Source organism: Gymnodraco acuticeps, unplaced genomic scaffold (genome assembly GCF_902827175.1).
Source record: "Gymnodraco acuticeps unplaced genomic scaffold, fGymAcu1.1, whole genome shotgun sequence".
In the NCBI taxonomy this organism is placed as follows: Eukaryota; Metazoa; Chordata; class Actinopteri; order Perciformes; family Bathydraconidae; genus Gymnodraco; species Gymnodraco acuticeps.
This window is the reverse complement of record NW_022990501.1, coordinates 388,800-460,888: the sequence shown is the minus strand read 5'-3', so window position 1 is coordinate 460,888 and position 72,089 is coordinate 388,800. Positions and strand designations below refer to the sequence as shown.

At 41.5% G+C, this 72,089-nt stretch overlaps 3 protein-coding genes across 3 annotated transcripts; all 3 read left to right on the top strand.

The window, feature by feature from the left end:
• The first annotated feature begins 25,898 nt into the window (after positions 1-25,898).
• Positions 25,899-40,213, top strand: mpp1 (membrane protein, palmitoylated 1). Its single transcript, XM_034226689.1, has 12 exons — positions 25,899-26,233; positions 31,174-31,302; positions 31,395-31,473; positions 32,191-32,276; positions 32,387-32,455; positions 34,858-35,054; positions 36,103-36,206; positions 36,298-36,378; positions 36,555-36,635; positions 37,818-38,020; positions 39,270-39,344; positions 39,426-40,213. Exons 1-12 carry the CDS (start codon positions 26,111-26,113, stop codon positions 39,600-39,602), a joined length of 1,404 nt encoding a protein of 467 aa, XP_034082580.1. The 5' UTR covers positions 25,899-26,110; the 3' UTR covers positions 39,603-40,213.
• A 3,073-nt stretch (positions 40,214-43,286) lies between these two features.
• Positions 43,287-54,704, top strand: vamp2 (vesicle-associated membrane protein 2). Its single transcript, XM_034226558.1, has 5 exons — positions 43,287-43,665; positions 48,371-48,470; positions 48,654-48,812; positions 49,030-49,081; positions 50,028-54,704. Coding segments are annotated over exons 1-5 (330 nt in total). The 5' UTR covers positions 43,287-43,663; the 3' UTR covers positions 50,045-54,704.
• A 1,605-nt stretch (positions 54,705-56,309) lies between these two features.
• Positions 56,310-71,871, top strand: adssl (adenylosuccinate synthase, like). The gene is made up of 13 exons (XM_034226557.1): positions 56,310-56,626; positions 57,964-58,066; positions 59,449-59,517; positions 61,197-61,247; positions 61,324-61,390; positions 61,474-61,581; positions 62,258-62,339; positions 65,271-65,397; positions 65,478-65,632; positions 67,170-67,294; positions 67,415-67,512; positions 70,744-70,893; positions 71,001-71,871. The coding sequence occupies exons 1-13, from the start codon at positions 56,387-56,389 to the stop codon at positions 71,051-71,053; spliced, it is 1,428 nt and encodes a 475-aa protein (XP_034082448.1). The 5' UTR covers positions 56,310-56,386; the 3' UTR covers positions 71,054-71,871.
• The last annotated feature ends 218 nt before the right edge of the window (positions 71,872-72,089 follow it).

The window sequence follows — 72,089 nt, the reverse complement described above, 5'->3', positions numbered from 1 at the left end:
TGTTAGTTTGTCTATCTTCCCCGTCTGGAGGTTGAAGTCTCCGAGAAGTACAGCGGGAGGGCCAGTTTCAGGGATGTGTGAGAGGAGATGATCTAATTCCTCCAAGAAGTCCCCCAAGGCGCCTGGTGGACGGTAGAGAACAACAATGGTTAACTGTATAGGATGGGTTACTGTGACGGCATGGAATTCAAAGGTGGAAGGAGTGAAGTTAGGTAGCTTGAAGAGGGAAAAGCTCCATTTGGGAGAGAGCAGGAGACCAGTGCCACCTCCTCTGCCAGTTGGTCTGGGTGTATGGGAGAAGGAATATGCAGTGGAGAGAGCTGCTGGGGTGGATGTGTTGGATGGAGTAATCCAGGTCTCAGTGAGAGCAAGGAAATCCAGAGACTGCAGGGAGGCGTAGCCAGAGATGAAGTCAGCCTTAGGAACAGCTGACTGGCAATTCCACAGGCCACCTGAAACTAGATGTTGGATCTCAGTGGAGCATGTGGGATAGACGAGAGCAGGCCGGTTATATCGATTACGAGATACACGGGGCCAGTGATAATTGCGAGAAGACACATGAACAGGAATGGAGAAAATACACATGATTATAGCATGAGGGGCTAGAAAACTAAAGAAAAGATAAATAAGACACCAGCTCAATCAGAGTAGGATTTGCCTCCTCTTTGCCTCCCTCGTGACTCCCGCAGGACTCCAATGTCTTTGTCAGTCTTACTCCCGCAGGACTCCAATGTCTTTGTCAGTCTTCGGCTGTCTGACGCTGAAGCTGACGCTCCAGGAAAGAGCTACCCAAAAATGGACGCCTGATTGCTCAGTTCACACAGCTGTAGGGCCACGGCCCTCTAATTAGTTAACTATCTACAGCTGATGGGCGACAATAGACTGGCCGTGCCTATATTAATGCAGGCTTGAGTGCTGAGACCTGTAAAGCAGGTTTCGCCTGAGCAGATCTGAGATTTAAAATCTCTCAAACGCGATTTAGCCGTTTAAGCTACAATAACAATTTATACAGAGTCGAATAAATGAAACAGAGAAGTCTAATTAAACAAGAATATAACTTACAGTGGTTGCTGCGTCAATAGGTAATGTCGTCACCGGGTCCAGATGCACACAGTAATGCGGGCATTAAAAGAGAGGGTAATGATTTGTTTGCCATACAGACCTTGTTACATAATTTAATCCCAAAGACAGCTCAAGCCTACATGATGGCGACTCCTGAATGGCAAGTTAAAACCTGGAAAATGACGATCGCCACAATGCGGGCCTTGCATAGGAGCCAAATATTTCTTACCCCCAGAATTTCACAACTGCTTCAACAATTTCCTCAAAACACCCAGGCTTATCAAACTCAGGGACAAAACCACACACAGCAGTATCAAAATCAGGGAAGATCACAGGATTATCAAAATAAGAGCAGACAGCAGCAGAATAAAAATTCAAAAAAGTTGACACCATGTCATGTTTGCGGAGTAATGGATCACTGGGCAGGACAGTGTGATAAACGGTGGGGGGTCCAGCAGCACACACAGCCCCCCCTTACCCAGCCCCCCTTTTCCCAGCCCGCCCTTCCCACCCCCCTTCCCCAGCAGTCCAGACATCCGGCATTAATGCAGCCTCCACGGTATGACAGACAGATACAACAGGAGCAAAACGGTCAACAAAGTGGATTTAATAGAAGATAGGGGTGCCAGGAAGAAATAGGATCAGATTCACAGTATTTCCCCATTCAAGCAGCAACAATTCGCCTTTCCAATAACCCGCGTGAAGATCCGATTATGCCCGTTGATTTTAGTGGTACGGCTGTAGATATTTTGATTGACAACGGTGCCACATTGTCTGCCGTGCGTACTAAGGAGAAAGTGTGTGAAGCAACCAATAAGTTTGTTACAACAATGGGTGTGGCTGGAATTTCTATGTCCGAACCCATTTCAGAGAGCACTAATGTTTCAATTAATGGATCAAATGTGCAACACTCTTTCATTATTTCAGATGGAAGCCCGATCAATCTAATGGGCAGGTACTTACTATGTAAGTTACAGGCAACAATACATTGCACTTCAGACGGATTGTTTTTGACAATTCCTGACAGTAAAGTCTATCAGGCAGTCCAATTCATTCAATCATCGCGAGACAACCTTTATTGTTGGTCATTTCCAGATTTCAACATGACTTCTGTTTTCTCTACAACAGGGATTCAGAAAATTGCTAGCATTTCTCCGGTGTGTGCGTCTTTAATGTCTCTTATGCGACCTGTGTTGAATTGTCACTGCACAGCTGCCTTTAATCCGTCAGATGACTACGCGCGATCAGTAAGAGGTTTTTGCAACAGCTCAGATCGGTTGACAAGTGAGCCATTTTTGTTCATTGGCCAACAGGGGTGTGCATTACCCCTCAGGCTAACACCCTCACAGCAGGGCTTTCATGTTGAAGAAACCCTCCCCTACGTCACAGTGGCTGTTACGCCAGGCAGTAACCCAAAGGAGGTGGGGGCCATGGCAGCCCGCTGCCAGGCCCAGCTGGAAGCCACACTTTCCCCTCTCTCTCACACACACACACACACACACACACACACACACACACACACACACGCAGCTAACGTAATTAACTTTGGAGGGGAGCATTTCCTGCTGCGTCTCGCGGAGCCAATTGCTCTTCCCCAAAGCACCTTCCTTCATTTACAACCAAACCCCCCCACAGAGTATGGCACCCCCTCAGATTTTTCAGAAGTCCCGGAGACATTATGGGCCAAACACAAGAACCATGTTGGTTTTGTTACCTCAGCGCTTCCACATCGAGTAACACTTAAAGCCAACGCCAGATTGCCTGCCATCAGCCAGTAATACTCCAATTCTACCCATACCTAAACACAATCGCCCTGATGAGTGGCGCTTTGTCCAAGATTTGCAAGCTATTAACGCTATTGTCATTCCGACAGCTCCTATAGTGCCTGACACTAATTCGATCTTAGCTTCTCTGCCCCCGGACTCTAAGTACTACACAGTGATTGATTTATGTTCAGCGTTTTTCTCTGTTCCTCTGCATCCAGACAGCCAGTATCTGTTTGCATTTACTTTTAAAGGTAAACAAATCACATACACGCGCCTGCCACAGGGGTTTGTTGAATCTCCTACGGTGTATGCAGCAGCTGTGAAGAGAGATCTGGACACTTTGGTCCTGACAGGAGGTAGTACCTTGCTTCAGTACGCAGATGACCTGTTGTTCGCTTCTCCCAATAAAGACGCCTGTCGCATCGACTCCATTCTGCTCATGAAAAGACTTTCTGAATGCGGACACAGAGCATCCCTGGCCAAGTTGCAATACTGCCAGACTGAGGTCACGTATTTGGGTCACATTCTGAGGGATGGACACCGTCTCCTCTCGCCAGCAAGGATTTGCCTGTTGAACAAAGTACCACCACCTCGCACAAAGAAGGACATGCTTTCCTTCTTGGGCATGGCAAATTATTGCAGACACTGGATTTTTGAGAATGCTGCGATGGATTCTGTCCTGCGTGCTGCCACTCTGCAGGCTGCCCCTAACATTGTTCAATGGTCTGAGGACATGCACACTGCCTTTCAGGACTTAAAGCGAGCCCTCACATCGGCTCCTGCCCTAGGTCTACCTGACTACCATCAGCCGTTTCACCTGCACGTCCATGAGAAGGGGGGCTTTGCAACAGGCATCTTGGTGCAGAAGCATGGCTCTAATTTCCGGCCTGTTGCGTACTACTCATCTCGACTCTCCCCTGTGGTGCTTGGTATGCCTTCATGCCTGCGTGCAGTAGCCGCAGTTGCGATAGTTGTAAAACAATCCTCTCCCATTGTACTGGCCAGTGACTGTGTAGTACATGTCCCACATGCAGTTTTGCATATTCTGAACACCTCTGCTACTCAGCATATGACGGCAGCAAGGCGATCTGGTTATGAAGCGGTAATTATTTCAAGTCCACACATCACTCTTAAACGTTCCCCCCCCCCCCTAAACCCAGCTACGCTGGTGCCAATTCCATATTTTGAAATAACACATGACTGCGTCACAACGATTGACATGTCTTCCTCCCCCAGAGCTGATATGTTGCAAACCCCTATCCCTAATTCAGATATGATTCTATACACAGACGGGTCTGCGAGCAGGCCGTCTGACACAGTACACTTGGCAGGCTACGCTGTTGTGAATGACTGGGAAGTTTTAGAAAGCCGGGCCTTGCCAAATGGCACGTCAGCTCAGGCTGCAGAGTTGTATGCTCTGCTTAGGGCGTGTATTTTGGCTCAAGGTAGAGTTGCAACCATTTTCACAGACTCCAGGTATGCATTTGGTGTGTGCCATGATTTTGGTGTCTTGTGGAAAATGTGCGGTTTCTTAACATCGGCTGGTAAACCTATTCAACATCATGCGTTAGTAGCTGAGCTATTAGACGCTATCCTGCTCCCTGCACAGCTAGCAGTACTTAAATGTGCAGCTCACACAAATTCTGATGATCCTATTTCACATGGAAACGCGTTAGCCGACACCGCGGCTAAACAAGCAGCAGTTTCCCGCTCTTCTATGGTGCTCCAATGCCCCTCGACACAACCCGCAGAAACCATTTGTTTGCCTTCCTTTAATGATGTCGCGGACATGCAAGCCCGCGCTGATGTTAGGGAGAAAGATTTATGGCTAAGACGAGGTTGTACACTTGACGCTGAGTCCAGCTTGTGGCTCCACCCAGACGGCCGGATGGTCTGTCCCCGTTCGTTCCTCCATGTTTTGGCACATGTTGCACATGGCAAATCACATGTAGGAAAAGGAGGGATGAATGGGATTATAAAGTCACAATGGTTTGCTCCAGACATTACACTAGCTACACAGACCCTTGTAGATAGATGCATGATATGCCAGCAGACAAGAAGAAGAAATGGTCCAGTTCAGCATGAACACTTACCGCCCCCCTCGGGGCCCTTTGTAAATATGCAAATTGACTTTTCGCACATGCCACCATGCCAAGGATTCAAATATATATTGGTAATAGTGTGCCAGTTCTCCAAATGGGTAGAGGCCTACCCTACCAGAAAAGAAGACGCCAGAACAGTTGTAAAGTCTCTTCTCAAAGATGTTATCCCTAGATTTGGTGTTCCAGCAGGGATTAACAGTGACAGAGGTCCAGCATTCATTTCTAAGATAACCCAGAGTCTAGCTACAGTGTTAGGGTTCAAATGGCAATTGCACGTTCCCTATCATCCACAGAGCTCAGGTCAGGTTGAGAGAATGAACTTGACTATAAAGGAGAAACTCACTAAAACAATGTTGACCACAGGACTAAAATGGGTAGACGCGCTGCCGCTAGTTCTGTGCTCTATCAGAAGTGCACCAAATGCAATGACAGGGCTTAGCCCACACGAAATATTGATGGGAAGGGCAATGTTCACAGGGTCTAGCCCCCCAGTAATCCCCCACAGACTCACTCTTTTGTGGACAGATGATTACATGACTAACTATGTCAAATATCTAACTGACATGTTGAGAAAGTTTCACAGGCAGGTGGCTGACAGGCTCCCTCAGCCTGGAGAGGAGCCCACCCACCCTTTTCAGATTGGTGATAATGTACTAATCAAATCGCTTGAAAAAGATTATTTGTCTCCCAGGTGAAAAGGTCCATTCCAGGTGTTAATAGTGACCAGAACAACCCTGAGAGTACAAGGTAGAGCGGAGTGGATTCACGCTTCAAGATGTCGTCTCTCTCCTCTACCGGATGCTGGCGTGTGAAGGCAGTCATCATCATAGTCGTTCTAGGTTTACTATACCTGGCCAAGGACGCCCTGCTAGATGAAGCTGTGAAAATCCCAACGACAGGTGGCGGGGGACCTCGCCCCTCTGAGGGAGAAAATAAGGTGCTCTTATCTAAGAGCGCAGACGACTTGACCACTCAGGGCCCAGACCCTGAGGGCAAAACAACACCAACGGGCAAAGCAGTGCCTAGCGACAAGGACAGGTTGTATCCAAACACCACACAGACACTCAGTATGGTGCAAGAGACACAAAGAGAGAGAAAAGGAGGGAGAATAAGGAGGATTGTCTCCCTCCCTGGTCATAAGTCAGAGACTATTTCCTTTAACTGCCCAATTTCAATATGTGACTCATCTAACTGTATTATTGTGTTTCCTGTGTCCTTAGTTTACCCAACATGGGAGATGTATCCAAAGAACCAGTACCATTGGTTCGGGGTCTCATCAGAGGTGGTAAGAATGGCTCTCAACACCATTGAAGAAATGCCCCCAGAACTGTGGTGTAGCACTGTAGAACAGTTCAAGACACTGATAAGGTAAAATGTACAATGAGGAAGCCAGATTACCAGGTTCCCAATCCAGGTGATACTGCATGCACATTTACTGGATCAAATAGCAAAACAAATGTTCCATCTACTCCACTTAAACAATCAGGAGGTGATGTTACTCCACTTAAACAATCAGAAGGTGAGGTAGATTCTTCAAAAAAGGCCTTAATTACTCCTTTTAAACGAACTAAAACTAATTCTGCAGTAAGTTTAATGTTAGACTACGCACATGAACGTAATGTTAGCAACTGTTGGTTGTGCAAAAATATGCCAGAATCCATGCATTCTCCTATGTTTAGCCCAATTCCTTTCACAAAAGCTGATTACGGTTTAGTAAACTGGAATGACATAGCATCCAGAATTAGCGACGAGGCGGAGGATTGTTATACTCCTTCCTACCCCATAGACTCTGAGCAACATTTACAGTACAAGGGCTTAGTCTCTCTCATTGTTGATACAGTAAATAAAAATTACCTGATTCCAGTTAGCTCTAGCTCAGACTAATTGTTCGGCTAACGTCACAAGTCCATGCATAATGCAACCACACACCCCGCTTTGTTAGTTGAAGCTTTGGTAACAGTTGTGCCCTGGTTTGGCTCTAGAACAGTGGACTCCGTTGAGGTTAAAATACATGACTGTACGCAGCCAATACCCTTAGGCAAGCCCCCTACACGTGACTGCTCAGTATATGTTCCCCCAATTGTGGTGCATGAATGGAAGAATGTGTCCATCTGCTTCCAGAATGAAGTAGGATCTCACACCTCTCCTGATGTGGGACACAGAGACTGTAATACCATAGTGAGGGTAAATTTAGCCAGAATTCCCCTCCCACAGAGAGTTTACTTAGTTTGTGGGGACCGGGCCTATGGCTGTGTGCCATATGACGTTTTTTATGGCACCTGTTATCTAGCCTACCTAATCCCTTTAATCCGTAAAGTAGAGGCTAAGGAGATTGCAGCGATTCTTCCCTCTTTACACAGGAACAGCAGGTCAATTACACAAGGACAACAGATAGCTAGCCTATTTTTGCCTTGGTACGGTATTTATGTTACTCAGCAGGAAATTGTGGCACTGTCCAAAGTTGTAGAACACCATCAAAATGTATCCAACACAGCGATTTTAGCTGAACACAAAGAATTGCAGGAAGTTAGGACAGTAGCACTACAGAATCGCATGGCGCTTGATCTCCTCTTAGCTGCCCAGGGGGGCACATGCAAGGTTATAGGATCTGAGTGCTGTTCTTTTATTTCTGATGCCACACCTGAAGTTATGGACATGGCTCATGATACTGCCAGGGGGATAAAAGAATTGCATGAAACTCATGGGTTTACATTTGGGGAATTAAGTGGAACCTTTGGATCCTGGGGAGCAGGGTTGGTTACATTTGTTGTTACTGTTTCAGTGTTTATCTTGGTTGTGCTAATCCTAGTGATCTGTTTGATCACTGTAGTTAAATTAGCCATACGAAGGGTTGCCAAGACTGCCCTCCAGGCCCCACAAAGGCTAGTGGGGCATTCGACTGTAAAGGACGCAATATTAATGTACAACGCTGAGCTTCCAGATCCCTGGGTCTCCATCGTGGTTTCTGACCCATGGGTACCCCCGTTCAACGATTGAGATGTTGGTTAAAGTTGATATTCTGAATAAAGAACAGATGTTTTGATAATTGATTACAGTTGATACTCTGGATTAAAGAACAAATGTCTGATTTTTCCTTTTCAGGTTGTTATACAAATAAAATGTCTGATTCATCCTTTTCAGATTTTGAACAAATGTATTTGAATGAAATATATCTATCACTAAGTGCCTTACTCTTGAATAAAGCGTAATGAAGTAAACGTAAAGTAATGTTAAAGATTGAGGACACTGTAACTTTACAGATTACAGATTGATCGATTCATCACTGTGAATTTATACCTCAACTAGGAACCTTAGCTGGATCTCTCATGATTCTGATTTTATACCTCAATTGGATTTCTTATAATCCTAAATTCTAATTGTGTTTTTAATAAGTAATTGCCTTGAAGTAAATCTTTGAGATGTAAGCTGATTTAGAATTTGTGTTTGATGAATGAGATTAACTGAGTGATAAATGATAAAAGATCTTATTTTTGAAACATATATTTTGCTATTATATTTTGTATTTCATGTCTGTTTATTATTGTGCTTTTTGACAAAAGATGCCAAGCACTGAAGAGAGATGATTTTTATTATGATTGACTGTGTTCAATCATGGTGATTGAAGTGTTTTCAATCTTGTTCTACTTTTTGATGTAATTAATGTATCTGAGCGCACCCAACTCTGAAGACGCTTATTGATTTAAGTATTGACTGAAATATTCTTGGACTAATGTTAATTGGTTATCAATAGATTGATAAAAAGAGTGAATCTGTAAGAGAATATTTTAATCTGATCTTGATTATAGAGTTTCTTATTGTTTCTTAGAATCTGTGATATTGCAAACATGCTTTGCATTAAAAGTCAAAACTCCTCTGAAAGTTGAGGTCACAGGTCAAAAGCTTCTCCCCCTTTCCTGTGGGGGGAAGGGTCCAGGCCTGCCTGCATTTCGCGAGACAAACAGATTATTGTCTCACATCTGCTATTGATTAGGTAAAACGCGGGCTTCTGATAGCCCGCCTCTTCTCATGTTGCTGCGTGCTGTGTCTTCTTTGTGGTCAGAAATGGCTTGGTGGCTGCACAGGACGTGTGAAACTAAGTGACCTCCCCGGCTGTATTAATGTACTTGTTTAATAAACTCTCAGTGCTTTGGCTAACAACGATCCAGACTCCTTCATTCCACCTCAACATTGCAACATCAGAAGTTTTACTTCACAGTACCTACACAGGGCAAGCCCCCAGGAAGTGCGCCAGAGTCTGACGAGAATATTCGTGCTGGTCAAACGGCGGTACTACACTTCCTTTAGGTTGCTGGGCCCGGAAACACTTTTTCCCATTGACTTACATTGGGAAAGAGTGGTCTGTAACTCGTTGAATATTTTTTTTAAACTAAATAAACAACCCAGTATGAACACTTGTATAGCCCTTATTAAAAACATTCGTTCCTCAAGTTGTACAAATGTGCTAATAACGTTATTCTGAGAGTTATTTCCCTCGGCATTATGAACGCGCATCTAACCCACGGGACCGCGCTGCCCGGCACGTTCATGTTACGTGTTCAGCACTACATGCGTTTATCTTTACCCATGGATGCACAATAAGAACGGACCCATATCGCCTTACTGCCATCCCACAGAGCTGTAATAATGGATATATTGCACATGTTTGCTATAATTCATCATTTGTAAAATATTATACTACATGGTGTAGTGCCGTGAAAAGAGAGTCGGAGGCGGTGTATTAAGAATGGAGTTCCAATCTTTATTATCCATTACTTTCAGAGAGGTTAACACATGCACTGCTCTGCCTGATGAGCTAGCAGGAATGGCAGCTAAAGCTACAGGTGTTCCCCACTAAAGGGTCCGTGTGGCAACACAATAAGCAAGGTGAATTATGTCCAATAACGTGTCACCACACAAGCCCCCCCAGAATTCACACATAAAAAAAATCAGCATGGCGGGGAGGAACGACACGCCGACCCCCCCGACTCCTGAGCACGGGAGTCGGAAAAGTGACTCCCGCCTGTGCGGCCCCCGGAAGGGGAGGGACCGGAACAACAGGTCTTAGATCCGTGACAGGGGACGAGGCCGGGGGGCGGCCCCGTCGCGGAGGTCGAGCCAGCACCACAGGCTGGTCCAAGTCCAGGTGAGCAGCCTTCACCCGGTCCACCGAGACGTGCTCGGCCTTGCCACCCAGGTCGACCACCAGGTGCTTGTCCCCGTGCTCTAAGACCCGGAAAGGCCCATCATAAGGGGGCTGCAGGGGGCCTCTGTGCGCATCGTGCCAGATGAACACGTGCTCCGCCGAGCGGAACTCTGCGGGAACCTGGGACACCTGAGTACCGTGCTGAGTAGTAGGGATCGGAGCAAAGGCCTCAGCGGCGTCACGCAGGAAAGCCCACTGGGCCGACGCCGACCAGGGAGCCGATGCATTTGGGAGGAAATCCCCCGGAACTCTCAGCGGCTGACCGTAGACCATCTCCGCTGTAGAACACTGCAGATCTTCCTTAAGTGCGGTCCTCAGGCCCAGCATCACCCAGGGCAGCTTGTCGACCCAGTTACCGTCCGTAAGGCTGGCCTTGAGGGCCGCCTTCATGGAGCGATGAAAGCACTCGCAGAGGCCGTTAGCCTGAGGGTGGTAAGCGGTAGTCCTATGCAGCTTAACCCCCAAACCGCCTGCCACAGCGTTCCAGAGCTCGGACGTGAACTGAGAGCCCCTGTCTGAGGAAATGTCTGACGGGGTGCCAAAACGACACACCCACGTTGCAATGAAGGCCCGGGCAACGTCTGCGGCTGATGTCGAAACGAGCGGAACCGCCTCCGGCCAACGGGTCGTTCTGTCCACCATGGTGAGGAGGTAGGAAAACCCCTGAGAGGAAGGCAACGGACCAACCAGGTCAATGTTGACGTGATCAAACCTCCTCTCAGGCACCAGGAAACGCTCCAACGGGGCCTTCGTGTGGTGGTGCACCTTAGCACGTTGACAAGTCACGCACTCCCTGGCCCAAGTCCTCACATCCCTTTTCAGTCCTGGCCAAACGAACTTCGCCGCTACCAAACGCACCGAAGGTTTAACGCCGGGGTGTGACAGGCCGTGCACAGCCTCGAACACAGGACGCCTCCAGCTGGCAGGGACGACAGGCCGCGCCAGGCCCGTAGAGACGTCACACAGGAGAGTAATGCCCGCGTCGCCGAACACCACGTCCTCCAAGCGCAGCCCCGCGCTCTCCACCTTCAGGGCCTGGACGCCGGAATCTGTGACCTGGTCTGCCGCCATGCGAGTATAGTCCAGGCCCAACTGGACGGCACCGATGACGACCCTGGAGAGGCAATCAGCAACCAGGTTCGACTTGCCAGCCACGTGCTTAATGTCCGTAGTGAACTCCGATATGTAGGACAGCTGCCGCTGCTGACGTGCCGACCAAGGCTCCGCCACTTTTGACATGGCGAAGGTGAGCGGCTTGTGGTCGACAAACGCCGTAAATTCACGGCCTTCCAGCATGAAACGGAAGTGCGGCGCGGCCAAATAAAGTCCGTGGAGCTCCCGGTCAAAGGCGCTGTATTTGCGTTCTCTAGGCGTCAGCTGGCGGCTGAAAAAGGCGAGCGGCTGCCAAGCGCCCTCCACCCACTGCTCGTGCACTGCGCCGACCGCGTAGTCTGACGCGTCCGTGGTGATGGAGATGGGAGCCGTAGATGATGGGTGTGCCAGCAAAGCCGTCTGAGCCAACGCGGTCTTGACCTCAGCAAAAGCGCCGTCCGCCTCTGCTGTCCAGTCGATCTCCTGGACGGGGGTCTTGCCTTTCAACGCTTCATACAGCGGCCGCATGATGTGTGCGGCCCGGGCGATGAAACGGTGGTAGAAAGTCACCATCCCTAGAAACTCACGGAGCGACCGGGCTGTGAGCGGGCGAGGAAACGCCGCAACAGCCTCCACCTTCGCTGGCAGAGATGTCGCACCACCCTTGGTGACGCGGTGCCCCAGGAAATCGATGTCCGACACCCCGAACTGGCACTTTGCAGGATTGATGATTAATCCGTGTTCGTTGAGCCGTGTGAAAAGGGCTCGGAGGTGGGACAGGTGCTCCTGCACTGAAGCGCTGGCGACGAGTATGTCGTCGAGGTAAACAAACACAAACGGCAGGTCCCGCAGCACCGAATCCATCAGGCGCTGGAACGTCTGAGCGGCATTCTTGAGTCCAAAAGGCATCCGCAGGAACTCAAAAAGTCCAAAAGGCGTTATCACTGCTGTCTTGGGAATGTCCAGGGGGTGCATGGGCACCTGGTGGTATCCACGCACCAGGTCCACCTTGGAAAACACCCCCGTACCGGCCAGATGCGCCGAAAAGTCCTGAATGTGCGGCACCGGGCGTAGTGGCGTCGTTGAGTCGGCGGTAATCCCCGCACGGGCGGAACCCGCCGTTCGATTTGGGAACAACGTGCAGGGGGGAAGCCCAAGGACTGTCGGAGCGGCGGACAATGCCCAGGCGCTCCATGGTTGCGAACTCCGCCCTCGCTACAGCCAGCTTAGAAGGGTTCAACCGCCGGGCCCTGGCGTAGACAGGAGGCCCCCCGGTAGTGACGTGGTGTTCCACGCCATGCTTAGTGGTAAGCGCAGAGAAGGTGGGTAGCGACAGGTCTGGAAACTCGGCCAACAGTCTGAGAAACGTGTCTGCACCTGACAGCGAGCCTGACAGCGGCTGCGCTGCCAAGTGTGCACACGAGGGAAGAAAACGTTAAGGCATCAACCAAACTTCTATTCTTAACGTCCACTAAGAGTCCATGAGCACACAAAAAATCCGCTCCGAGGAGGGGAAAAGAAATGTCCGCTGTCACAAAATCCCAGCTGAAACGCTGTCCTCCGATACACAAACACATAGGCCTCACGCCATACGTGCGAATGGGACTGCCGTTAGCCGTCGTCAATCGCGGTCCGTGCCCCCCACGGGCGACGTCTTCACTCGACGCTGGAAATACGCTCCGTTGAGCGCCCGTGTCACACAGAAACAAGCTCCCCGAAACACTGTCGCTGACGAAGAGGAGCCTGCACGTGCCGCCGATGCTCAGAGCCACTACTGAGCGCCGGCCCCTCCGTTTCCCGGGGGTTTGTAGCTGCACGGAGCGATGCATCTCTTCGCCCTTGTCCCGAAACGTGCGTGGTAAACGCACGCTCCGGCGTCTCCACGCCGGCTTGCCACAGACGTGTCCGGCCTCCGCCACGCTTTCTTGACTGCCGGTTGGCCGCTGAGCGTCGCGGCTGACGTCTCTGCCCCGGGCTGTTGCGTAGCCAGGAAAAAACGATCCGCTTCCTCAGCCAAAGCACGGGGCTCCGTGACAGGCGTGTTGGCCAGCGCCGTCTGTACCCGGGGAGGCAAGTGACGCAGGAAAATCTCCGTGAATAAAATCCGGGGATCTTCCCCCCCTAGCAGATTTAGCATTTTCTCCATCAGCTGGGATGGCTTGCTGTCTCCTAGGCCTTGAATGTCAAGTATCTGCGGGCCCTCTCCTTAGCAGATAAGCTAAATGTCTTAAGGAGAAGGGCCTTAATCGCCTCATATTTGCCATGATGTGGGGGGGCTGCGATGAATCCCACCAACCTGGACGACGTGGAGCTCCCCAGCGCTGCTACCACATGGTAGTATTTTAGGTCCCCGTCACGGACCTGTCGGCAGGCGAAATGTGCCTCCACGTGTGCGAACCATGCCTCCGCGGCGTGCTCCCAGAATTCCGGCAGCTTTATGAAAACATCGCGCTCAGCCATGTTCGTTAATTTTCCGGAAACTTTCTCGGAAAAGTCAGGGTCACCAGTGTAGTGCCGTGAAAAGAGAGTCGGAGGCGGTGTATTAAGAATGGAGTTCCAATCTTTATTATCCATTACTTTCAGAGAGGTTAACACATGCACTGCTCTGCCTGATGAGCTAGCAGGAATGGCAGCTAAAGCTACAGGTGTTCCCCACTAAAGGGTCCGTGTGGCACAATAAGCAAGGTGAATTATGTCCAATAACGTGTCACCACAATGGGCTGTATGATGTAAATCTTGTACCGTAAATGTTGTATTAAATCAAGTTAATATTACCGACGTAGATTAACGTTCCTGTAGCTTCTTATTGCACTTGCAATTGTTTTAGTTACTTGTGGGCTACTTAACATGAATAATCATAGTTACTATCCTTTTACTCCATCACATTTCAAAAAGAAATAGGCTATTGTTATTTTAACTCCACCACAGTAATCCATCATCAGCTTTACTTTTTAGATAAAGTTTTAACTCACAATTGATCATAACAGGCTTCAACATATACATTTTTATATATTACCAAGTGGTTTCATGTACAACCCACACAAGTATCATGCTAAATGAAGCTCTGTTGCTTGGATATCACTAGATCCTGATGTCAGCGTAATATAAAAGTACATAACGATTGATGTGTAATTTAGCATAATTTACTAGCTAGCCGCTAGCTGCGAACTGCCGCCTTGTTAATATAAATCCAGTACCATGCTGTCATGAACGCGCGGTGCTGTTACGTGTACGCAAATTCACGTGCTTAATGTGAACGAGCCTTTTGGGCGGCGTGGTTAAAGTTGCGCATGCTCTATGAGTGCACATACGGGTACTTCTCAGGCATGCCGGGTAATCTGTGACATTTCGCTCTCTCAAAAGTTGGGCCATTTTGTCATCATGCGCCATTGAGCAACTCTCATAGGAATGAATGAGGCCCCGCCTCCCACGCTGTATCCAGTTATTTTTATACATCCATGGTCTGCCCATTCACTTTGAATGGGGTGACGTCACGTTGCCTCGCTTTTTGCCGAACTGAATTGTGGGTAGCATAGCGGTCCGTCTCCGGCGTCAGAAGTTGAACAAGACGCCGGAGACGCCGGAGACGCCGGAGTAGCCAGCGCCAGCCAATCAAATCCCGTTTCTGAAAATCTGACAGCTCAAGCCCTAGCCAATCAAACCGCGTCTAAACCGTTCATTTCTATATTTCAAAAAAAGATGGAGGAGAAACTAATTATCGCCGTAGCAAATCACCCAGTTTTGTATGACCAGACCAGACCAGACCCTCTTCACCTACCGGGATACAAACCGGAAGAACCAGTCATGGAGGGAGGTGGCAGAGACAGTGGGTGAAACTGGTAGGTTTTCGCCTGTTTGGGGAGTTTATATATATATTGCCCGCATAAAATCCCCGGGGTTTTTTGCTTTGTATGTCGGGGGCGGGAGATTCATGTGATTGGTTGTTGGTCGCGTTGCTCGAATAAAATCCCCAAGCTTCAGACACGCCCAGCTCCAAGCTTTTTTTGAAGCTGTAGTGTGGACGGGCCGTAAGAACGGACCCATATCGCCTTACTGCCCACGGAGCTGTAATAATGGATATATTCCACATGTTTGCTGTAATTCATAATTTGTAAAATATTATACTACATGGGCTGTATGATTAAATATTGTACCGTAAATGTTGTATTAAATAAAGTTAATATTACCGACGTTAGATTAACGTCCCTGTAGCTTATTATTGCACTAAGAAGCATATTGCACTGTGTGTATATATATATTAGTGCTGTCAAAATTATCGCGTTAACGGCGGTAATTAATTTTTTGAATTAATTGCGTTAAAATATTTAACGCATTTAACGCATGTGCAGAATGGCCCGCCCCATACATCCCACCAGTGGCAGCGCCAGGGTATGGCTGGGGTAGGCTACACCCATACCAAGAAATGGGTTAGCCCCATCATGAAAAATGATGTTAAAGTAAGCAAAATAAAGTCTGCCAACTCGCGCGGAGTAAATTGCACAGACAGCAGTTAGTAAGATTGATTTCAGTAGCCACGGTTTTGAAAACTTTTGTCACGTAGTGATCGTCTTCTCAATAGAACATCTTTGATAACGGCGTGGTGTTGTTGCAGGAAGTCCCGACGGAGAATACTTTTGCTGTAGTACAGGGGTGCACATAACTGGTACGCAGGTTATGTGCGTAATCTGAAATGCTTACCGTCACTTGTGTCACAAAGCGCATTTGCGTACCGACGTACTTGTGAAGCTTTTCCAGAAGGCGGTCGACTTTCCTGAAGTACTCCCCCGTTGATAGCAATCAACACGTAATGAATTAAGACCCCACGGTTTGATGATTGATAGGTGTGTGGTGTGGGTTGTCTTTCATTTTGACACGCAGAAAAATGTTATAATAAACATAGATACTGTATGTTAAATGGATATATCCGCCTTCTTTCATGTATCTTTCCATTCCCACAACAATATACATAAATAAATGGCATATTTTGGACATAGTTCGAATGGTGATTAATCATGATTAATTAATTTTTAAACTGTGATTAATCTGATTAAAAATGTTAATCGTTTGACAGCCCTAATATATATATATATATATATATATATATATATATATATATATATATATATATATATATATATATATATACGGTGCAATAATTATTTCATGCAGTGCTGGAATTGGGCCGGTACTCACCGGTACGCAGTACCGGCACTTCTGGTTCTGACCCATGGAGTACCGGCACTTCTTGCTCAGTACCGGCATGCTGGCGGTACTCCGGTACTCATGCACCGTGCCAGTACTCAACACTCTCCCGCCGTTCTTATTATACATCCATATATATATATACAGCCGCCCGGTACTCAGTAGATGCGTCATGAGGTGCCGAACGGACATTCTCATCGCTCTAACCGCTGGAGTTTCACAGCGGCTGTCAGCTGTTTACTCCTGTCATTCAAACAGAACGTGCTGGAGAGGGGGCGGGGCTTATCTTCTCCATGTAAATACTGTGGTGGAAACGACTATGTCAAAATTAACCTATTTGACCGTGATTTAATAGTAATACACGTTTCAAAATAATAATAATAATAATAATAATAATAATAATGCCGAAGTAACAACATACTGAAAACTGTTAGTAAAACCATGTTTTAATGCTTTACAATTTACATACCTAGATGCACGTGTGTTGTGTTTATGCAGTGCAACTCCCACCCAGTGGGTGGCTATGTAGAGTGATAGAACAGAGCAGGCACGCCCCCGAGAGAAGGAAAGCAAGTCACGTCACAAATTAGCATTTCTAAAATGTTAGCGTGGATTAATAAAAGTGCAAAAAGACAGCGGTTGTCGCCGGAAGAAACTTCAAATACAGAGAATGCTGTACCTGTGTTGGAAATTGTGTCTGATGCGGAGCTTTCTTTGGTTGATCCTCCTGCTCCAAGTTCTAGTGCATTAGCATTAGCACTAGCTCCGCCGCCTCCTCCAGAGCCTCTAACGTTAGCTGCTGCTGGCGCAACTGCCACCACCAACACCGGGCAAAGCGATGCACCTGACTGCTGGACAACGGACCAGGTGCAATATTTTTGCAAGACCAATGCATGGCTCCTTCTTAAAGATAAGAAGCTAGGATGTCGGATATGCAGAGATGTCAAATCTTTGGGAATACACACTGGACAAGGACTGAAACTGTCAACTGAATGGGGTGAGTGTGCAGTGTCTCATTTCGGTGTTGACAAGGGCAAACAACAAGCTAGCCTGAGAAAAAAAATCAAAGAACATAAAGAATCACAAGCCCATGTAAAAGCTGCTGACATCCTTACATCTGCTTCATGTGAAACTATTCAACATCAAGTGCAGTCTATGCATAAATCTGAATTAGACACCACTATCAGAGTTTTTCGAACGGCATATAAAATTGGCAAACATAGCCGGCCATTCACAGACATGCCAATTGATTTGAATGTACAGAAACTGAATGGGCTGAACGTGGGCAGGGTTTTGCACTCCAATAAAACCTGTGGCGAAATCATCGACCACATAGCTCATGAGCTGAAGAAAAAAATGGCAAAAGACATTACAGAAAACCAAAGAAAACTCTGTGTTTTGGTCGATGAATCTACCACTATTAGTGGTAAAACGGTGCTTGTTGTGTGTCTACGCTCAGCATTAGCTGATGCTGAGCCCGAAACGTTTTTTTTGGGAGCTGATCGAGTTGGATGGAACAACGGCTGATGACATCACAAAGGCGTTAATGGAGTGTCTTGGAAGAGATTTTAACGAGGACTTTTTAGGTCAGTGTTTCGTTTCTTTTGCATGTGATGGGGCTTCAGTCATGCTAGGGAAGAGAACAGGCGTTGCTACCCAGTTGTGTAGTAAATTCCCAAGCCTGTTTGTGTGGCACTGCTCCAATCATCGTCTAGAGCTGGCAGTTGGGGATGTGGTCAAGGAGGTCTCAGGGCTCAATCATTTCCAGATCTTTTTTGACAAACTCTATTCCTTGTTCCATGCCTCCCCCAAAAATCAGAGGCAGTTAGCGCAGTGTGCGCAAGCAGTCGGACAGCGTCTCCTGGTGATAGGGCGTGTTTTGTCCATCCGCTGGGTGGCTTCAAGTGAAAGGAGCGTCAGAGCAGTCTGGGAAAACTACCGAGTGCTTCATGATCACTTCACAAATGCTGCAAACGACACGAGCAGGGATTCCAGAGACAGAGCAAAGTACAAGGGCCTGGATGATGTGCTCACATCTGCAACGTTTGTCAGCAATCTGGGACTGATGTACGATGCGCTCACAGAGCTCAGCGACCTCTCTCGGCAACTCCAAAAAAGAGAGATGACACTGCCTACAGCAGATAGGCTCTTAACTCGAGAAATACGAGTTTTTGAATCCATGGACACCATGCCTGGCCCACACATGACTACAGTTCATACAGCTCTAGCTGAGAAGTCCTTCAAGGGTGTTGCCCTGCGTGAGAATGGCAGGCTTGTACAGATCCATGCAGGTCAGTTTTTCCGCAGTATGGTAGAGAATCTGAGACACAGAATGACTTCCACAACCTCCTCTCATGTCAGCACAAGAGAAATCCCATTACATGGCCGGGAGGCCCGGGACAATCAGCTAATCCAGGACATGAAAGTGGAAGTTGGCCTGAAGAGGAGATAGACGTACAGTATGGGGACGTAGAGGTGCTACGTTTGTGCGAAGTGCTGAAAGTGGACAGAAGAGAGACTGTTCAGGGCTTTCGCGAATACAAGGAAACCAGGGCATCCCGTACACCTGCTGCCATGGAGCCTCTACTGAAAGCAGTCCGAACCATCGCTGTCTCCACTAGTGAGTGTGAGCGGGCATTCAGCTGCATGAACGATATCCTTACTGCAAAAAGGAATGCTCTCTCTGTCAGCCGACTGTCCAGCCTGGTTTTCATTAAATGTAATGGACCATCACTAGGACAGTTCAATCCGGAACAGTATGTGAGGTCCTGGCTGGCAAAGGGAAGGAGAAGTGCTGATGAAAGAGCCTGTCCAGCTCCAGCCCCTGATACTGATGTCCCCAAGGCCTTCTGGAGCCTTTTCTAACAATGTGAAGTATATTGCAAAGCAGCTCACCCAGTGAGAAGACTTTTGGCATAATGTGCCGATTTGTACAGATCCTGGAGATAGAAGGACTTCAGACCAACCAGGGAGTTATCTGATCAGCTTGGTGTTCAATGTAACTCTTTACCATGGCTCAGACTTTGTTACTTGCAGTTACAGTTTCTCATTTTAGATTGTGCACATTTTGCATTTGTTTTTACATGTTCTTTGTTCATGCTCTTTATCATTTTTCTGAGTTGGAAAGTTAGATTGCATCATAGTTTACTTTATACATATTTGTATTCTTCAGTGGTGAAGTATATTGCAAAGCAGCTCAGCCATGTGAGAAGACTTTTGGCACTTTTTCGTTTTTCGTTTTCTGAGTTGGAAAGTTAGATTTCATTCAAAATGTACAGAAATACTTAATTTTGTTAAAGCTTTTTATAAAAAATGCTTCTGACCAGAGCTTTGTTTCCTTGTCATTAATGTTGAACACCACCAGAGGGGCTCTCACCTGAAAGGTCTCTGCTTCATGTGTCTTCAGCAGAAGATCTAGACTTTGATTGCTATATTTTCAGTTAATATTGACCTTACTGAGCTTTAGCCATATCCGCTGCCTATCATAAAAAATGTTAAGTACAGTGAACCTTTCTAAAATATACAGTAGTAAAGAGACAAACCCACCAGCATTATAGTAGCCAAATTCTTGTTTGTGGGCTGTATATATAAAATTGACTTGAAAAAGTTGCTGATTTTAGAGTACTGGCACCTTTTTCATTCCAATTCAAGCACTGATTTCATGCTAAATGAGGCTCTGTTGCTTGGATATCACTAGATCCTGTTACAGCGTAATATACTTACATAACGATTGATGTGCACATTAGCATAATTACTAGCTAGCCGCTAGCTGCTAATTGCCGCCTCGTTAATATCAAATCCATCATAATAACATCCATTACCATGCTGTCATGAACGCACGGTGCTGTTACGTGTACGCAAATTGACGTGCTTGATGTGAACGAGCATTTTGGTTAAAGTTGCGCATGCGCTATGAGCGCACATACGGGTACTTCTCAGGCATGCCGGGTAATCTGTGACGTTTCACTCTCTCAAAAGTTGGGCCATTTTATCATCATGCGCTAATGAGCAACTCTCATAGGAATGAATGAGGCCCCGCCTCCCACGCTGTATCCAGGGGCCCATTCCAATAGTCCATTTAGCTTAGGAACCTTCCTAACCAAGTGAAATGACCCGGAAGTACGTCACTGGCAGCCATGATAAGTGCCGTTCCAATTCTCCAAATGAAAGGAAAGGAGGTTTCAAACTTCCTTAATAACCTCCTTTAGCTTAGGAACCACTGGACCTCCCTAACCGAAAGGAGAGGAGAAAATGCTGCCCCACAATGCATTGCAGCCGCAGCATTTGCCGTCACTCAACAGTCGGCCGTTCACGGAAACAACCGATTATGACCGAGAAATGATATCATGAAAGTTACGGTGCTTATTAAGCATTTTAAAACGTCTGTGGTAAGTTGCCAAAGTGCTTTTTTCTGAACGTTCATCAGTATTATAATCAAAAGGAGAAATATGAACGTTAGTTTTGACTGAAATGATCAAATAAAGTCAACATCTCACAGTCTTTACTGAGCTGTGTGGGGTTTGTTCAACTTTTAAAAGATGTTTGAATGGTGATATACACAGTGATAGATGTTAAGGACTAACGTTTATAATAATTACATTTGTATTGATTTTAAGATATGTTCATAGTTCATACAATCATACGTATTGGGATCATTTGTATTAATGTGGACCGGAGGGAGAGGGTGACGAGCATAAGTTTCACTTTCCTTTTTTATTTCAATTCCAACTTTGGTCATGAAGAATATGTTTCTCTGTTGTCCACGTTCATAAAGCATAAAGCAACAGCATCAGAGCACGGTGCAGAGTCTCTAGATGAGTTTACAGTAGTCCCTCGTTCTTATTGAACATCCATGTTGTAGTCCGCTGTATAGAAAACTGTAGTTTCCATAGTTTCCCCACAGCAGCAGACGCACATTCATGACGTCCGCTGGCGCATCATAAACACGTCAGATAGTGAAAGTGCATTCGGATTCTCTAAAGTACCGCGGTCTCTTCTCCTAAGTCCTTTTGAATTCTCCTATCCACTATCTCTTAACCCCGTGACGTTTCACTCAGAGGTCAAGGAATAGGAGATAGGGTTAGAATTTAGGAGCTGATTTTTGGATTATCGGAACGCAACCCAGTTCTTATTATACATCCATGGGGGAGACCGGAAGCCATTTCTTTTGAAAAAAAACTCCCTCTTCCCTGCGCGCATTGCACCCTGGGATATGCTAGGCCGCGGAGTGTACATCAGATGTATCCTTCAAATTGGGGAAAAGTAGGCTACATTCGTGGGCCGCATTCGGAGGAGTCTCGTCTTTTTTTTAAATTGGGACAGCCTTCTTTCGGCGGAAGTGACGTGTGCGGTCTACGCATATTTCTGCCAACTTTCATCATTGAAACAGAGGAAATCAATCATGTTATTTAACATCACCGGCAGTAACACAAATATCAGCAAAAGTGTGTTTATGGAGTTGTTTATTTGTATTATATGTGCCGCTATTTTCCGATAATCCAAAAATCAGAAAGAACTTTCTTTTTTTTAAAACTTTTTTTCAGAAAGTCACCTGGAGTTAAAGAGAGCGGGGCTGCGTTGCGTGCATGGCTTCCTTCTGCAGGTAACGGGGAGACGCGCCCTGTCGGCGGTCTCGTTCAGGATCCGAAAATACAATTTAAATATTTTGCACACTTATTTCACTAATTCCTAGTGTGCCACTGGTTACGGTGCCGCGTGCCAATGCTGGCACGCGTGCCAGGGGTTGCCGACCCCTGATCTATAACAATAGTCTTCATTTACAATATACACAATAGGCATCATTTTTAACATACATCTATTGCAGTGATGATGTCATAATAACATACAATTGTATAAAACACAATTTGCTTACATCTTTGTTCTCTTTTGAGAATCAAACAAAACAGATTTCAATTTAAAAAATAATGCAAACAAACAAGTGAAATGAACAAAATTTCTGAATTGCTTTTAATTCACTGTCAAGAGTGACAAGTGAGGAGGAGCAAAAAGTGAACAACGAGGGAGAGATTGAACAAAGAGAAAGAGTAGAGGACAGAGAGAGTAATTAAGATGGAAGAGAGGCTGCAGGTTATGGAAAGGAGAGAGACAAGGAAAGTGAATGTTGACAATGTTTTGTGATCATTTTAGCCTTTTCTGCATGTCCAGATCATTAATAGTAACAATCAACTGATTCTTATGATTACACTTTCAAAAATAATGTATGCTGCAATCAATATATTATCCAATTTGTGACCCCCCACAGGACTTAAAAAGCACCTAACTAGATCATGAAAATCCCCAAAATATCGGGGGGTATACCCAGTACTCAAGTTGTAAAAAAAAATCAGGGGGGATGGTGGATTTGATCATATACATAATTTGTGCTGATAACCCGCAGAGGGTGGGAGACCAACCAGCATAAAGATAATTATTATACTCCTAAAACAACATGCATGTTATGGATGTTCAGATACTCCTTTCATTGCTCTTGACCAAGGCACCTCAGAATTAGAGTCGGTCCCCGGGCTGCCATGGCACCACTAACATTTAGGGTCAAATGCAGAGGACAATTAGTGCAAAATCTTTTTTTCACTTTAATTTAAAGGGGGGGAGGGGATACAAAAATGTGGTTATAATGGAAGTCTATGGTACAAATCTTGTAGGTTAACAGTCCCTCATTTATTATTCAGATGGATCAACTGATTATACTAATAATAAAGTCAAAATAGTTTTTAGAATATTGAATTATAGTGTATTTTTTCAAAAAAAGCAGTTACTGGTATACGATCAAAACTGGTATCTAAAGGGTTACATTTGTATCGTAATTAATTAAATCATTATGTAAATTCTTCATGAAAAATTTGAGGAAAACAATTTGAAAAATATTGATCCGTCATCATTTTATTGCAGTTCAAATACAAATATTTTATGTTAACATTCCACTTGTTCAGTGGAGGGCCAACACACTTGATGAAAAGCAAGGCTGACATTTTATTCATTTTATTGCAGTTCAAATACAAATATTTTATGTTAACATTCCCAATGTTACTTTTTTTAACAGGGCATTAAGTGCAAATTGAAATTGTTTACAAAATGTGAAAATATATTAAAAGATTATACAGATAATACAAAATAGGACCAATGTTGTCAATGGCTGCCTACTCCACTCTCCCCCATCTCATAGAAGTTTCCAAAGATTTTCATAATCATGCTTTTTGGTCTCAATTTTTCTGGCTCTTGCTTTCGGATTGTTAGCTAAGCAATGGCTTTGAAGCCAAGTCTTGACATATACATCTGGTCTGAAGTTCGGAACTTGTTCAGTGGAGGGCCAACACACTTGATGAAAAGCAAGGCTGACATGCTTTTTACCTCCAGGGAGCTTCTAGTTGTGGTTAAAATGTTCATCTGACTAAAACCACGTTCACACTCAGCTGTGGAGATGACCAGAGTGTTCACTGCTTGAAGGAGGGGTTTCAGCTCTTCTGGTGCTGGTGGTATCATTTCATCAACAGTTTTGAGTCTTACCAGCTAGCTAACACGAGAGAAACACGTAGCTAAACTCCAAACTAAGTTGTTATTGCTGCTTATGTCCATAGATTCCACCTTTGGTGACTAAAGTAATGAGTAATGACTAAGATTACTGACTCTTGACTTACCTGAAATGTTATTTTTAGTATTTTTAAATATGAAGTCCCTCAGATCGCGTTGTCCTCCTGGTTGCTTGGCCATTGTGATGACCGTTACCTGCGCTTCTGGCATCGATCAAACAGGCGCATCACGGCGCTCTGGCGCCCTCTAGGGCACTCGCATAGTATAGCGTCAGTGACTTGGTAAAAATGTCATTGCGTGTGTGCGTGCTCCCTCGCCCACAGTATTTTACTCAAAATGCGCTAAATTAATGTTGAAATAGCAGTAATACCAGTGCCACGTTCATTGATAAAATTACATAAGGGATGGAAAGGGGGAATGGCAGTTTTAGAAGGGGGGTGATTTTGACCGTTTTTATTTCAGGGGGGATGCCATCCCCCCTCATCCCCCCTCAACTCGAGTACTGGGTATACCCCCGAACCTGAATTCAATCAATCAATCAATCAATCCCCCCCTAACATATTTGGACCTCGGTATTTAGGAAATCCTGGATACGGCCCTGTCTCTGCAGACGGTTTACATGCATAAAAAGCTATATAACACACAAGGGGACGGGTAAGAAAATCATGACATGGGACCTTTAAGAGCATTCCATGGAATATAACAAAACGTGTTTCTGAAGTGAATTACCCCACCTTTAATGATGGGGTATTTTTGGTGTCTGCCGGTGTATTAATAAATCACGAGATCTGGGTACTCTCCCATTGATGATCGGTAATTAGCACCCAGTATAACATACTGCAGCCTGACACGTTGTTTTATAATGGAGATCTCATCCAGTACACTGGGATCACAGTCAGTAGCACTCCGTTTATGTGCTTCCTGTAGCCTGGCAATGCAGCCCTGCTGAGGACGCTGCGGTAATGACGCATTCAGGTACTCTCGGAAATTTGAAAGTTTACATTAGGTGTCGAAGACCTGCTTGAAAAGAGAAAAATGAATGTAAATCATAATGTAATATGAGGGTGCCTTCAACACTATGGAGACAAATCTTTGATAACTGTACGTCTCGATTAATCTTTGTCGGCTTTCATACAACTATGATGATAAGATGAGCAAAAAATTACACACACCAAAAAACCAAACCATGTATTAGTGTGCTTCAGATGTTTCCAGACTGTTGCCAACTGTCTTAATTACTGAATGGATAGAAATAAAAGTATCAAATACATTTTGATCTCAACTATATATCTGTACATTTTCATGACTGCATTTTGCATGGTTGGGACTCTAGCGGTGACAAAATCAGTTCAGTCTACATTACGAGGAGTTAACATTCATATAAAAAGTAAAAGGTTAGGCCTATCCTAAAAATAGTTTATTGGCCAACTTACACTTGTTTTATTTATTGATTAGTTGATTTAATCAACAGGTGTGTTTTATACAAAGAACCAAGTAAAATCACCACTTTAAATTGTTGACAATAGATGTCAATTAAGACGTTACTGAGAAAAACCGTCTAATAACTGACTAAGAGGGGGTAGCCTATCTATACAAATGTATATCTACACAGCCTATACATGGAATGACCCTATAGTATATGTATATATGTATAGTAGCCTATATGATAGTTGGATATGCTATGACAATAAATACAGCGTAGAACAGAACATATGCTAAGCTCTTATATAAACATATCAGTGTAGTAGCTACCCCTTTATGTGGCCTTTAATAGAAGCAACAGACAACGCTTTATTTCTGAGAACCAGTCATTGATCAATGCATGACAACAACAAAAAACATCTCGAGTAGTGGGATTTCGGAGCTGACAGAGCGCACTTGAAGGCATCATAAGCCTGCCCCTATGATGCATGTTTACTTGCTTTGTCAGCGGTGTCCCCGCAGCAGCACATCTCAGGACCTTACGTGCTGCTCCTCCAAACCTTGGACTTTTATCTCAGAGTGACTTATCACACCGGCAGGGTCCTTTATCAGCATATTCCTCTATCGCAGCGCTACTCAGCCGGCCCCTTTGCGGACCTTTGAGCGGGGGCACGTCGGGTTCACAGGGTGTTTTTTTTCTAGCTAACGGAAAGATGACGTTAAATTCCAATAAAAACGAACCCGCTGTCGTCCTGGAGTCGGTGAGCAGCGTCCGGACAGCCCTCTCCGACCTGTACCTGGAGCAGCTGCTGCAGAACAAACCAAAGACTGACAAGGTAGGGGTCATTTCTTTTTTGTTGCTCCCCCATATCTTGGTGTTTGCTTCCGGGAAGTAGATATGGGGCACATGGACGTTGTTTGTCCCACTAAAAATAGACCCAGTCGTGTATTAATCATATTACAAAAACTGAATAATATCTGAAACAATTAGATATGTAGATGTTTCTCAAATCAGCTGGTCATTAACCTCTGCATTGCTCAGTATTGCTCAGTCAGCCATAGTTGGACCCCAGTAGACATTGCATTGGCATTTTCACTTCTGCATTCCCCCCAAAACTACATTGGAATCTTATGAAGAATTAGGGAAACGAGGCTTTGTCACGTGTAATATGTCTTTGACTATGTCAGTCAGTGCTATATAGCCATATACAAATGCCGTGTATGAATCCCATAATAGTCACGTTTAACTGTGACAGTCAAGTCAGCATAAAGTAACACCATTAAGCTTATTATCTGGAACAATGTTTGGCAATATCAAAGAAGGTTTATAGATGGAAAGTTATGTAAATGTTTAACAGTGCTTCTATGTAACTTAGCCTACAGCTACAAGTGCTTGGCTGCTGTTGATTTAGAGTCAACAGTCAGCTGAGCTTGTTTACTGCATCACATTATACCAGGTTGGAGTTTTAGGCATGAACTTGTTTTCAAGTGGAGGCCAGATTATGTTGCGAAACCATTGACTTTGCCTTCAAGCTAGGCAACAACTGATATGTGTGATTTAATGATTTGGAAAGTTAAATCCTTGACGACCTCCAGGCCTAAGCTTGGCTGCTTGTAATACCCAGGGAACTCTTTGTCCTAAAGCTCTTCTCTGAAACTGAAAAGTCAGCACTGAGCTGCTGAGGGAAAGGTTAAAGGAAGGAAACTCCTTTCCTGACATCAGCAGTTTGCATCTCAATAGCCTTGAGTTGCAATCTTGACAACGTGTTCTTCTACTCATTGCTGATTTGTGAAATCGGTGTCTTCAAGTGGACTCACGTGGTCCATTATCTCACAGTGCTCATTGCAGTAATGTGTAATGTTGCTCATAATGTGGTGGACAGTGTACGTTTTCAAATGACAGCAAAATACATTTATTTATAATGTCAAGGATAGCAATAAAGTATTAAACTACTTATTTCCATCATGGCCCTCTTTCCATAGCAATACAGGTTTACGCCGTATTGTACAACTATAGTCATCCGTAAACTTTACGGATGACTAGTTGCCAGGACCATCATATAGGATACATGAAAAACCAATGTATATTCAAAAAGAAGCCACGCCCAAAATATACCCTGTTTTATCACCTCTTAATTTGACCATTATTTACACACTAAACATCAAGCTGTTTCACATTTGTATACTAACGATTGAGATCATGAAGTCATGAAGTCATTGTCAGTGTAATTTTCTCATAGACTTCTATACAAATGTGACTTATTTTTGCAACCAGTGAAGTCGTCGTCTGCTGGCTACCATACTTTTTACCTTTCTACCTTGAGTTTGGTAATGCTAGGTAGTGTTGTTCTGCCTTACACTTCAATTAATGTGGACTAGCCTTACATAACCAATAATGCATTTCAACTCGAGGACAGTTACACAATTTGAATGTTGAGCCACATTTTTTGTCATTTTGAGAACTAAACAAGTCTACGCAAGTCAGGCTTCAGGCAGATGGGTCCTAGAATGAATAGCTTTTAACAGCCTTCCTAATTATTTCTGTGTAAACGATTCATATTAATCCAGTCCCATAGGTCAGACCTTTTGATCTCCTACTGTGTTCCTTCAACAGAGTAATCTCTTAGTCTTCTGGCAGGAGACTCACCCTAATTACTAACAAATTATGTCTTGGCTTAAAAGGCAAATCATCTCTGTATTCAGTCCAGTGTTTCCCATACATTGATTTTTTATTTTGGTTGTCTAATGAATAGTGAGGTGGGCTGATGATCGGAAGGTTGCGAGTTCAAATCCCGCCTGGAACACCACTACTAGTGTGCCCTTGAGTAAGGCACTTAGCCCTCAGTTACTCCAGGGTGACTGTCCCTGTAACTGGTCATTGTAAGTCGCTTTGGAATAAGGCGTCTGCTAAATGCCTAAATTGTAAATTATATTTTTGGGAGAATAAACCCCACAGATCCTCAACTCCGGTGTGTCTCACTCATTAACAACGCAACGCAGAGCAACAAGAATGTTGTCCCGAATAGGTTAAGAGGCCTTTGGCTTTTCTTGCTGGGGGGGGGTGCCCCCACAAATAGAATCAAATTCCGTGGGAAACACTGCAGTCATATTAGATCATGGCGCTTTGTGGAGAAAAACCGGTAGACAAGAGATATACATCTTAATAGTGTTTAATCTTATCCAGAGATTGGCTTTTTTTTCAAGGAATCTGTTGAAAAAAGCAACTTCAATCAATCAATGTTTATTTATAGCCCAATATCACAAATGTTACATTTGTCTCAGTGGACTTCACAGTTTGTACAGAATATCACCCTCTGTCCAACTTCAGCCCGTAGATAAAAAAAACACTGCTTTCTTTTCCTGAATTGGTTTAGCCTGTCACTCGGCCGTTTGCTTATCTTGTTGCTCCTTCACACCCAATACTGCCATCCAAGTTTCTGAAAGGGACATTATTGTAACATGTGTTTACTGTTAACAGTGATTGGAACACATTGTGACAAAGCAAAGTAATACTCTCTAATCATTTATCCCTTTACACTCTGACAGTGTGAGTGATTGATCTGATGGGGCTCATTGTCAAAATGCTGATGATATTCATTTAATTAAAAATGCCTTTCAGTGCCCATCAAAATCTAATCACATTTCACGTTTCATTCCCGTTGGCTACTGTTTGTAAAGATGCTGTCATTTGTTTCAGATAGTTGTAATTGTTTTGTGCTAACGCTTTACGATTTAACCTTTGTAGGTTCCTTGCCTAGTTCTGATGGTTAGTTAATAAAGTAATATGCTATGTGTCTAGAGGGAAACTACCCAATATTTGTCTATAGGTTTAGTTTTGGAAGCAAATTTCCACCATTGTGATGAAAGTAAAAATCCTTTGAGCCGTTATAATGACAACATATCTCAAAACAATTTAGGTTTACCTGAAAGGTGACCTAACATCCTAAAACTATAAAAACCCTGTCAGAATTAAGACTTGGTATCTTAAAATATTTTAGAAATGCTCTCTCTCTGGATAATGAATAATTTATCTGGAAATATTGACTTATTATCTCAAAATAGTGACTTAGTAGTCATTATTTTGACAAGGTTTCTCATTATTTCATTATCCTTTTCTCTTGTTTACTGGCAGAAAATGGGCTTCCGTATTTTACAGTTATTCCTGGCTATAAGTAGTTTCTCTAAATCGAATAAAACCCCACAATTGTCATAATTCAATACAAATTGTGGCGCTTGTGAGAAGTTTATTAACAACAGTCATTAGATCCCTAATGTGTGGTTCCACAAAATGCATTTCCTAATGTCTTTTAGAGCAGCTCTTTAGAAATATTAATGGGAGTTCAGTGAGAGAAATCAGTGTGTGTTTCCAGGATGTATTTGTATGTGGTGATTGATCTGCAGTCAGACTGCTGTACAGATTCCTTTCCTCAGAGGGTGTAATTTCATCAGTTCCTTCTGGGACTCCGGCCAAAACACTCCCTCCTGGTACAGAACAATCCTGAAATGTATCAGCACGAGACTGGTAAATAACTATCATGTTGCAAGCTCCTGCATTCATTTGAAAATGGTGTACTAAACAATTGTTAGTTTTATATTATAATAATGTTACCAGGAACACATATGTGTATTAAAAGGGTATAAATAAAACGAATCGAAAAAACTTGACGCAGTAATTCCTGCCTGTGTAAGACTCTAAACTGCTGTCACGGTGTGCACAGTATTTTAAGGCCCAGGTTTTACAGTAAGCGAGGAGGGGGAGGAGGAATGTGATAATAATATGTATTGGTTTATTGTAGTGCTGACGCTAGAAGATAGATAACAATTGTGTTTTTTTCCTGAAGCAGTTTTTATGATTTATTTCCGGCCAAAAAAATAAGTGCTGACTTAGGAAGTTATATATTTTTCAGCTTAGAGACCAATTTATATATCTTTTTATATTGTTCATTCATGGTTCTATATTATACATGTTATATTCACAGTAGGCCAGCTTACTCCCCAGGGATCAGGACCTTGTGTCATGTGGGTCCTCAGTGATGGCATTGTGTTTTACTTTTCTGTAGCTTTATAAATATATGGATTTAACTGTGACGGTGATTAGGACAAAGACCACCTTTCTTGCCACCATACAAAGTTGTTGTTTTAAGAACAAATATTTTTACTATATCATTATAATGATTTACAAGAACGTTATCTCTTCACAAGGCTATGCTTTTATTTTATTTGTTTCTTTTACTGGCAGAAATGAGCTTCCGTATGTAAACTATTCCTGGCTATAATTGTATTAACGAATAGTTTCTCTACATTTGGAAATAACAGTAATGTAATTAAACAATACAATAACTGGAGATTTCCTGTTTTTGGACCTGCTTTTTGGTCAGTTGTTAGATTCCTACACCAAACTTTTAATATGGCTTTTAAGACTCTTCAGAAAATATAACCTTGCTTGCATTATTGCTACTCTTAAATGTGTTCACCTGATAACTCAGGTGGTATCCATGACCACATGGACCAGCTGGACCAGATCAATGGACGTGGCTAATGAGGTGTTTATAACATCGGGTTAATTTTCAACCTCGAACATATGTTGAAACTGCAAGTGAAACGTGGCTGTTATCACACATTAGCATAACAAGTAGCAGCTATTAGAAATGCATGTTATAATGATCTGACTGACTGTAAATCTTGAGTTATATGACTTGCATGACGGGACGTTTTATTTAGATTGAGATAAAAAAAATGACCATTAATGTGTGTTTTTCTTTTTGTTTTTTAACAGGCTTCTATGCAAATCTATGAGAGCAAGGGAGCTGAGGTTTACACTAACGGCAGTGCAGGACACATGAATGGCACAGAACTGACCAGGATGAAAGAAGTGGAATTTGAAAAGGGTCATTCAGAGCCCATGGTATACTATCCCCACACACACGCACACACACACGCTTATATTTTAATATTTGTGTTGCTAATGCCTCCCCATTGACTGGTCTCTGTCTGCAGGGGGTCACTCTGAAGCTGAACGACAAACAAAGGTGCACTGTGGCCAGAATACTGCACGGAGGCATGATCCACAGACAAGGTAATTAATCCCATTTTCTTTTGAGTGCAAGTGTGTGAGTGTGCCGACCTGGTGTGTGTGTGTGTGTTGGAAGGAAAGTTCTCTAGTTAATAGTCCGTCCCAGTCACAGCAAATCTATCCAGGCATTAGTGGAGAGTGCACCCGAGGGGAAACGAGTGAAAGAGAAAGGAGACATGTTTTGTATATTTATGGATTTGTGGGTACTGAATTATTAATCAGTCGGTTTTATTTACCATCTTTCCATCTATCTCTCTACATCTTTACGTAGGTTGTACAACAAGATATCTATTTTATTTAATATTACTTATCTTTAAGTATCTTATTTTTATTAAGTGTTCAAACATGGCATTCTATGTATTATATCCAAATAAATTGTATTATTATTTTTTCAATATAATGTCTGTATAGTGAAGTAGGGCAACAGATAATTTATACTGTATCTCAGGCCATACACAAAATATTCAAGTTTAAATATTTGAATTGTAAATGACATTATTGAGATTAGACTGTTAAGTTTGGGATTTTTGAATTTCTCTTAAAATTGTGTTAACTGTAAACCCTATTTTAAGCATTTAACCAAAAATAAAAACATTTTAAATCCATAGACTTTTGAGACAAGGGGAGCAGACAAGTGCAAATACATGCTGACACATTTTCAATTTAGGACTTATATTTAGAATTACTATAGCTCTCCTTTTTTTCTCTCTCTATTACCAGGCTCCTTGCACGAAGGGGATGAAATAGCAGAGATCAACGGGAAAAGTGTGATTAACCAGACTGTAGATCAGCTCCAAAAAATCCTGGTAAGTTAATATTTGTTAACTTGGATTTTAAATTCAATGCAAATCTTTATGAAAGTATTGCACTCATACAACTAGATATACAAGTAAAACTGAATCATCTGTCCATGCAGAAAGAAACAAACGGAGTAGTCACTATGAAGATCGTTCCCAACGTGCAGAGTCGATCCCGAGCCTGTGAGGTAATGACATGCCCGGCAGAATATGCACTTGTGATTGTGAAGAATTTTTTGTGATTTTGCTTTTCTCCAAAATCGTTTAAATTTGCATGAATAAACCAAGAAGAATTAGCTCAACATCCAATGATAACTAGCGGTACAGTATAATCCACGTAGATGGCATTTGATTGCATTTCTTTCAGTTTTTCGATCTACAAATCACTCTTTAAAAAGGATTTTGTTCTCTGTGAATCAGGTGACCCTACTGTTAGTCAATGAACAACCCAGGTGACTATACAATGAGTTTACATTTAAAGTCACTCACATTAGTTTTGCTAGTTTCAACTGAACCACTTTGGTAGTGTATTTCCTCCTGCCATCTACTGACCATATCACAATTTCTCCACCTGCCGATAATGTGCTTTTTGTGCATTAAGAATGGCAGCTTGCTTATTTGAACAACATTTAACAATAGTCTATGGCAATTTGGAATAACAAAAAATGGCTTGAATTGAATTGCCACGAAGAGGAAATGAATACCGAATTCTAAGTTAGGACTTTACTGTGGTCAGTGATGGCAGTCTACCTAAAAGCTTCTAGTCCATTACTATATAGGCGTAGAGCATCATTTTTGGTGACCCAGACCACTCCAGTATACCCACTTTGGTTACAAAAAAAGTTGTACTTATTCGTCTGTGTACAGCTACCACTTGGAGTAACTTGGCGAAACCACAAATGTTTCTTAACTCTACTAACAATAGTATTACTTTACCCTGAAGAGAATTGACATGTGTTCCTGCTGTGATCTTTGACAGTTTAGGCAACAATAGTAGAGATAGTATTCTAATCTGGGGCATTAACAAGCTTTACGCAAATGCTCAATTGGAGGTAAAGAAATGTATTTTCAGTTTACTCTCTTATGTTTTTTTTGGTTTAGTGAATTAAGCTGTCAAATATCACATCATGAGCATTTGAATTCTGTGTGAGGGTGGATTTCCTTATTAACATTTTCAGAATCTGAATGTTTTCTGTTTATAAGTCCCTAAATAATTGTTTATTCTTGAGAATTGAGACACATATTCAGGTACTCTAAGTCCAATATTTGCTGATTCAAACATCATAATGATAAGCTCTCAATAAAACAATATAGGTGGATTTTGTAAGCTGTTACAACGTCTGGTGCAACGTTAAATGGAGAGTTTCACATGAGAGCAATCACAATATAGCTGAGGTTGATATTTTGAATATATATTCCACAATGCTTTATGGCTTAAACATTGAAGAAGACCAAAATATTTAATTTCAAGCTTCGCGAGAGCTCACTTTAAAGCCAGAGTGGTGTAAATAATGACCGTCCATCATGACTGAGTATTTGCTTGACTGAGCAAAGTATTTTCTCTGTGTATTGCTCAACTGCAAAATATCTGCTTCTTGTGCAACAAATATGCAAAGAAAGTGCTCCGTAAGCATCTGGCACAGCAGTGTGTCATTTATGACAAATATAACAGATTTAATTAAATGTGGACAAAGGGTTTTAATAGAGCTCAGACAAACTAGATTTGTTGTGTTTCAGAATGAAATGGTTCACTGAAACGTACTTTAAAAAAGTTTTTGTTCAGCAGCAATAAGTACACAGATGCCGGAGAAATTCTTCCTTTGTTGATGGGATAATGTAATGGCTGTAGAATAATGACACCAAACCTTTAAAGGGGCCATATTATGTTTTTGGGAGTTTCCCTTTCCTGTAGAGTGTCTTATAGGTTTGTGTGTTATTTATTAAGTTATTTCCAGAGGGAGTTTCTTTCCCACCACCACCCTCCCCCCGTGCCTGAAACGCCTCCATTGTAGTCCCTTGTTTACTTCAGTAACATAGTGACATCACTACGTGACTCTCCCTCTTCTATTGGCTAGCACTTCAACACATTGTACTTGATAGGCTAAGGGGTGGGACATCTCTGCGGGTGACTAATCATAACAGAGCAATTAGTTAGGGGCCAACTCGACAATTTAGTTTATGGTTGCTATCCCCAGTTAAGAACAACCAGAGTAATGTTAACTCTACCAGGCAAAAGAGCCAAAGAGCTTACGAGGAAGAAAAGGCAAAGAGTTGGTGATAAAACATTTGTATTTCTAATAAGCGAGTACATAAATAACTTGCCTACTTATTAATACTACTGGGTCTTTTTCTCTGCACTGAGTTCTGGGTTTCTTGTTCTTCGGGATTCGTTAGGACTAACGTTAGCTAGGCTACTAGCGGTAGCCATGTTGCTAACAACATAGGAACAAGGAGATCAATCTTCTGTTCATATAAAAATCAACGAAACGATAATATCTTTTTACCCTCTTTAGTTGTTGGAAGCTCTGAGGTATATGATGGTTGTCTTTGCCACAGTGGAACCAACTGTAACACCACTCTTCATCCACAGGTGTACATGCGGGCCCAGTTTGACTATGACCCCGCTAAGGATGACATCATCCCGTGCAAAGAGGCAGGTCTGAAGTTTAAAACTGGTGACATCATCCAGATCATCAACAAGCAGGACCCTAACTGGTGGCAGGGCAGAGTGGAGAGCAGCGTGGCTGACTTCGCCGGACTCATCCCCTCCCAGGAGCTGCAGGAATGGTACACAGCTCTGTCAAACCATCTGAATCTTAATGTAATGTGTCAAGGGCGTAGGTCTCATTTAAACATTGACAGGGCACATATTGGACAGGGGGTTCTGCACTAGGAACAGCATCAAATGCTTAATTTCTGGGGTCCTGGTAATTTGTAGTCACCAATTTAAATTGTAAATAACTTTAGTTACGCAATGCGAAAACACAAATTAAGGTGACAGTAAAATGTCAAGCATCCTTTATGGCTCCCCTCTTTTGTGTTTGTAGTTTAGCTGGGGAAACCACTTTAAATGAAATGTCACACCTATTTATGACAACGATACAATAGTTCATTTAAAATAATTTATAAACACTTTTTATAGCTATAACATGTGTTCCAGCTAAAAATAAGATAAAAGTCAAAACTTTCTGCACTTTCTAAATATATCCTCTATATCTGTGTTCTCTGAGATATCGTAATATTTTTGACAATATGGTGACAATATTATAAGAAAAAAGTCCTCATTCAATGAGAATAAAGTTATAACATTTAAGAATGAAGTCATAAATTAATGTTAACTTAATACTGAGGTAGAAAATATAGTATAGTGTGCGGGGAGGCGTGTGGTGCAGTGGGTTGTGCGTTGGTGTTGGGATCGGGGCTCACAGGTTCAAACCCCACTGCAGTCAGCATGTTGTTGTGTCCCTGAGACACTTCACCCCAAATTGCTCCTGTGGGGATTGCCCACAGTATTGAGTATTTAAGTCGCTTTGGATAAAAGCGTCTAACAAGTAACGTGTAGTGTGTGTGCAGTGTAGCGTCTGCCTCTGCTGGGTGACGCCAAATCTACTTGGATAAACCATACAGAGAACTGCAGTACAAACTAATACTAAAATTGGTAGTAAATTAATAATGGCAAATGATTAACTCTATGCATGATTGTGATAACATATGGTGTGTGATCTGTCTCAAAGCAAATGTTTGACTTTTTACTCATACAGTATAGTATGGCTATGTTAGTGCAACATCAGCATAGCACTGATTGACCTTGAACTAAATCTCTCTTCCCATGCAGGAGGGTGGCGAGTAAAAGCAAGGCCAGGCAGGGCAGCCAGTCCTGCAGCCCGTTTGGAAAGAAAAAGAAGTGCAAAGACAAGTACCTGGCCAAACACAGCTCCAGTGAGTGTCTCAAAGGAATCTTGATATGTTTTCTTTATTCATACTGCAGTGTGGGTTTGTCTGTAAAAAAACTAAATATTTTCTGTTGCAGTTTTTGACAAGCTGGATGTGATTTCTTATGAGGAGGTTGTTCGGCTCCCTGCTTTCAAAAGGAAAACACTGGTGCTTATCGGTAAGCTACAGTATTTATTAGTGGTATAACATTCTAAGAGGCATAATAAGGCATTTCTGATCATCAACACTGAACACATGTTTCAAGAATATTACTTGAAAATGCACATCACTCTAATTAAACCTCAAATGTTACATGAAATGTCATTGGAAATAAAAACATGCTTCTGTTTTTAGGTGCACCTGGCGTAGGAAGGAGCCATATCAAAAATGCACTATTGACCAAATACCCTGAGAAGTTTTCCTACCCTGCACCACGTATGTATAACCACTTTCCTTTCCTTAGATCAGGGGTGGGGAACCTCCGGTCCCCGGGCCGTATACGGCCCGCGAGACCATTTGGTGTGGCCCTCGAGGTAATTTATAAACACACGCAAAAAAGAAAAAAATTAAAGAAATCTAGACCGCAAAATAATTAAACAAGTGAGTACCTGTTTTTCCTGGCCAAGGTCAGGGTCATTGAACACAACACATGCCTAACGTGTCATCACGTGGTATGTCTCGTCTGACAGGGGTGTAGTTCTGACGGGGAGCACCAGAACGCCGCTCCGCTCCGGCACTTCCAAAAATTGCATTACCCATAAGGAGCCGTACACATGCTGCAGTTTTTGCGTGGCTGTGTCTTTAGCTGAAAGCCCAGTGGCGATCTGTCATACTGATCATACAGTCAATAACTTTGTTGTTATTAGCATCTGGTTAGCTAGCTATGCTAACGAATATAAGAAGCTTTTTCTACAACCAGTGAGGTAAAGGCACATCTTTATGTGATCATTATAGTTATAAAACAAATAAGAGAATAAAGTAAACAGGTATAAAATACTATATGACAGTAAAAAAAAAGTTGTTATTAATAAACAAGAATACAGTTTGAAAGGAGAGTGATTTGTAAAATACCCATAAAGAAAAAGAAAATCTGCTAACAGTTCTGTTTCATCTGAGTGTTGAGAGATGTATCCAGAGATCTCCTAATGTTGCTCTCAAAGTGCACCAGATTGATGCTTTTAACTTCAACATTTAAAAAAACAAATCTTCCCGGGGGAGCATGCCCCCCGGACCCCCCTAGAGGAGGTTAGGTCCCCCCCCCCCCACTTAAATCATGTTCACATGGATAGGAGTCTAAATACATTTGCACACATCTTGTGTCCATATCTTTCTGTTTGGGTGGTCAGGCCACAACCGTGCATGTGCATGCATGTGTGAGTCATGGCAAGATATCTGGATTAAGAGGTTGCTTTTTCTTTGCACAGCATGAAAGAAAGGTGAAATGAGTGGGCTGTGATTTTAGTATTTTTAAGCAGAGGTCAATAATTTGTACGGCCCTCGGAGGATGTTGAAAACATTGAAATGGCCCTTGAGAGGAAAAAGGTTCCCCACCCCTGCCTTAGATGAACAACATTTGCTGAAAAGTCCTTTAGCTAAGTCTTTGAACTTTTTCCACAGACACCACCAGACCCCCACGTAAAGAGGAGGAGGATGGACAGGAATATTACTTCATCTCCAACGAAGCCATGACCAAGTGCATCTCAGGAAATGAGTTCCTGGAGTACGGCAGCCACCAGGGATTTATGTTCGGTACCAAAATTGAGACCATCCAGAAGATCCACGAGCAAGACCAAATCTCTCTGCTGGATGTAGAGCCGCAGGTACGCATTCATCGACTGTTCTGAAGACATCACATGACACAGCTGTGATGGAGGCAAATGTTACTTTTTGTTTTACTTTACCCAGAGTTACATAAAGTTAAAGGGTGACCTTTCAAAGAGGATAATAACTTGCATAACCTGAGAAACAATATTAAAATTCCCCCAACATTTTTGTTATGGATAAAAAGATGCACCCTGTGAAAGTAAATGGCACGCTAAATATGTTTCCATGTAATAAACAGTTTGTTCCTCACTTTTTAATAAGAAAAAATATCCCATTACAAAACGTATAGTTAAATAATGGATCCACCTTCAGTCCTGATCATAACTACCAAACTATGTATTTATTTAACTATTTTAATGCCAGTTTGTTTACATAAAATGTAAAAAGAAAATATTAAATACTATGGGGAATTCGTATCTTTTATTATTTTCATGATGTGTTAAAGATTAAACAAAGATCATGTATTTCTAATGCATTTCCATTTAGTCCATAACCCCAACCTTAATGCATATTATGTAACCTTAGAAGAAAATCTTAAACTACCATAAAAATACTAGATATCGTTATTTTCATTGTTTTTCTTTTTTCTTTAACACCAGTTGTAGCGTCAGCAGGAACAGACATTTGTCGCCGAGAGGCTGAAGTCGGGCCTTGTTGCCTTTGTCAGACACGCCATCACAAATGAAGTCTGGTATCCAAAATGCGTTGAACAAAAAGCTTACTTTAATAAAGATCACCAAGTTATTGTAATTTTCACACATATATACTGTCTGAATAATCGAGCTGAGAAAAAGAGAGCGACTCTCTCGCCCACACACCTCACACAGGTGAATAGGTGGTTATGTTACCCATGGGTGCCGCCCATACCCATATGACCAAACTGATCTATCCCATAATAGATCCATAAATAATAAGATTATAAACAAAGCCCAATGCAAAAATGATAAACAATCAAGCACCCAAATAAATCATACCTCAGAAATCCCAACACTGACATTTCTGGCTCCGACATCAGTCCGGATAATACCTACCAAATGTTACTTATTTTAACCCTTTAAAGGCCACGTAGGTTGTTTATTGAAAAGAAAAAGCTACAAAAATGTTTTGACACATTAGAATAGGAGCTGTGGTTGAGCTTCCAAAATGAAAAGAATAATATGACGTCTGTGTTGTGAAACTGGTGAGGTATTGTAAAAGGGTAAATGATGCTAACAAAATTCTCTTTTTCCTTTCTTCAACATTTAGACCTTGAAAGTCTTGCGGACGGCTGACTTTGCACCTCTGGTGGTGTTCATCGCTCCGACCAACACATCTGCCCAGGTGCTAAATCTTTATCTGAATACACTCGAGTCATTTTAACACCATCCTGCATCTGCTAACCCTCTGTGTGTTTCCTCGTAGACGGAAAACCTGCTGATGATCCAGAAAGAGTCTGACGCCATTTTGGCCACATATAGACACTTCTTTGATGTGGTTCTCGTCAACAACGACGTGGATGAAAGCGTGAAAGGTGTGGAGGAGGCCATGGAGCAGGCCACCTCCACCCCCCAGTGGGTGCCTGTATCCTGGGTGTACTGACAGAGGTCCGGCACCAGAGTAATACCTTTTCTGTTTCAAAAAAGCAGTGCAATATCACTCCTTACACGACACGAGTTAGTGATGTCCCAGGTGTGTATGGGTTTACTTTTTTTAATTGTCACTGAGATTTTTCTTTTTTGCACAAATGCAACCAAAAAAAAGCAATATGTGGAGATGTTTAGAACCTCATCAGGGTTGTTTTGCTTGATTGTGTAGGCACGTATGCTTCAGGTTTTTTTGAAGGTCGTTGTGTAGTTTTGGTGATACACATCTTTGCGATTGTTGGGGAACGTGTGAAAATGCAAAATAGGACCACAACTGTGAATGAAATCCTCTTTTTAAATGAGAGGATTTTATCATGTTAAACAATATTTCTGGAGTCACTGTGTGTTATTTTGTTTTCTCATTAGATTGTGCCATGAAATTGAGATCCTGAAACGGTTTGTTCAGTGTGTGTAACTCCATACGACTATAATGTCTTCTACACCATGCCTTTTTGTCCGTCATTCAAAACCTCACTTGTCTTGTCATCAAAATTGTATACCTCATGGGGTACTGTAAAGGCACTTTTAAAACAAAAAAATAAATGTCCCAGCTTCTGTTGAAACTGATTCTTTGACTGTTGTGAAAATATCTTCTCTGGAGCCTTTTAGGACAAATATGGCAGACAAATCTTCAAAGTTCCTTCAACTTTAAATCCACATAAGACAGGAAAGAACATGGCAGTTGTCACTGACTGTAATGTAAGATTTGATATTTATACTATTTTATAGTTTTAGATGACATATTGCCAGTTTGGTCCTAGACTAAACTTTGTTTTTATGTTTGCTGTCCACATGGTTCATCGTGTGTGGTGTGGGGTGGTGGTGGTGTGTGGTGTTGTGTGGTGTGGGTGTGGTGTGGTGTGTGTGTGTGTGTGGTGTGTGTGTGTGTGTGTGTGTGTGTGTGTGTGTGTGTGTGTGTGTGTGTGTGTGTGTGTGTGGTGTGTGTGTGTGTGTTGTGTGTGTGTGTGTGTGTGTTGTGTTGTGTGTGTGGTGTGTGTGTGTGTGTGTGTGTGTGTGTGTGTGTGTTGTGTGTGTGTGTGTTGTGTGTGTGGTGTGTGTGTGTGTTTGTGTGTGTGTGTGTGTGGGTGTGTGTGTGTGTGGGTGGTCTCAGCTCAGGGCTTTGATCAATTATAGATCGAGACTTGCCTATCTGAGCTCTACAATAAAAGTGATGTATCTCCCACACATTACAATTCTCCCCTCATCACAGTGTGGGAGACATAGTTACGGGTTATGCATGACAATGAATTTTTCTCAGTGTTGCCAGTTCCTGTTTGTATTGTGGGAGCTGTGAACTTACTCAAATCCAAATATATATATATATATATATAGTGAAAACTATTGTTTTGTGTTCAGTGCATTCTGTTTTACTTAAAGTACACAGATTTGCTCATTTAAAATTCAAGTATGACTTGCTTTTTTAAATATGCATTTTAAATAAAGTATATTAAAGTGATTGACGTTGAGCAATGGAAGAAAAAACATCCTTGAGAAACTGTTCATTTTTGTTATGGTGTGTTGTGTTGGACTAACTGCCAACAGATGTGCAATAACAACGGATGCTGGAGCACAACGTGAACAATTATTTCTGAATCATCATTTTAATAATTACATTTGTTTCTTTATTTCCTGCCATAAAGCTCAGAAAAGATGGATGATTAGCATATGTAATTAGGAAACGTATATTAATATGACCTACAAAGCTTTATTCTGTTTTAAATTGAAATGTTCCAGAATAAAAAATAATGAGTTAAAGGATTCCATAAATACAATATATAAAACGTTTACTTAGCATTGTGTTTCCCACATTCAGAACCAGGTATAAAAATATAAAATATGTTGCACAAAAGGATTTTATAATTCCAGATTTCTTCTCGAAACATTTACCAGCTGCATTCTCTTCTGATGTTTTCTAAAGGCGACAGTATACTCTAACAGGGTTGGATTTCTGCAGATAACCCCCGAAGAGAAGACAAACTGACTAGTGTGACATCATTGTAAATACAGAACGTGTGTAACACTGCACACTTTTCAAAACAACAACACTGGTTGCAGGCTTTCAAACAGAGCTGTCCTATAGCACCACCATGTGGGCTCTTAAGAGTGTGAGTCACCCAATGAACCAAAAGACTGAAACTACTTCCTCCTTGGAACCACACAAAATATCCATCATTTGTACAGGCCGGGTTCAGATGACACTTGTTATGGTTAAAAGATTGCATTATGTGGTTAAAAAAAAAGTTGCAGTGAAGCTCTGTAATTGTATGGCTTGAATAATTTATAAAAATTGAGGATTAAATAAGGTGAAAAACAAACGGCAGCTGATGGTGTTGTTGATAGCCAAAGAAAAGCAGGAGAGGAACTCATAGACATGTTCAGTAAAAAGATCAACTGTCTGATTTCAAATGTTTTTTCTTAGTTTTGACATAACAATACTAAGTAGGACAAAAACGTTTCACACTCCATTTCCATTTCTATATTAAAGTGAAATGCATATGGAGCCAGTGTGCATACATGTTCTGTCTACTTCCAGTGACATGCAGGACAACCCCTTGTTATGTGTTGAATATTTTTGTATTTTAAGTGATGTTATTTACAACTTGTGCTACAATTGCATGTAGAAGTAACTCCAGTTTAGTGCTGCTTCTTTGAAAAACTCAATCTTGGCTCATTTTGAATTGACTAAATAACGAACAAATACATTACAGCCTCAACCTCTGTAAGGGTTAACTTACAGGTGGAGAGTTTGATTTGTGTGTTTCTTAACTGATCATAATTGAAGAAAAGTACATTTAGCCTTAAAAGGTCTTCAGGATTGTTAACTTGATATGTGTATGCTTTGTTTGACCAGCTAGTGAAGCAACATTTTACTTTGTTATTAAGAAAATGTTACATTACAGTTTGTATTAGTTAACAAGGGACGCTGTGTGCAGACCTGAGGTTTTTTTTATTATGGACATTAAGGGGGGGAAAAAATTAGTGATTTTAATTTCCACGATACAAGAAAGAGTAAAAGATTCAGGGAAACCATGGTTATATTTAATTTCAACATGTTGCCTTATCAACCTTTTGACTTTATTCTCAAAATGCAAAATTAATGAAAACGTACCCCTCTCGTTTTTTTCTTGCCTTATATTGTTTATGAGTAATTGTGTGATTTTGTTTTGCTTTGCTTGGGGATCTACTAAAGGAGCAGAAATGGAACCTATGACCCCCACATATAATTATGTCAGGATTATGTTTTACAATTAACAGCAGCACACTGGATGTAATGCAGATTAACCTGAAATAACAGTGAAGTCTTGTTCCTCGACCAAAAGGCTGGTAAATGATTTGCAGGTGGATTTACTCTCCACTACATCCCTGTCCATATTTACTATGAATGATAACCAAACACGCACTGAGATGCTGGCCACACCCCCTTTTGAGGAACGCCATTTTGTTGTCACACAGACTTGTAGTCGAAATAAGCCCCTTTAATGAAGCTTTAAACCCAAACAAGACCATGACATGTAATGCATGCAAAGGAAATGTGCTGAGAGTCCCCTTAACCACTTAAATATATAAAACGGTGCTGTTCTGGGCGATAAAACGGTGTGTTTGAAGTCTCCGGTGGTCACCCATTTCAACATGAAACTCGCCGCGATTGACGTCACTGAGCCATCTTTGTCCACCTAATCCAGGCGGCTCCGTATTACTCCTTCATTACTGCACGGACTCTGACAGCGCCGGGCTCCGGAATTAGCCTGCAGGTGCCTCATCGGCCGTAGAAATAGGAAGAGGAAAATAGCTTTTTATAGGGAGGAGGAAACGCATCTCAGTCTGTACAGATACAAGCCAGTGCTCCTCCTAGGCTATATAGGCAGGGAAACGGCACAATAACCAACCAAAGGGAGCCAGAGGGTAGAGAGGAGCGCAGAAGGCAATCCACATCCATCTGCCAGCCAGCCACTTACTAAGCGCTTACATTTCCAGTCCGGATTTCAGCACAGCTGTCCAGCCAATACAACCAGGAAAATGTGAGTACAACATCGTTAAGGCACTCTTTTTTTCTAAATACTAATTTATTAATGAATATCGTCCTCACGACGGATGTTGTCAGGCTACGTGGGATTAATGATGTCTGAATGGTCTCTTGTGTGTATTTTCCATTAAATACAGGGGCTATGTAAAAGGTCTCACGTTAGTCAGTATATCTTTGATAAATACTGCTGTTGAATTTCATTTTACACCTGTTATTTATCCAATATGATCCGAACGTAAAATGTAGAGGCTAAAGCGTCGGCCTAACCTTGGAGCATACGGAGGGTGTATCGCCTTTAAACACATTATAAGCTTATTTGTTCGGCTTTTACACGATAAACTAGTTCTTTGTCTGTCGCGTGCCTTTTTTTATTTAACCGTCTCGTGCTTTTCGCCGACCGGAGCCAGCACGCGCGCATCTTTTCCAGTTTGGACTGGTTTAGTTTGAAAGGACACCGTATGTGTGCGATTACCCACAGGCTAATTAAAACCACATGAAGAATACACCGTGTACAAAAACCCTGTTGTCCTTACTCAACATTTACAGGCCTTTTCTTTCTGAGTCTCGCTGAACCACAGGTGACGATTAAGCTAATTCAAGAAACAGCAAGGGCACCAGGTTGAACATTTATCGCGTCGACATTATTCGACGAACACTCCAAAGACCTGCTTATAGACGATTATATTATTAGCTCTGAAGTAGGCTTAGGCCTAGTTTACGTGATATTTGCAACCCACAGCGGGGGGTGGGGATAGCCTAGCCTCCTACTGTATGTCGTCGATTGTCGTGCGAGGGCGTACAGCTATATATCTCACCATATTTCAGGCAGAGTTCAGGGGGAAATGGAACCTGTAAAATGTCCACCTCCCTGTCGATTGTTTCTCCCCTTTTGTTTTGTACAATTATATGAATGGGGTAGGAAAGAAGAGCCGTGACAACCTCACCTGTCAGTTTGTGTTAAAACGTTGCTGCCGACACACGACATGTCATTGAGCTGGGGCGACATGTCTGCTCCCTCTGTGGGCTGTATGTTACATTTGTCACCGACATGTTGGTTGTATTTTTTCATCCAAGTGTTTGAAATCCAACCCCCCATATAAGGAAGCTCCCCGCCCTCTATGTTGTAGGCTTGCACTGTATTTACAGGCCTCGTCGTGATGTGTTACAGGACGTTATGTATGCCTTGTGTGTCCCTGTATACAGTCAGACAGGGGAGAAAGTGAGTGTTGTGTGGGTCAGGTTCAGAGACATCAGACAGAATGGGACAGTGAGGCTGGATCAGACAGCTTCTGGTCTGGCTGCTGAGGCGCTGTCCAGTGCTGAAATGTCGCTCTCCAGTGCTCAAAGTCAGACAGGGTGCTTTTCCCATGACAGTTAGCAAACAAACAGAAATCCATTCTTTATGTCTTTGTGTGTGCGTATGATGAGGAAAGAAACAAGGTTACATAATAAAAGAACCTAAGACAATGCACAGGTGGAATACAAAAAAAACCTTAGGGCTTGTCAAAGAAACCCGCCTAACATAGAAAGACAGCTGTTTATGCTTGCCACCCTTTGACAAACATAACATATATTCTTAATAATATCTGAAACCAAGCAAATTATGCATTTTCTAAACATTATTTCTCAGGGTCAAAGAACAGAGTAGCTAGTGTCACATAAAAATAATCAAATAAAAAATGATGCTATGATATTTTATCTAAATATGTAAATGTAAGGTGTGTAAAATGAGATACACCATTATATCAGTGAGTCCTTAAACCTTGCACAGGTGTCGCAGGAGCCATTTTTATTATTTCATCTTCATGACAAACATGAATCTTTTTTATGTTTCAAAGGTTAATTCCTATTATTACTGTTCTGTTGTTTAACCTTTATTGTGATGTGTTATTATGCTATGTCTATTATGCTACCTCCACGTGCAATTTGACCAGCAGGTAGGCAGATTTCTTTGTCAAAAGATGGGCATCTATGGCCTAATGGTGGTTGAGATTTTGAATCAAGGGAAATAGGTTGAACAGGCTTTATTGATCACCAATATCTTCTGAACATATCACTGTAATCAATACATCTATCAATAAAGAGGTGGTGGTATCACCATTACATATGCCATAGGTGGAGCATATAGAGACCACCCTCAGTTTATCATGTTCAAGTAAGGATTAAGCACCAAAGTGGCAAGGATTAAAACAGTTACAAAACACCCGTCTAGGAACACCCAGTTTGCCCTCCATCAAACCCAGTAGGCAGAGTTCACAGGAAGTGGAGCCTGGGGGGACATGTTGTCGGTGCAATAATGACTGGTCCTGGTTGGTTGAGGTGTTAGTTCAGAGGTGATAATAATCTTTGCAGACAAGTGAAACGAACCACACTGTGATTACATCGAAGCGATAGAGTGTAATGTATAGGCAGGGAATGTCAACCATTCTTCATCCAACACATGAAGTATATCTTCATTTGAAATTCATAATAGAAATCCTCCCGTACACTGCAAGCAGCCTTGTGTATTTCACATTGTGGGTTTCTATTAGGGCTGGTTGGCATCGACAGGGACCACCGGCACCATCAGGGCCCTATTGAAAGGTATTTGTTGTTGTTAGAGGATTAGTGATGTGTGAGCGTGTAAAGGTGACCTTTATACAGAGTTCTTTCTCACACTGAGTTACAACCAAGGTTACTTTGCCAGGAGATACTACAGACTTAATCAATCTCACATTCTAATTTTAGAAACTGCTTCATTGTCTAATGTATTGATTACTCCGGCTAGATAGATAGCAATAAAGCTGGCAGAATGTAGCCTGCTGGGCTACTCCACTACTTCATTAAATATTGAAGTATTTTAAACATTCTTCATTTGTTTTTTAATGTATCAATCTGCTGCTAGCCTGCTATAGGAAGTGTCATCATGTTTGAGGGAATTACATGATGATATAACGTCATTAATATGGACACAGAATATCACACGGTTTTTCTGCTTGCTGTAGTGATATGCAGGGTTCCATTTTCACTTTAGAGATGAGACAACATTCAATGTCAAGATGCACTGGATTTTAGGGTTTCTTTATGTATGCATATTTCCTGAATCTGACTAATAGGGCAATGATACCAATACTGTTTATTTAGGTAGGTTGTCCCTCAGCTGAAACATGATTCTTTTTGATGGTCTGTGGTTTTTGCTGTCACTCAACACAGTTTGTTATTCTATCATGTAAGATGTACACAATCACCAACAGGGGCCTCGATGGAACCGGTTGAGAATCAAGAAATAAAGATATACCAAGTATACTTTGAATATTTGTGGTGATGTGTTTTTCCTGCTGCAAACAAGTACGTGTCAACATAATGACCAGACATTCTTTCACTTTTCAATGTAAATGCCGCTCTTGCTTTCACTGCCTTTCTCTCACTGAGGTCATTAGTGGTGCGTGGTAGTCAATTATCTTTGTTAAAGTAGGTCATTAGCTGGGCTCTCGCGCTTACACACAGATATTTTCGTTATTCAAACTCAGAAAATCTAACGTCCTACAAATGAGATCTGATTCTAACTTGAATCTCAAAAGCCAACATAAATGGGTGCAATCTTCCATATCTTTCATAAGCAGCAGATCTTGTGTTTCCATGATTTTGCCGTCATCTGTTAGCTCCAGGTAATGTTCGATCCACAGCTACATCCCACAATCTGTGAGCAAATATACTAACTCAGTCATTTCAAAACAACAACCAGTTCGCTCAAATGATATATTTGGAAGCACCACACATTAACATTTGTAGCCCCTTGCTAACATACGTATGAGTAACAGTTATCAAATATCATAGAGCAGGAGTGGGGCAAGGTACCCATGTATTGATATACAGTCATAAACCCAATTCTAGTGACATCATGGACACACATCACATCGCTACATTTCACACATACATTTACAATTCTCATATAGTAATCTTTCCTATGTGTCACTGTATGAAACATGGTTAACATGAATCGTCTTAACCCAACACATTTCTATCATTCACATAGTAGCTTGTTTTCCCACATACCGCCTCAAAGACAACATAATACATGTGATTCCTATCAGACACTTTTCAAAAGGATATAGCATGACTTGTAATGCAGGCTGCAAGGTACATATCTTGATTGATCATAGGGTGTGATTGGATGTGAAATCTTTATTGCAGTATATGAGCACTTTACTCTGAAACTGTAATTTAGGAAGGGCACAGTAAGACACCTAATCAAACATTGAACCAATCAAATGAGCTTTCTTGTGAACAATTAGAAAATCAAACATTTAAGATATGGTTAAATGTAAAAATGTATTAAAGGTGGGGTAGGTACGTTTGAGAAACCGGCTCGAGATACACTTTAGCTAAAGTAACTGGATGGCCTACCTGCCTGTCAGCCTTCCATCTGTGCACACACTTATCGCATGCCCTCATTGGTCATGTGCGCGTTCGTGTGTGTTGGAGGAGGAGCTCTGTCAGGAAGTGGTAGATTTTTTCCCGCTGTGTATTTTCAAATTCTAGCGCACTCGAGCTGGTTTCTCCAAAATGACCTACCCCACCTTTAAGTTTAATAAACTGATATCATTCTTGTTACCTTGGATGTGTCTTCTGTATTAGAATACACATGGGAAACCTACTGTCATATCTTGTTGCAGAAGCTTAATATAACCACTGATTCTTTAAATGTTTTGTATCATTAGGTCTGCCCCAGCTGGAGCCCCTGGAGCTGATGGAGTGAATCAGCCCCCCAACCTCACCAGCAACCGTCGTCTGCAGCAGACGCAGGCGCAGGTGGATGAGGTGAGTAAACACCTCTCCTCAAACCCAAAGACATGTTGTGACAACATTTACGCTTTAAACATATTTCAATAGTCACCTGTTGGTAATCTAATCTTCTCTTATTGCTCACAATCAATACACATTTCAACATGATTTGATGTAAAACTTGAATAATCGACATGGTTATCTGGTGTCTCTCCCCAGGTGGTGGATATCATGCGTGTAAACGTGGATAAGGTTCTGGAGCGTGATCAGAAGCTGTCAGAATTGGACGACAGGGCCGACGCCCTGCAGGCTGGAGCCTCTCAGTTTGAGACCAGCGCTGCTAAACTGAAGAATAAATACTGGTGGAAGAATGCCAAGGTGAGATCATGCAGGCACGCTTACTCGAATAGCAAGTGCCTGCTTATTAAAGCAGCCTTAAGCTTCCCTGTTTACAGACAGATGAGAACAATAATTATGATTTATTAACAAGACAGAAACAGATGAAATGACTGTGTTTAGATACAAATACTATCCGAAAGAAATGACCATTTTGACTGCTTTTCTAATGAACTTTTCTGAAACCCCCTGACTACAGATGATGATTATCCTGGGTGTGATATGCCTGATTGTCCTCATCGTCATTGTTGGTAAGAAACCATCCATAATCAACACAGATTTGTAATCTCAATGGACTTCACATGTTATGAAAATGTTTTTTCATTGCTTGTGCGAAAACATGTGCCTTCCAAGGCACAAACTGTAAAATAAGACAACCCAGTCAGTTTCTCATTGGCTGTCTAGTCATTAAGATGTGCAGGCTCATAAGAATATACCGCCCCATCTGTTTCAGTAATGCCACTAAGGCTAGAGAACTATCATTGCTAAGAAAATCCTATAGAAATAGAGTAGAACAGACATTTGAATCAAGGCAGCAGGATGGTCAGAGCAGCGGCCATTTATTGCAAAGAACTGTGAGAGGTGAATCAGAAACAGGTTTATTGCCGTACGAGGAATTTGACTTGATGTAATGGTGCATACATAACATTTTAAACAAAGACTTTAAAAAGTACACAGATAGTGAACTATATTAAGAACACTGTAATAAAAATGGGCAACTCATTCTATTTCCATTGGCAAATCAGAGTCGGAGTGCCATTTTTCTTTGAACTAGTCAAATGGGTTCAATATCTGTTCTACTCTCATGCTGTTTCTATGGGTGTGGCCTATTTTCTTTGCAAGCCTATTAGAGCTTTACAGGGGTTCTTAAAGAGACAGGTGCTAAAACAGAGCGTTTCAGACAAATGGTGAATACCTGTATACTCAGACAGACAAATTGATAACTAAAATGTGTTTTTTGACATTAAAGCATATAAACATGTTCTATTAGCAACTCAATATACATGAACCTAAAAAATGAGAATGATTAATCCCCTTTAATCAACTGTAAAACGAAATGTCTCATTGTACACCTACATGTTGAATAATATAAGGCAGGACAATGTAAGTTGTTAGCAAATGTTGGTTTGGTGACCTATGCATTACTTTACAGAGTATGAATCAAACACTCCTTTTCCTTTCTTTCTTTTCTTACAGTGTACTTCAGCACCTAAGAAGAATCGCTCCTACCCCAGTCTAATTTTTCCTTGCAACAGAAAAGAAACCCTCAAATTGATCACAAAATTAACCATAATTTATTATATATATCTCCCGAATAGCCTCGATATAACCCCCCTAAACCTTCAGGGCCCCATGGTTCCCCCTCTTCCACAACCTCGCCTCTGGACCCTCGTCAATATTTGTCCTGTGAGTGTGTGGCCCCATCTCCTTTCTGGGTCCTCTTGGCTTTTCTAACCTGCCATACTGAGAACCAAACACTTGTGACGATGCAACAACAGAAAAGGAAACAACGGTTGGCGATAATTGTTACATAACTGATATATATAGTTCTTTGTAGAGTTTTATTCTGATATATACTGTTTTGTAGGTGTGTGTGCGTGTGTGTGTGCATTTTGTATTTTTTAATTTTTGTATTAATTTTACGTATGCTTCAGCGTTAACTACTGCCTATTAATCAAAGTGTGTATCTTGCATGTTATCATCATCCGTCTGTCCCCTGCTTACTCTCTCTTTTTGGTGTATTTTTGCACAGTGGAGTTCGTCTCCATTTCACGATGGAAATATTATTTTATGTTAGAGTTCACCCGTGTTACTCGTGTCCACTTAGAAAGACCAACATAAGTCGGAGATCTAAAATGTGTTAGGAAATATCATCAAGTTACAGAAAAGTGGGCTATAACACAGACAAAACTGCCCTTGAGATTTCCCCAGATTTCTATAACTTGATGTTAAAGTCTTAGCTTCTTTGCTCACTGATATTGATCAAACCTACAAGTAATGCATGAATTGTTAAACTAATCCCTAGTATTCATCATCATTTCTCAGCCCTTTCCATCCTCCCAGAATCTGTGTTCTCTTTCTCCATTTCGCTCCTCTAACACCTTCCATCTTCATCGCCCTAACCCTCTTCTGTCTGTCAGCATGCTTGAACACGTCAATTTCTTCTGATCATTTCTAAACTGCCATAGATTGGACCAATGTCTGTAGATGTTTCTTTTTTATTTAAATATTACGTAGTGTCTTATTTCGAAAACATTCCTTCATTGCAGTCTAGTGCAAATGGTCTTACCGTAGCACATGTAAGTGTAAGTATCTTTTAAAAAAAAAAACGTGCGACGGAACTCGTGTCTATAACGTCGGTCATACAAAACATAGGAGAATAATAGTTATAGTTAATAGCTGTAAGGGTCAGTTTTGGATCAGACCTTCAATCTGTCCAAATGATTATGTTTTGTAATATGGGTGGTGTCATCTTAACATTACACTTACAGTATACTGTGGAGATGTCATTCGTGTGGATATGGGCTTGAAATGCAAGGAGATCAAATTGGGCCGATGCATAAATGAAAAAAAATCCATACAGCAAATGTTCATTCTGATTGGCCCATTACTTACATGGACACTGAAAAGCGTCTCCAGTCACTTCTATTAGTTACTGTAGAAGAGTTCCAGTCAAACATACCCTTGCGCGGTGGAGGAGTGGCTGACTGCGTAAAAAAAGGAATCTGTTTAAAATGCACAAACAACCTTGTTTTTGATGGCGCTGTCTGGCTGGTCAATAGCCTGGCCAAAGGAGATCCTCGTGCAGCAAAACCTCTCCACTTGAAGAGCACATAGAAAAAAGAGACAATTCAGCCTTATTTGCAAATCCAGAAACAGGGACAGAGGTGAATGAGGAAAATGTCAGATTCACAGTTGAGTTTTAGGTCAGCAACTTCGGGGTAGGCTCAGAAGTGTTACTGTCTAAGGTTTAGCGACAAGAAACGTGAGAAGCAATTATTCAAAAAATATATAAAAGTAGCACTCCGAAGACGAGTGTCGTGCTAGCGCAGTGGTTCTGTCTCAGTGTTTCTCCCTATAGTTAAGGCCTTTTTTTTCTTTTTTTAAATATAATAGATTCTATTTTTATTATAGTATATTTTTGTGTGATACAGACAGGTAAAGAGGAAGTGTGCAATCAGTGCTATCTGCTGCCAACAGCAGTGAGCTCCTCTTTACCTCTGTCTGGTGTGTTTTTTGTAATTCAGCTCTGTGCGTTATACACTGCCAAGCAACAAGGGAGAGGCTTCTATTCTTATTGCAATTCTTTCTTTCACTGGTGCCCTCGCTGGTCTAGTCTTAAAAAACCTTTTTTGTTTTACATGTTCCGGCATCTACTCCTGTGTGTTCTACCTTGTAGGCTACTTGAGCAGGAAACATGATGCGCCTGGTTTTTAAGAGTCAAACTAAGGCCTTGTACACATGTATACAAGATGATATAAACCTACACATACAAGTGTGTTGATTTGAAGCTATTTTAAGATCTAATCTAAGACCTTAAAAACATTGGAAATCACTTATTCTATAACATTTCTGTCTCATGAAACAGAGGATTTTTAAGTGTGCATTAATACATACTGAACAGGAAGCAACTCAGCTCATGCTCCTACTGCCACTAATGTCCTTGTAAAAAAAACTCAAATGATGGACAAGAGTCTTTGGAAAACTATTTTAAAAAAACACTACGATATTTCAAAACGTGTGTGTAAAGCCTTAGTAGCCTTGTCTCTTTTCAACATGACTTTTTACCTTCCTCACCAGCTGAGTAGACCAACCTGCCCCCCTTTTGCTCAACTTACTTACTGATTCAGAATCCTAAAGTGTGTGTGTGCGTGGGTGTGTGTGTGCGCGTGGGTGTGGTGTGGTGTGGTGTGGTGTGGTGTGTGTGTGTGTGTGTGTGTGTGTGTGTGTGTGTGTGTGTGTTAGAATAGCTCTGTGTGGGGAATATCCCTAGTTTATCCCGACAGATTAGGCCGCTTAAATCTCAGAGTGAGTGCACGTTGTTTCCTTGACCACTAAAGTACAAAAGTAGACAGGTCGCAGATCTGCCGGCCATTCTATTAGGACCCTAACCTTAGCAAACCCCCTCCTCCCCCTCCCGACAGAGCAAAAGTAAACTGCAGAAGATTACCAAAGACCAGATTTCCATGCTTACGCTGCCAATTGCCATCAAAAACAAGCGGAGAGAAACAGGTTATCCTAACTATACAAGTCTGTTTGAACTAGCTTATACCCGATTTATCCACAGATCACAGGACCTTTTACACACTATTTATATGGTGTGTCAGTTTGGCTTGTGAGTGTGCCATTCTAATATGCAAGTTAAACCAAAACACAAGGGCCGAGTGCTTCAAATCTCAAATACAGTCCGCCCCGGGAGAGCCTCTTTAATCCGTAACAAATATTCCGACCCATGATCCTATAACTAATAATAGCACAACTCTTCTTCTTTTGTCTCCATAGTGCTGCCAAGTTCTAAAATGAAAAGACATAAACTAACTATAGCTATTAAAAATAAACCTAGAAAAACGTTTAAAAAAAATCTGCATTGTTTGGTGTTGTAATATGGGGGTGTTTTGGGGGGTAGGGGGTCCTATATCCTCAGGTTTAAGGTATTAGCAATTTACCAAAATATATATGAGGACAAAACTATATTAGCAAAGTGTAAAATTGGGTTTTCGGCAATAGAACATCACCATAGGGTTACAAATGTGGTCCTTTTAGCCATCATGCAGTAGTTAACCACACAGTGGGCTGAAGTGAAATAACTCTACTGATTGGGGTAGGACTTCTGTGTTATCCATGGATCCAACGGTTGAGTGCTCAACACATTTGGTCACAGTGGTGAAAATGAAGTGAGTGCTCTCGTTTGTTCCGCTACTTTACTGTCTGTTCGAAAAGGAGTGCGTATCTATTTTAACACCGTGGCACTTTTTTTGTTGTGGTTTATCCGTTTTGGTGGGATGGGAACATGAGTCTGTGGAGAATATTGTCTTTTGTCAACCTCAAGAATTGTTCATTGAAACTTAAACGCTGCATTCGTGTCATTTGGGAGGCAATTGGAAATGGCCAACACCACAAAAAAAGTGTGCAGACCATCTACGAAAGTTTGAGTTATACCCGTGTAAACGTACAGAGCAACGTTTACCCCCCCCCCCAAATGGCTTGAATGCAGCAATGGGAGGGAACCTTTTGAGTCTCTGAATGTTCACTGGATTGCTATAATGTTACAATATTCTACTCAATATATGTTTTATTTTCAAACCAAATATTGTGTTTTTCTTTTCGCATCAATTAAGTAATAACTCCAGATGTCACTGAACTGTTTGTATGTAAACACTGATGGGTAAAGGTAAAGAAAATGGGAAGTCAATGGGAAAAAAAAGTATTTTTACCTTAAATTGTCCAGAATGCTTAGAATGATTCTACAGTTTACATCAGATTGCTGTTTGTATCTATGAGATATCTTTTTTGTTTAAATCGGTTTATTTTTGAGGAACGATTTTGATTTATCTTTGGGACTTGGGTTTCTTGAATGAAGGCCCATATTGCCCCTGGTCTTCTGGACTTTCAGGAGGGACAAGACTGGAGGATCATGGGCAATGTGCTACGTTTGATCTTTTTTCCCCCCTTTGCTTTTATTTATTGATAGATTTATTGTGCTGTCATTTGGTATGGGATTAGAAATTAAACAAGGCTGACTCAACGTAAAGAAGAGGAGACTGAATGAAAAACTAAAAGTACATAAAATAATTGTAGTGTAAATCTATCAATGTCTTATTATATTGATGAACATCATGAAATATATGTATATTGGAAAAACAGTATCTATGACAACTTGTACTTTTGTGTGTGTGCTTCACGTGCTTTGTGGATGTGCAACAATGGGCAGATGCAATTGTGATCGCAATTCTGGGACCTTATCTGACCTGTATGAAAAAGCATACATTTATTATCAATTGAAGATAACATTCTTGCTGCTTTACTTTATCCTAAGTAAACTGCGTCTCAAAAATACATGGAGACAATAGAGGGAGACATAAAGGTCATATTTCTGGTCCAATCACTTCAGACAGTTTGTCAATCATCAAACACACACATTTGTGCACACAAATAAATCCGCTCTCGCAAATGGTATGAAGAATCTTATGTGTTGGAAACAATGCAAACAAAAGTCACATTATCCTTGAAATAAAGCATTTACATTATTACTCCACAGTAAGTGTTATCAACAGGAGACCGTTAATGTGTGACGGGAGTTTGGTAGCACTTTATGTACAACAGTGGAGTTATTGAAGTTATTTTCAATCAAAAAATCACCAACATCATTCAGAATCCTTCTTATAAGGCAAAGCATGTTTATTTACATAGCACCTTTCAACACAAGGCAATTCAAAGTGCTTCACAAAAATGAAAGACATTAAGAAAATGGCATTTAAAAACGATCATTAAAAAGCAAAGATAATAAAATAAACATTAAAAGAAAAAATACATGAATAAAAGTTACAGTGCAGTTTAAGATATGAATAGTTCAATTAAAAGCAGCGGCAAAAAGAAAAGTCTTCAAAAGTCTTTATTTATCAAATAAATGTTTCAGTAAACCAACAGGAGAAATGTGTGAACTGCCACATTTTAAAGAAATGCAGTTGCTTTCTTTGTCTGATAATGCATTTAAGCTCTTACAAAGTATTGTTCGAAAAATGATTCTCAGACATAACACAAGTTCTACAGTCTGGGCTTTCTGTAGGATTAAAGCAAAGGCGGAGGTGCGAAACAGCATTATATATGTGTACTCTATTTAAATGGTGCTGTCTCTTCATCAGCACGAGTCTGTATTTGATAAATCAATAGAACAAAGACATCTAGTTAAAGAGAACCCATGTGTGTTCGTGAATTTATTAGATTCAGCACAACAAATTTGTAGGGACAATAAATTAAAAAAACTGCTCCTAAATAGATGGGTTTTGGTGGGTGCTTTCCAGTATGGGTTCACTTACAATGAGAAAACATTCCAATCTTAGATGATGTAACATTTGGCCTTGAATTTGAAAACCAAAAAAATGAATTTAAAATTAGTAATTTGATTTTATTAGCAAAATATTTCATCGACAAATGTCGCTTCCTTGAAATGTCTCCAGTATTTATTGGTTTTCTTAATGACATACATAAAAATGAATTAAATGATGCAAACGTTTTTTTAAAAGCCCAACAATCTTACCAATTTCTACACACTTGAATTACTGATTGACCTCCTCATAATGCCCTCCGTTTGAATTCATTTACTGAACACTGGTGTGATGTATCTTGTTCTGATGTATTAAAGTAAAGTAAAGTAGGAAATAAGAATTATAAATAAATAGATAGATAAATAAATACAAAATATGGGTTTTGAAAGTCGGAAGACATAAAAGCAAAACAGTGCCATCTAGCGGTGACACCGCCGACCAGCACTTCCCGTGACGCAGAGAAACGCGGTAAAACGATATTCCGGTTTGTAGCAGGAGGGCAGAAGCAGCATGGCATCCGACAAAAGCTCCATGGCTAACCTCGTTAACGGGCGAGAGCCCGTCCCCCTGAACGGGGAGCCGGTCTTGAAGCGGCCCCGGGAAAGCGTCGCGCAGGAACCCTCTCTCCGCGTCCCGAAGGAGCCTCTCAACAAAGTGACCGTGGTGCTCGGAGCGCAGTGGGGCGACGAGGGCAAGGGGAAAGTTGTGGACTTGCTCGCCATGGATGCGCATATTGTATGCAGGTGCCAGGTACCCCACTACACTGTCTTTTAAACGTCATAATATGCTTGAAACTGGCTTCTCCAGACAACTGTGGTGTTAGTAAAAACGTCCGCTTACAGGAACACGGAAGTTTGGTAGCAACCGTTTAGCCACCGTTAGCTCAATATTAATGACGGGGTTCCGACATGGATGTATTGCACTGGATACAGCTTCGGAGGCGGGACCCCGTTCATTCCTATGAGAATTGCTAACTGGTGTATGAAGCCAACGTTAAGCTAAAGTACCCGTATGTGGGCTCATAGAGCATGCGCACTTGAGTTTTCCTCAAGCCCCGCCTCCGACCTCCCGCTCTCGGCTCAATCAGATTAATAAGGGAAAATAACTCTTAGACCATAATGATTCAGATAAAGGCCATATACGTGTTCGTTCTGGGTAGTTCATTTAGTTCAAATAAAATATCCGCAGATTTACAGACGTCTCTTTCCCAATTAGGAAACAATCGTTTGGCCACTACGAAAATATGCTTCGCTTTCCGGCGCACTTCCTGGGGTCTTGGGCTCCGACGCCAACAACCTTGCCTGACCTCCCGGATGTAGAAATGTAAATGTATGCTAGTGAGAACTGCTCGGATGTTATTCATTTTCCGTGCTGATAAAATGTTAACTGAATCCAGCACATGACCTCCAGATACTGATAACCTTATTCAGTGAATGCTACGTTATGTAACAGTTTGACCGGCCCGGCTGTTCCGCTACCTCTTTGCAGTCAAGCCAGCGACATGAGCATTATTTTTGGGGAAACTCTGTACATGCAGTGGCTGTCCAGTGGTGTAAAGTAACCACGTACATTTACTCAAGCACTGTTCTTAAGTACAATTTTGATGCAATTGTTCACTTTACTTCAGTGTTTGCTACTTTGTATTTTCTACCCCAAGACAATTCAGATGTAAATAGTGAGGTTTTAATCCACTATATTCATTGCATACCTGTAGTTACTTTGCAGATTTTCATTAATGATTTGAATTATATTCAACACTTAAATCAGACTTTAGTTGCACCTGGAGTAATATTCACATTCTACCCTGCAGCATCCAAAGTCATTCAAATGAGCTGCACCTTCACCAGCTTTAATAACCCTTTCAATGTATATTATATATAATATAACCCATCAATGATTATAATCAAAACATATCATATATATCATTTGGAAAATGGCCAATTTGCTTTGAGTACTTTTTCACAGGAGTTCTTCTCCCACCTCTGATTGTGACCCTGTTCTCAGAACACAGGCTGAAGTGTTTAAAAAGACCATGAAGCTTCAACTGTCCTCGATGTTGATGGTTTCTGTGAATGTTCTGTTTGCAGGGAGGCAACAATGCAGGTCACACGGTGGTGGTGGACTCTGTGGAGTACGACTTCCACCTGCTGCCCAGCGGAGTGCTCAACAAGAATGCCACCTCCTTCATTGGTACGAGACCATCCTTGTGTTGTATTTTTAAGGATTATAATTCACACGGAGAGAAGGACCCTAAAGTATATGACCGAGATAAGGGCAGAAATCAGAAGCGATATGAAGTGTTGTTGTGTATAGCTAACAACTACTGCCAACGCTGCAAGAAATCCTACCTTACATAAGTCTACTGTTGTATTTGTTTGTATTGGAAATGATCTAGATTGGTGTTGATTCATTCATTAATTTTGTTTCTAATATATTTATATCAATAAGGCTAGAGTACATAATAGAAACACCCTAAGTTCAACAGCAATACAAACGTAAGCCTCCAAAATGATCATATTGTCGAATCAACACCTCTCCAAAACAGTTTCAACAGAACCATCTTTAATGTAGTTTGTATTGCTTTGTTGTATCACACCGGTACATATAGAAGAAATCAACACAAATTGCCCGTAAGGGACTAAAAATACTCATCAAATGGTAATTGAAATGATTGCCCGAAGCACAACAGCTACATTCAACACACAAAGGAAACACAGTTCTCTCCATTTTGCATTTCCTCTTTTTAGTCGATTTGTTTCCAGTATGATGAAAACATGGAAAGAGGAAGCAAAAAAAGAACTCCTCTTAACTCTGAGACCCACGGGGCGTATACCAACCCAATATCACTGTGTCATAACTTCTCAGCTGTTTGAGCCAGAGACATGCCGTGTGTTTCCTCTTAAACTACAGAAACAGCAATAAACAACTCCATTAAGTTTTTCATTGAGAGGCGTTTACTTATTTCGGTGAAGCGAATGTGCGTAAAGTTTTAAAAGATGCGGATAGTAGTCTCACCTTGATTCTGGCGCATTGCTTATCGTTTTGATAGATCTATTCTCATCCACCATCTTTGTTTGTGACGTAAAGAGTGTAAGAGTCACGTTTCTGAATCGAACACTCTGAGTGGATGCAGCCAGAGCCAATCGGAGTCTGATTCAGAGGGTTGCCTGTCAGTTCCGTTGTTATGTGTACTGAAACCAGAGCCGGTATAATTCCACACGCGAAAACACAACGTTTTTTATTTATGGGCAAATATCCCCCATTATAGTGTGTATAAGTCTCTAATGAGTGACATGTCATTGTCTGAGGTTGAGCTGATTTATGGGATGTGTAAAACTTGATTATACCGCAAATAAATGACAATTTATAAGGCAAAACACAAAATATATAAAAACAGAAATGTCCTATGTGGGTCTCAGAGGGTTAAAGTGATCCGTAACAAGATAGCTTGTGTGGTTAAAAATAAAAGCTCAAGGAAAACAGGAGCAGTCTTGTTGCTGAAGAGTTGGCATGTTGAGTTATTTCCATTGTGGGTTGGTAAACAATCTTGAAATCTAATATTTTTGTTACAGGCAACGGGGTGGTGATACACCTGCCAGGTCTGTTTGATGAGGCTCATAAGAACCTGCAGAAAGGCAAAGGTAACGTTTTCTAAAGTTCAGTGATGTGTACCTATTGTCGCTGTCAGTAAATAGGACATTTCAACAGAAGATGTTTTGACATGGCACAGCAGGAAAGGCACATGTCAATAAAAAAGAAAGAAAGATGGCTGTTCATTTAGTCGATCAGGGGCCTGGTAAACAATGGTTTCATGGGACAGCTGATTTAAGCTGAGCCATGTTATTGTAAATGCCTTTATTCCTTACTGTGACTAGTCACACTGTGTCCTGTGAGAAGATATATTGTGCTTCTAGCACATTTTTTAATATATATTTCCTGTTTTTCTTTTATATGTCACTTATGGTGCATTTCCACCATGGCGCAGTTTAAGCGTGCCGTGTCGGGGCTACTTTTTCACCTTTTTTCTGGCCCGACAAAATGGTGGTCCTATCGGGGCCAACAAACAGGGCTGAGTCGGGCTGAGTTTGCTAAACTAGAGAGAGAATCGCTGGCAAGGGGGCTACAACTACAACAAGATGAACATATTTGACCGTGATTTAATTGTAATACACGTTTCAAAGTAACAACATACTGATACCGGTTAGTAAAAACCATGAATGAATGCTTTGACAAGTCTGCAGACAGACGGCAGGCGAAAAACCCTTTTTTAAATGCGTGATTCATCTTCTTATTATACACACATGCATTTCCAGACATTTGGACTACCTATGTTGCAAATGTATTATCTTTTCAATTTACACCCGGCATCTATTGCACGTCTGTCCGTCCTGGGAGAGGGATCCCTCCTCTGTTGCTCTCCCTGAGGTTTCTCCCATTTTTCCCTTTAAACTGTGGGTTTTCTCTGGAAGTTTTTCCTTGTACGATGTGAGGGTCTAAGGATAGAGGGTGTCATTTTCTCATACTGATATTCTGCACAAACTGTGCTGTTGTATTTGCTGTAAAGTGTCTCTACTGTAGGGTGTTTTTATTATATGTACAGCACTTTGGCTCGACCAAAAATCTTTAAAAATGAGCTATATAAATAAAACTTGATTTGTTTTCTAAATGGAGCTTGGCTAAGCTAACACAGTATATGCTCCGACCGTCGTCCACACTCACAACAACGGCCTATACAGACATAAATAAACCAGTGACTGTATTCGCCATGACACAGGCAGTCTGTGGTTTGTACTTGTTTAACTTTTGTCTAGTTTCTGAACAGATATGAGGAGCTGTGAGCTCTGAGTGCTAAGAGCTAACGGCTGTGTTGTTTTTCTGGGGTGCTCATGGAAGATGACGTCACGGCTCCGCCTACACTGCGTTACTGTAGTTACTGCCCCAGCTACTAAACTGTAATGGAAGCGCAGCATTAAAGTTAAAGCCTAACAAAACCGTACTAAGTCGGGCGAGGCCTGCGTGGAAATGCGCCATTATAGTCCGGTTAGAAATATACAGTGAAACTCATGGTGTCTATAAATATGGACTTACCCTAATAGGCAGGGTTTTAGAATGAAATGTTTCCATTTGTTTGAACCGTTCAGTGATGTACAACATTATCAGATACAATGAAAGGAAAAACATTGGGTATTGGTATTTGTTCCTAAAACATAGATATGTCCCAAACCTTGAATAAAATATGTGTAGGATGTTGTAACACCTGCTTAATATGTGTTTGCTGTGGTACAAACATGTCATGTGGGTTCTGTTGTGTTGAGTGCAGGATTACAAGGATGGGAGAAGAGATTAAAGATTTCTGATCGTGCCCATATTGGTGAGTAGGCATTACTTTGTTCACATTTCCGGGTTAGAAATGTCCTCCTATTGACAGTCACTATATCCGCCTCTAGTATTCAACTTCCATCAAGCTGTTGATGTAATCCAGGAGCAGCAGCGGCAGCAGCAAGAAGGGAAAATGTAATTCTGCATATCTTTTACATTGAAGTGTATATTATAATGTTTGTGATGATTATTAATGTTGTGGTTTCTTTGATCTTCAGCTTGGGAACCACCAAGAAGGGTATTGGACCGGCCTACTCCTCTAAAGCCGCTCGGAACGGTCTGAGGGTCTGTGACCTCGTCTCTGATTTCAAGGTCTTTGAGGGCAAGTGAGTGTTTCTGTTGAGCTTCTTTTTCATATCATTTGCTTAAATTGAAGTTTTTATTCATAATCAATAAAGTCATGTGTGTTGAGGGAATATTTTCAGCCCCTGCACAGATACAAGTTTGACTTTAGGAGTTAATTTTTAGCACATTTGAATGTTCGACAAAGACCTCTTAAACCATGGACCAATGTCTATCACAAAGAGCAGATTCATCTTTTCACTGTTTTTGTTTATTGAATCTTTCAAACAAGACACGGCCGTTTAGTGTTGAATAAATGCCCATTTCCAGACCTGTAAATGAATATGGAAAGATTGAGAGATAATAAGAATAAATAATAAGTAAAAAAGAGTACAATAATAATCATAAATAAAAAGAAACACAAAATAAATAAATAATAATATAAAAAATATAATAATCCAATACAAGGATAACATTACTGATATTACATTTTTTATAAACAATTTATAAAAGTAAAATACAAATATGTATATCAAATACATTTCGTGTTTCAATGCATTTTATTTGTAGTGTCTCTCGCCACCAGATGGCGTCACCTGACATGTGTTTACTCTGTCCAGTATGTCATGTTGTGAGATTATATTTTTTGAATGTGTATTTTGCATACATAAGGGTGCACCTGCATGTGTAAGCAGACTCTTACCATCTGTCTCTTTGCAGGTTCCGCATGTTGGCAAAACATTTCCTCACGATGTACCCAAACCTGAACGTGGACATGGACAGTGAGCTGCAGCAGCTGAAGGTGCGGTTATCGTGTAGTCAGGAAATACTGACTGTCACACTTTGTTCTGACTCACTTGGCCTTGATATGAGGACAATAGACCCTTTGTTCACCGTGGACACCTAGACATGTCAGTGGAAAAGGCTCAGGTGTAAAATAATGCAATGCATGATGGCTGGATGTAGCTGCTGTAGTTTCAAGGTCCTGCTATTGTGCAAGCTGCCTAACTGTCATGGCAACAGAGAAATTGTTAATGTTCTCACGAACAGCAGTGCTTTTACTACTGTGATCATTTATAATGTCGGCTGTGGGAAATGGCTATAGTTTGTGTATGAAAACATGTCATTATTGGGTTGATATTTATATATGTGTGTGTGTATGTATATATATATATATATATATATATATATATATATATATATATATATATATAATTTAATTTTTTTTATTTTGCAAGTTAAATTCAACTTGCAAAATGTTAAACAACCTTTCTTAACTGTCAATGCTGCAAAGTCATAACTCCACTGTATGATTCTATCCCACATTGAATACTGTTTGACAAACTGGTCGTTTGCTTGTGCCACAAACCTGAAACCCATAGAACAGCTGTACAAGAGAGATATCAAGGTGTTTGACAGAAAGCCACATTCATACCACCACTGTACCATCCTTGAAAAACACAATTTCTTGAGTTTTGACAATTTTAAGTCTTCTAAAAGTATGTTTTTTTAAATAAATGTTAACATGGACTGGCCCCCCCTCCCTTTTAGGGGAATTAATTCACAAAAAACACACTGGACGCTACACTAGGTCAGAAACCAGAGGAGACTGTGAAGTCCACCGCAGACGGACTACTTTTGGACAAAATGTCCTCTCCATTAAAGGCAGCTCTTTCTGAAATAGCCTCCCAACTGAGATACGGGATTGTCCCACTCTCAATAGCTTCAAAGGTCAACTCAAAGAATGGTTGAGAAACAAACAGACGTGCAATCACCGCTAAATGCACTTTAATACAGGGGTATCTCCTCTTGTGCTTTATGTAGCTCTTGTATCCTCTCTTGCACTTATATGTCCAGTGTTTCCCCTACCATTGTCCTGGAGGGGCGCTGCGCCCCGCCTGAAATTCAAGGTGTTTAATAAAAAAAAATATATATAATTTTCTTTATATATATATTAGGGCTGTCAAACGATTAAAATGTTTAATGAGATTAATCACAGCTTAAAAATTAATTAATCATGATTAATCACCATTCGAACTATGTCTAAAATATGCCATTTCGTTATGTATATTGTTGTGGGAATGGAAAGATAAATGAAAGAAGGCGGATATATCCATTTAACATATCCATGTGTCAAAATGAAAGACAGACCACACACCTATCAATCATCAAACCGTGGGGTCTTAATTCATTACGTGTTGATTTCTATCAACGGGGGAGTACTTCAGGAAAGTCGACGGGGGGGGGCTAGTGGAGTACTTCGTGACCACAGAGTGTGAACGTTGTGATCAGCTGTTTTAGCGCAGTTCTCCAGTGAAGGGGGGGGGGGAGAGTCTCCCTCCGTAGCCGGTTGGCGTAGTTTTGGCACAATTCCGTTGTACAGACCGACGTTAACAGCAGCCCTGTCTGTGCACACGGAGACCGACTCTGTCGTCCGGTAATCTAACCGCCTTCTGGAAAAGCTTCACAAGTACGTCGGTACGCAAATGCGCTTTATGACACAAGTGACGGTACGCATTTCAGATTCCGCACATAACCTGCGTACCAGTTATGTGTTACCTGTACTACAGCTAAAGTATTCTCCGTCGGGACTTCCTGCAACAACACCACGCCGTTATCTTGATTCTGATTGGCCAGAAGACATTATCAAAGATGTTCTATTGAGAAGACGATCACTATGTGACAAAAGTTTTCAAAACCGTTTCTAGTCTTCGGTATTTCCAGACAAGTAGCTGCTGAAATCAATCTTACTAACTGCTGTCTGTGCAATTTACTCCGCGCGAGTTGGCAGACTTTATTTAGCTTACTTTAACCTCATTTTTCATGGTGGGGCTAAGCCATTTCTTGGTATGGGTGTAGCCTACCCCAGCCATACCCTGGCGCTGCCACTGGTGGGATGTATGGGGCGGGCCATTCTGCACATGTGTTAAATGCGTTAAATATTTTAACGCAATTAATTCAAAAAATTAATTAGCGCCGTTAACGCGATAATTTTGACAGCATTAATATATATATAGCACCAAATTACAACTAATCTATATCTACTGTCACTTTTCACATTGAACATGCGCTCTTTTATTAAATATACTGAACGCTTTCATTTGAAGTTGTGAATCTAGTGTTTTTGACCCTAAGAAACACTGATGCATTAATCAATAACAATAATCCACAGCTCCTCTCTGGTCCAGAGGAATTAAAAAAGATATATCCCAACCCCACCCCCGCTCAGGCAGCACCCCCCCAAAGCAGTAAACCTAGGGGAAACACTGATGTCGTTGCTGCTAGATTGTATTACCATGTCATAAATACTTGTGTATGCTTCTCTTGCACTTTTTGCATATCATGTATTTTGTTTTTGCTATGTTTGTAAAATGTAATGTTCTTAAATGTTTTATGTGAGGGACTGCGGATGGAAATGAGCTCAAAGCTAAATCTGGCACTGTTACGCTTGATACATTTTAATGTTTTAAGTGTTCATTACTGTGCATTGTCCCTGCCAAATAAACGATTAAATTAGATATATATATATATATATATATATATAAAATATGATAGCTGCAGGATCATTTGTGTAGATACAGATTACTTTGCATGGCTAAATCTGCCGTATTTTGATTTCATGCAATTTATGCATTTTTGAATTGAGTTCTCATTAGGATACAGGAGCTAACTAAAGCTGCTATATCTATGAAAACAAATGTTGTCTAAGCATTTGATGGTGTCTGTTTTTCAGGAATATGCAGAGCGGCTGCGCCCTATGGTGACTGATGGCGTGTACTTCATGCACAAAGCTCTTAATGGTCCCAGTAAGAAAATCCTGGTGGAGGGAGCCAACGCCGCTCTGCTGGATATCGACTTTGGTAAGCAACACGGGATTTGTGGAATTAATAATATAGATGTTTTTTTTCTTCCTGAGGTTAACCGATGTTTCTCTGTTCAGGGACGTATCCTTTCGTGACCTCTTCCAACTGTACCGTGGGGGGGGTGTGCACCGGCCTCGGCGTGCCTCCATCCTACGTGGGCCGGGTGTACGGTGTGGTCAAAGCCTACACCACCCGGGTGGGCGTCGGTGCCTTCCCAACAGAACAGCTTAACGTGAGTACAGACACATCTGGAGACAGATTTTCGATTGTGTTGATGAAAAATATCTCGCTAATGATAGAAGCTGAGAAGTGGTCGATGTTGAGATTAAAGCATTCAATTTGTCACTGGCTTCTCAGGCAGATTTGAATAGCCAACGTACTGCAAGGGGTTTAAGACAATGTGTGATGTTATCAAATGATCACACTGTCAGCTAAGCATGTTTAGATTGGGGTGAAAGCAGTGTGCCAAATACCCGTCAATAATCGGAGGGGTCCCCATCTCCCGTTTATTGCGCAATATACCGGTCGAAGATAGATTCCTCAATATGCAGTAGGCCTATACAATATGTCATGGATGCAAGCCAAGACAATCAGTAGTCTAGAGCAGCGTTTCTCAACCGGTGCGCCGTCTGGCGTCTTCAGGGGTGCCGTCAAATCATTCTATATTCTGACGTTCATATGAATGAACGAATACGTGTCCGTTAAAGAGCCGTCTGTTTTGGATTCTATGCGAGGAAATGCTTTTGCCAGCCAAAATAGAAGATATTTGTGAATAAATGTTTTGAATTATGAATACTGGACATAGGAAGCTTAAAAACATTTGAGTGACCATTGCAAGTGACAAATAAATATTATAATTTGAGACCCCCCTCAAATGTTGCTGTTGAGGCTCAGGTGTTAATCAGGGGGGTCGAGCTCCCCCGGACCCCCCCCCCCCCCCCGTATTCCGCACACTGTGTGAAAGGTATGTTTAGACAAACATTCAGGTATAGAGTAGCATACAGCATTCACTTTATCTGAAATGATTTCAAAATAAACCAAATATTTTTAAAAGGTAGTTATTAAGAAATCAAAAGATGGATTCATAACAATATATTACTGAACTAGAACCCACTGGGGTGTAAAAATATGAAAGTGCTGCAGAGATGGTAAGTAAATCATTTAGGCTGTGTCAAATACATTGCAGTTATTACTCGCACATGAACCTTACATTGTCACAAACAATGTGAGTACTAAAGTAAAATGGCAGCCTACGGTCGGTTTTTTATGTTCTGATTTTCAGAGTGTCATATCTGCTCGAGTATGATAATAACTTTGAAAACACAATAGTCACTCTGTAGTTTCTGTCAATTGAAAAATGCTTTCAACATAAAACGTTCAAAATACAGACACGGCCACAACACACAGAGCTACCATAGCTGCAAAGTCACAGCCATTCTGATTGACCCCATAAGCCAAACAGGCCTCAGTGGCATCTTCAGTTTTCAAGCTGTAATAGTTAGCTTCAGCTGGTGGTCAGACATTGGTTAGTTCAAATCTATAAGATTGCTGGGAAGTCTGCCAGCTCTTCAACTAGACACTGGGCAGCTTCCTCATGTGAGTGTGTGAAATTGAAGTAGGATGTAAACTGGAAACCGGCCAGTCCAGCTGACTGTCCCTACACAAATGAACCTGTCAAAACAGGAAGCATGAACAGGACCTCTAAAGTAAATATAGTTATTCATAACTAGTTGTCGTTCACAGTTGACGGTGTGTTTGTTGTCCTTCAGGAGACCGGAAATCTGTTACAGTCCAGAGGGAGAGAGTTCGGCGTGACCACGGGCAGGAAGAGGCGCTGTGGTTGGCTGGACCTGATTCTGGTCAGATACGCCCACATGGTCAACGGCTTCTCCGCGTAAGCAACTATCCCGATGTTAAATTGTCCCACAGCTTATTTACTGAGGTTACTGGTGTGCTCCATGCTGCACACTGACCATCTACAGTCATCATTTTAACAGAGACTTCTTTCTCGCAGGATTGCCCTGACGAAGCTGGACATTTTGGACACGCTGCCAAAGATTCAGGTGGGCGTGGCCTATAAGGTTGACGGAAAACCTCTGCTAAGTTTCCCCGGTAGGTCCCTCCCATTTAGATGTTACATTGACCAGCTCTTTGTCCGCCCAGTCGTGGAGTCAGCAGTCGACAACAAGCATTAGTTTATTAACTTGAAGTAGGAGTTTCATGGAGAGCAGGGCAGCAACTCATTATTTAAATTAATATATAGATCTAAATCTAATTATGGTATCTATTCAATACAAGTTTTTCAATCAATTGTTTAAATGACATGAAAATAGTTTTAAATGTATTTGACAGGATACTGAAACACATCATTACATCTTCAAATGTAGCTCACAGCCGAAAATAAATCCATATCGTAACGTATAACATTTTATTAAGCATTCTTATTTATCCAAAGTCAAATAAAATAAATATATATCCTTTTATAAATGTTATTTTTTGGTGTGATACAGCACCTTTTAAAAACAATTTAAAGCAGCAACACTTTGCACATTTGAGAATCTGGAACAAATGATTGTTTTTGCTATGTTTACATAAATAAAAGAAGCTAAATGATCCTGTTATGTTACAATCTTTAAAATAGTGGATCTCGATGTTCCTATCTGTAATAGAAATTATTCACGATTAAGAGTACATTCATCCACAAACGTTTTAACGGCAGAGACAGGATTCTTATATACATTTTCAGAGGCTTCGACTTGGGTAAAGGTGAATAGCTTTTATGCTCCTTAATGTCTTATTTTATACCGGTCAGCTTTTACTTGCTGGAAATGCATCATCTTGGGCTTTAAAAATCCATTTTGCAGCAGATAAGGATGCAATTATCTTCCCTCTGCTTGCACAGCCAAATGGAGCACATTGAATTGTTAAGCTAATGAACAGGAGAATGATAAAAGCGCCTCTGCCTCACTCATTCCCTCGTATGTTTATCACCTTTATGGTGCTGGGTGTTTGATGAAGTAGCTCTTATCCTGATCCGGAGTGCCTTTCTTTGAACAGTATCAAATGCACTAAGAAGCCTCACACCATATTAGATTAAATCTAATCTTTCTTGCATACTGTGATAGAAGTCCTTGGTGCATTGCACTGGAAGTCTATGGTGAGTCAAGAGAAGAAACTGATTTTTGGCACTGAAGATTGTTTGGAGGTTAGGACACTCTCCCTCGCCCCGGCTGCTCAACTCAGTTATTATCGAAAAGAGAGGGTTTTTATGACTATTCAGAAGTAAGAAGGGCGTCATCTCTTAATACACTTGATGCAAAGAGCCTGAGGAAACCGGTGCCATCTTATCTCTAGGGCAGTGGTTCCCAACTTCCAACAGGAGTCATTTGGGGGGGCTCTTGGGAAAAAAGGTTGGGAATCACTGCTCTAGGGGACCCAAGGCCGAATGCCTGCTGTGTGTAAAGACGGAGAACTGAGGCAAATACAGCAATGGAGAATTTATAGTAGACGATGTGATGCGCTCATTAATGAAAAAAGAACACAGAAATGGTGATGAGGATCCTGACGCGAAGCTTATAACACGGCTACTTTCTATATCAGGGGTGCCCAACCTTTTTTGAACCAAGAGCTACTTTTAAAGTTGCCAGTCTGCCGAGATCTACCAGTCCAAATAGAGAGGCGTAGCCATTACTGACAGCCTACTACCAGGTAAATACACACTTCTGCTTGTATAAAACTGACCTTTGTACGTTTAATACTTCATAAAATACTGCAGATCTTTTATCTTACCTCTTTCTAATCTACACACAAGTATTTAACTGAAGTTACACAACAGTATTGTTGATACAGAGTTGGAGTTTATTCACACGTCACATTCTACAGTGGGTTCAAGAAACATTGAACAGTGCTGCCACATATGACACAGGGAAAAAAGAAAAGACTCTGAACCCTTTCTTTGCCATTATATAAAAATAGTGTTGCTACAAAAGTATAAATTAGGCTTACTAATAACAAGACAACTCAGATCTGAAGCTACACAGGAATCTGCTGCCAAAGTGCAATAAAAAAAGACAAAATTAATAGAATCAAACTCTTTTTTTGTTGCATTTTAGTAGAGTATAAAAATAAATGCCTTTTTTAAAATAGGATGCAAGCAACACTAGTTTCTTAACCTGAATTGATAATAGACTATAATCAATTTAAGTTTGCATTCTTATACCATTTTGTACAATAATTATAATGTATAAGTTCAAACAAACTAAAACTTACAGCTGATTAATAACGGTATCTAACTTGAGTTTTTATTATATCAAAAACCTTTTGAAATGCTACTGTTATTTTTACTGTCCCCAAAAGCGCGTCGGCAGCCTCCAGGAATGCTTCTTTCACAACTTCGCCGTCTTTGAAAGACTTCATGTGTTTCTCAAGAACGTGACTGACACGATAAGATGCTCTGGTAGCAGCCTTGCTCTTGGGCCTGGTGAAAATGGACTGCTGTGCATTTAGCTGTCCTTTCAGGCCCCTCCCCTTTTGGAGCGTAGGGCAGAATTAGGAGGGAATTCCGTCTCGTAGCGTTTGTGCACTGTTTTGAAATGCCGCTCCTAAATGACCCTTCTTCGATAAAGCCACGCTCGCATTGCAGATGAGACAGATGGACTTTGAATTGGAATAGATACAAAAATAATCATCCTCCCACTCGGAGTGAAAATTATATATTTTGGGCTTTTTTGCTTCTGCCATAATTGCGGTCTTGTGTGTCAAGACTGTCACTCCCGTTGACACAGACAACGTCAGCGAAATAGTGCACTGCTCACAGCCCACCAGCCACGCCCCGACATATGGGTTCACGCGCCGGCCAATCACAAAGCTTTGATGCGTTCAAGTGCATTATTCTGGCACAGGAATATTATGTTATAGGACATTAACGATAAAACAGAATATTGTTGTTCTATTTTTAGACACATCTCGCGATCGACTGGGAATCTCCCGGTCGATCGCGATCGACTGGTTGGGCACCCCTGTTCTAAATAAACCAACAACTCTGAATTGATACAAAAATATGTTATTGATTTAAAAATGATCGCCTTGCTTCCACTAAGAAAAAAAGAATCCGTTCCACCGCGTACCAACGTCTGGAACTGCGACAGTGTAACTTAAAGTGACTGTTGTCAGAGACAAACTCCTTCTGGAGGGAACTTTGGGATTTTAGTCTTTGCAGACCATTTACATGCACACAAACCAATATAACACTACAGGAAAGGGGAAACCCCAGAAAGAGTATTACGGCCTGTTTAAATCCGTAACAGTAGATCAAAAATGATTGTCATGGTTGTGCTTTTTTAGCGAACATGGACGTGTTGACGCGGGTGTGCGTGGACTACGAGACGCTGCCCGGCTGGGACTGTAGCACGGAGGACGCCCGGAGCTTCGAGGAGCTTCCGCTAAACGCACAGAAATACATCCGCTTCATCGAGGACTTCCTGCAAGTGCCAGGTTTGTAAATATGCTCTTTCCACTAATGGATAGACGGCAGCAGAACTGTTCCTCGCTTTGCCAAACCGGCCAGTCACATCTTGCCTTTTTTTCCTTTCTCATTTCAGTAAAGTGGGCCGGAGTCGGCAAGTCCAGAGAGAGCATGGTCAAACTGTTTTGATGGGACCTGTAGTCCTTCTCAACGTCCACTCCCATAATTCCAGGTTTCAATAGGATCACCGGAGGAGTCTCAAATGCAAAAGCCTCCTACAGGAATCACGTCACCAGCAAGGCTATTTGGGAAACATTTAGTTGCTGCTTCTGCATCACATTTTCCAAAAATTCCTCTTAGATATAATTTATGCATTCCACATAATGTTCGCTATATTTATTAGGGTGTTCATTTTTAAAGACTTGGTGCAAATGGATTGATCATTCTATTACATGTAGTTGTTCTGGTTCTTTGTAGCATCTTAAGCTTACTTACCTTAATTCATATTTGTTCTCCGTTTCTTTTTTGTTACATATATTTGAAGAGCCAGTGATGAGCAGGTGTAAAGCCTTTATATAAAAGGGCACAATAAAACTAGAGATCATTTCCAGGCTTTGGAAAGATGATGGAAAGCCATCGGTCGATCAGATTTTGAACTTTTCTATTGATAAATTTTAAAACGCATGAATGCATCTTGGTTAAGTTTGTAACAATGTTTTCATAATGATTGTTGGAATGAACTTAGTGCTTTTTAAATCATATTTGAAAATGGATAAATTCACAACTTGACTTTAAATGGATGTTTTTCTTCATAATTATTGAGGAAATGTCCACGTCAACACAGACATTGGCTGGTCTGTGAAATGTTTGTGTAAATGTAAAGACAATGGGCAGTAATGTACCAGAGTGTATCTCAATATGTTTCCTACGCCATTTCATTCCTCGGCAATAATGTAAAAGAATCTTACTCGGCTTGCTGTTATCAATAAAAGGAAACTAACATTTCATTTGTTGGGTGTTTTGTCATTTTCATTCGACCTTTAATTAGTGGTTTAGACAATATGGGTCTGGAAAACATGTTGCGTTAAGGCAGTGGCAGTGGCGCAGAGGAATGCCAGGGGGGGGGCGCGAGAGACCAGGAGGAAAAATGGTTAAAAAATAATAATAATAATAAATCATAATAAATTTTAAAAAATCATAATAAAAAAAAATGATTGATTCAAAA

Excerpts from the sequence above, each read along its gene's own strand:
- mpp1 (XM_034226689.1), top strand. The coding sequence starts at position 26,111 with ATGACGTTAAATTCCAATAAAAACGAACCCGCTGTCGTCCTGGAGTCG. Across the intron at positions 32,277-32,386 it reads ATCAGCTCCAAAAAATCCTG|AAAGAAACAAACGGAGTAGT; the intron begins GTAAGTTAATAT and ends CTGTCCATGCAG. Across the intron at positions 36,636-37,817 it reads GTTTTCCTACCCTGCACCAC|ACACCACCAGACCCCCACGT; the intron begins GTATGTATAACC and ends CTTTTTCCACAG.
- vamp2 (XM_034226558.1), top strand. Across the intron at positions 48,471-48,653 it reads CGCAGGCGCAGGTGGATGAG|GTGGTGGATATCATGCGTGT; the intron begins GTGAGTAAACAC and ends GTCTCTCCCCAG. Across the intron at positions 48,813-49,029 it reads ACTGGTGGAAGAATGCCAAG|ATGATGATTATCCTGGGTGT; the intron begins GTGAGATCATGC and ends CCCTGACTACAG.
- adssl (XM_034226557.1), top strand. The coding sequence starts at position 56,387 with ATGGCATCCGACAAAAGCTCCATGGCTAACCTCGTTAACGGGCGAGAG. Across the intron at positions 62,340-65,270 it reads GTGAGCTGCAGCAGCTGAAG|GAATATGCAGAGCGGCTGCG; the intron begins GTGCGGTTATCG and ends TCTGTTTTTCAG. Across the intron at positions 67,295-67,414 it reads ATGGTCAACGGCTTCTCCGC|GATTGCCCTGACGAAGCTGG; the intron begins GTAAGCAACTAT and ends TCTTTCTCGCAG.